Raw genomic sequence first — 72089 nt, 5'->3', positions numbered from 1 at the left:
CTAATCCTACCTTTGACCCACCCATCTCAACTTCAGAAGAAGCCTAAGGTATTGTGAGTGCATTTCTCCAAAATCAAGAAGATACAATGTCTTGGTTAAACTCGGTAACTGCAACCAGATCTCCATCTCCAAGTTCTCTATGGACATCCAGTATGATATTAATGTCCAATAGATAGAGGATGTATTGCATCATCCAATGGGTGGTGGGAACTCCGAGCACTTTCCATTTGTAAAATGTCTCTCATTAGATTTATAATAAATATATAGCTAACTAGGTTCCTTAAGGTTGTTATAGCTAGGAGTAGTAATGGGACAAGCTCCCAGTGCCTATGAAATGCTTCCAATGGTGTTTGCCTCAAATAGCCTCTGACAACCAAGACCAGCTCCCGGCCTTCATGTGTGGTTGAGCTACTAAGCCTGGCAGAACCGTTTCTACTGACAGGAGAAGGGGCAAAGGCGGGTTACTGGTGCCTTATCACCAGTTGCTTTGGGTAGATGGAGTTCATTAGCCATGGTTGGCAGCTCATCTAGGAGAAGGAAAACTCTGATCTCAAACGTCCACTCATGGTAAAGGCTTTGGGAGCAAACCCAGAAGGAAAAATCCAGAGCTGGAGTCTCTATGGCAGTCCGATATTGAGTTCAATGTTGACTGGCAACTCCTGCAATACTGTTGGATTCAAAATGTAACAATCTCTGCTGTTCCTTTGGCTTCATCAGATGTATGGAGAGGGGCAGCCTGCTGTATAGGCAACACGAGGAAATCTGCAGATGCTGGAATTTCAAGCAACACACATCAAAGTTGCTGGTGAACGCAGCAGGCCAGGCAGCATCTATAGGAAGAGGTACAGTTGACGTTTCAGGCCAAGACCCTTCGTCAAAACTAACTGAAACATAGAAACATAGAACATAGGTGCAGGAGTAGGCCATTTGGCCCTTCGAGCCTGCACCGACATTCAGTATGATCATGGCTGATCATCCAACTCAGAACCCTGTACCAGCCTTCCCTCCACACTCCCTGATCCCTTTAGCCACTTAGCCAGAAGAGCTAAGTGACTAAAGAAGAGCAAGTAAGAGATTTGAAAGTGGGAGGGGGAGGGAGAGATCCAAAATGATAGGAGAAGACAGGAGGGGGCGGGATGGACCCAAGAGCTGGACAGGTGATTGGCAAAAGGGATATGAGAGGATCATGGGACAGGAGGCCCAGGGGAAAGAAAAGGGGGAGGGGGGAAAACTAGAGGATGGGCAAAGGGTATAGTGAGAGGGACAGAGGGAGAAAAAGGAGAGAGAGAAAAAGAATGTGTGTATAAATAATTAACGGATGGGGTACGAGGGGGAGGTGGGGCATTAGCGGAAGTTTGAGAAGTCAATGTTCATGCCATCAGGTTGGAGGCTACCCAGACGGAATATAAGGTGTTGTTCCTCCAACCTGAGTGTGGCTTCATCTTTACAGTAGAGGAGGCCGTGGATAGACATATCAGAATGGGAATGGGATGTGGAGTTAAAATGTGTGGCCACTGGGAGATCCTGCTTTCTCTGGAGGACAGAGCGTAGGTGTTCGGCGAAATGATTTCCCTGTCTGCGTTGGGTCTCGCCAATATATAGAAGGCCACATTGGGAGTACCGGACGCAGTATATCACCCCAGCTGACTCACAGGTGAAGTGTCGCCTCACCTGGAAGATGAGGTGCCACACTCAGGTTGGAGGAACAACACCTTATATTCCGTCTGGGGCCACACTCAGGTTGAGTCGGATGGGGTGATATAGTGCGTCTGGTACTCCCACTGTAAAGATGAAGCCAATCCAGGCAACATCCTGTAAATCCCCTCTGCACCCTTTCTATGGCTTCCACATCCTTCCTGTACTGAGGTGACCAGAACTGAGCACAGTACTCCAAGTGGGGCCTGACCAGGGTCCTATATAGCTGTAACATTACCTCTCGGCTCTTAAACTCAATCCCATGGTTGATGAAGGCCAATACACCGCATGCCTTCTTAACCACAGAGTCAACCTGTGCAGCTGCTTTGAGTGTCCTATGGACTGGGACCCCAAGATCCCTCTGATCGTCCACACTGCCAAGAGTTTTACCAGTAATACTATATTCTGCCATCATATTTGACCTACCAAAATGAACCACTTCACACTTATCTGGATTGAACTCCATCTGCCACTTCTCAGCCCAGTTTTGCATCCTACCAATGTCCCGCTGTAACCTCTGACAGCCCTCCACACTATCCACAACACCTCCAACCTTTGTGTCATCAGCAAACTTACTAACGCATCCCTCCACTTCCTCATCCAGGTCATCTATAAAAATCACGAAGCGTAAGGGTCCCAGAACAGATCTCTGAGGCACACCACTGGTCACCGACCTCCATGCAGAATATGACCCATCTACAACCACTCTGTCTTCTGTGGGCAAGCCAGTTCTGGATCCACAAAGCAATGTCCCCTTGGATCCCATGCCTCCTTACTTTCTCAATAAGCCTTGCATGGGCTACCTTATCAAATGCCTTGCTGAAATCCATGTACACTACATCTACTGCTCTTCCTTCATCAATGTGTTTAGTCACATCTTCAAAAAATTCAATCAGGATCGTAAGGCATGACCTGCCCTTGACAAAGCCACGCTGACTATTCCTAATCATATTATGCCTCTCCAAATGTTCATAAATCCTGCCCCTCAGGATCTTCTCCATCAACTTACCTACAACTGAAGTAAGACTCACTGGTCTATAATTTCCTGGGCTATCTCTACTCCCTTTCTTGAATAAAGGAACAACATCCGCAACCCTCCAATCCTCTGGAACCTCTCCCGTCCGCATTGATGATGAAAAGATCATCGCCAGAGGCTCAGCAATCTCCTCCCTCGCCTCCCACAGTAGCCTGGGGTACATCTCGTTCAGTCCTGGTGACTTATCCAACTTGATGCTTTCCAAAAGCTCCAGCACATCCCTTAATATCTACATGCTCAAGCTTTTCAGTCTGCTGCAAGTCATCACTACAATCACCAAGATCCTTTTCCATGGTGAATACTGAAGTAAAGTATTCATTAAGTACCTCTGCTATTTTCTCTGGTTCCATACACACTTTCCCACTGTCACACTTGATAGCTCCTATTCTTTCATGTCTTATCCTCTTGCTCTTCACATACTTGTAGAATGCCTTCGGGTTTTCCTTAATCCTGTCTGCCAAAGCCTTCTCATGGCCCCTTCTGGCTCTCCTAATTTCCTTCTTAAGCTCCTTCCTGTTAGTCTTATATTCTTCTAAATCTCTAACATTACCTAGCTCTCTGAACCTTTTGTAAGCTTTTCTTTTCTTCTTGACTAGATTTATTACAGCTTTTGTACACCACGGTTCCTGTACCCTACTATAACTTCCCTGTCTCATTGGAACGTACCTATGCAGAACTCCACACAAGTATCCCCTGAACATTTGCCACATTCCTTCTGTACTTTTTCCTGAGAACATCTGGTCCCAATTTAAGCTTCCAATTTCCTGCCTGATAGCCTCATACTCCCCCTTTCTCCAATTAAACGCTTTTCTAACTTGTCTGTTCTAACTATCTCTCTTCAATGTGATTGTAAAGGAGATAGAATTATGCTCACTATCTCCAAAATGCTCTCCCACTGAGAGATCTGACACCTGACCAGGTTCATTTCCCAATGCCAGATCAAGTACAGCCTTGCTTATCTACATATTGTGTCAAGAAACCTTCCTGAACACACCTAACAAAGTCCACCCCATCTAAACCCCTTGCTCTGGGGAGATGCCAATCAATATTCTCTGGCTAGGATCTTTATGTCCTCGTTGTTCACAGGAATGGTACCGGAGGATTGGAGGGAGGCGAATGTTGTCCCTTTGTTCAAAAAAGGTAGTAGGGATAGTCCGAGTAATTATAGACCAGTGAGCCTTACGTCTGTGGTGGGAAAGCTGTTGGAAAAGATTCTTAGAGATAGGATCTATAGGCATTTAGAGAATCATGGTCTGATCAGGGACAGTCAGAGTGGCTTTGTGAAGGGCAGACCGTGTCTAACAAGCCTGATAGAGTTCTTTGAGGTGACCAGGCATATAGATGAGGGAAGTGTAGCGGATGTGATCTACATGGATTTTAGTAAGGCATTTGACAAGGTTCCACACGGTAGGCTTATTCAGAAAGTTAGAAGTCATGGGATCCAGGGAAGTTTGGCCAGGTGGATTCAGAATTGGCTTGCCTGCAGAAGGCAGAGGGTTGTGGTGAAGGGAGTACATTCAGATTGGAGGGTTGTGACTAGTTGTGTCCCACAAGGATTGATTCTGGGATCTCTACTTTTCGTGGTTTTTATTAATGACCTGGATGTTGGGGTAGAAGGGTGGGTTGGCAAGTTTGCAGATGACACAAAGGTTGGAGGTGTTGTAGATAGTGTAGAGGATTGTCAAAGATTGCAGAGAGACATTGATAGGATGCAGAAGTGGGCTGAGAAGTGGCAGATGGAGTTCAACCCAGAGAAGTGTGAGGTGGTACACTTTGGAAGGACAAACTCCAAGGCAGAGTACAGGTAAATGGCAGGATACTTGGTAGTGTGGAGGAGTAACGGATCTGGGGATACATGTCCACAGATCCCTGAAAGTTTCCTCACAGGTAGATAGGATAGTTAAGAAAGCTTATGGAGTGTTAGCTTTCATAAGTCGAGGGGTAGAGCTTAAGAGTTGTGAGGTAATGATGCAGCTATATAAAACTCTGGTTAGGCCACACTTGGAGTACTGTGTCCAGTTCTGGTCACCTCACTATAGGAAGGATGTGGAAGCATTGGAAAGGGTACAGAGGAGACTTACCAGGATGCTGCCTGGTTTAGAAAGTATGGATTATGATCAGAGATTAAGGGAGCTAGGGCTTTACTCTTTGGAGAGAAGAAGGATGAGAGGAGACATGATAGAGGTATACAAGTTATTAAGAGGAATAGATAGAGTGGATAGCCAGCGCCTCTTCCCCAGGGCACCACTGCTCAATACAAGAGGACATGGCTTTAAGGTAAGGGGTGGGAAGTTCAAGGGGGATATTAGAGGAAGGTTTTTTACTCAGAGAGTGGTTGGTGCATGGAATGCACTGCCTGAGTCAGTGGTGGAGGCAGATACGCTCGTGAAGTTTAAGAGACTACTAGACAGGTATATGGAGGAATTTAAGGTGGGGGTTATATGGGAGGCAGGGTTTGAGGGTTGGCACAACATTGTGGGCCGAAGGGCCTGTACTGTGCTGTACTATTCTATGTTCTAATATTTGGGAAATTAATATCTCCCACCACAACGACCCTGTTATTATTACACATTTCCAGAATCTTTCTCCCTATCTGCTCCTCGATGTCCCTGTTACTACTGCGTGGTCTATAAAAAAACACCCTGCCCCTGAGCCATCCAAGTCTCTGTAATGGGCACAACACCATAGCTCCAAGTACTGATCCATGCTCTAAGCTCATCCACTTTATTCATGACGCTTCTTGCGTTGAAATAGACACATCTCAAACCATCAGTCTGAGCGCATCCCTTCTCTCTCACCTGCCTATCCTCCCTCTCAGACTGTCTAGAAGCTTTCTCTATTTGTGAGCCAACTGCCCCTTCCTCCGTCTCTTCAGTTCGGTTCCCATCCCCCAGCAATTCTGGTTTAAACTCTCCCCAAAAGCCTTAGCAAACCTCCCCACCAGGATATTGGTCCCCCTCAGATTCAAGTGCAACCCATCCTTTTTATACAGGTCACACCTGCCCCAAAAGAGGTCCCAGTGATCCAGAAATCTGAATCCCTGCCCCCTGCTCCAATCCCTCAGCCACTGTTGCTTCCCCTAGGTAGCCCCCCCCAACAGTACTCACAGGAGTACTTATTGTTTAGGGGTACAGCCACTGGGGTACTCTCTAGTTTCTGACTCTTGCCCTTCCCTCTCCTGACTGTTACCCACTTATCTGTCTCCCGAGGCCCCAGTGTGACTACCTGCCTGTAGACCCTCTCTATCACCTCCTCGCTCTCCCTGACCGGACGTAGGTCATCGAGCTGCATCTCCAGTTCCCTATCACGCTCCCTAAGGAGCCGCAGCTTGACGCACCTGGTGCAGATGTGTCTGTCTGGGAAGCTGGGAGTCTCCTGGACATCCCACATCTGACACCCAGTACAGAACACCAGCCTGACAGACATTCTTCCTGTTTCTCTTCCTCACAGGTAACATACCTCGCCTCGATCCATAATCGCCAAAGCCCTAGCACTCTGCCTCAGATGACTCCGTTGATGACCGCTCTGCTTGGCAGTGTCTACCTTTTGTGCCTGAGCCTTTCCTGGATCTAACTCACGATTGGTGCTCTGGTTATAGCCACTGATAGGCCATATAGAATGGACAAACGCTCTTGAAGCTCCCTTTCTTAATAACCGCTGCCGACCTGCGAGAAATCACTCTTGGTAAAGCTCTGATAGGCCACGTACTTAGTGCTGGTGACTCTTGTGTTCTAAGCACCATTCCTATTTCCTTCCTTTTCATAATTCTCTTGATCCTCATTTTTTGAGTTCATGTGAATATATTTAAAGCATTGCACATTGTCATTAAATCTAACAGAAATTGAAGGGCTAAAACAACAGTGTGCGAAATTTCAGCACAATGTTCAGAGGGAAAAATGGAGACTTACTTTGCAATGGTGCTAAGCGCGGGGACTTGTAGCAGGCTGTTCTCTACAGTATGGGCCACAAAGCTGTGATCAGCTGTGGAAACTCAGTCTTCCCTCAGAATGCACGCTGAGAGCAGTTGTAGCACCTATCACCAGTGCAGCAATGAGCTCACATCTCTTCTCTAAGTGTATGGGTGACTTGCCATCAATTCTGCATTGCAGCTTTAACATTATTGAATCTAATAAATACAGGTTTAAAATTAACAATTAACTAGCCATTACTCTCATTTATAGAAGTGTTCCAAACTTCTATTTTGAGTGTGTAAAGAGTTCCTCCTGTTTTCTGTGGACAGCTTTATCCAAATATAGTAGTTTAAATGTTTTATATTTCTCGTTTTCAAAATCATGCTGAACTTGATTGTATACAGTACAATTGCAATTACTGTAACTTTTCATATATTGTTGATCTGTCAGCCAAGCCTTGCAAATTCTTTGTTATTAAAGCAAACCTGGCCTGCTCTTGAAGCTCCTGAAAGTACATATTAGATATGACTTAGGAACCATCTGAAGCTGTTTTTAAACTTCAACTACATCAGAGCTATTTATAATAAAACTAGTTATAGAGGAAGTGCAAAGTCTATCTGGAAAAAATAATTCAAACATAATTCCATTAATTAAATGTTCCAAATGAATAAAGAGAATCTTTTAATATACAGTATGTCGTGAGAGTTGAAGTTGATGTGAATGCAGGTCTTTAACAGCCTGGGGAGCTGGATTACATCTTGGCCAGGCCCCACAGAAGAGACTGTTTAATAAAGTTGCAGCACAAGAAATAGGGAATAATACCCTAGTCTGGATTGCAAATTGGTCAACAGGTAGGAAACAGAATGTTGGTATAAACAGGCCCTTCTCAAGTTGGCAAGATGTGATGAGTGGGATCTACAGCGATCAATTCGGATGACCCAACTATTTATAGCCTGTATATCAATGATTTGGCTTGAAGTAATATTTCCAAGTTTGTAAATGATGTGAAACTCAGTGGGAGCTTGAGGATGCCAAGAAGCTTCATGGGGATGTAGACAAGGTAATTGAATGAGCACAAAGATGAGAGGGTGGATGAGGTGGGAAATGTAAACCCATATCTTTGCTTATGGACCAGCAAGACCAGGACCACCAGGCGCCCTTTGGTGTAACAGGGTCTCACCTTACATGACTTCTATTCAGCCTAGGACTGGAGCACACAAACACAACATTCACAGGCATCAAGGTAAACTGGAGATCAGAAGAAATGTTCGCACTTTCACAGAACAATGGATACAGGAAACTGAATGCAGAAACGGAATCAGTCAATTGACAATGCATGTCATTAACTTTTGAGAAAGAATGAAATAGTATGATTTTCTTTAGGGAGCAATATAGGAAAGGATATACAAGTTCATCTTAACAGGTGTCCGACCCTGCAAGGTTCTTTAAAATGTGGATATGGGATTAATGGGAGATGAAGAGAGGGTGACCTGTATTGGAATACTCATGAGTGATCTTTCTCTGGAGTTTGCACTGATTTGAGCTCAATACTTATTTGGTAAATCAGAAATGAAAAGGAAGTATGCATGCCCTTTTCAAGTAAATATTTGGACATACAGTCCTTTAACAAATGCTATAACCTTAATCTGTATTTATTGCCTGTGACTCTATTTTTGTTGTGCGTTAGTTATTGATAACATGTTTTGAGACAAAACTGAACTCTGAATCTCATCTGCTCTTCAGCTGAACAATAATATCAACAGATGGCTTGCTGAAATCACAATGGAAACACAATGTATTGCACTCATCCAGAGCTGGAAAAACAGCTATTTCATTGGAAGAATGCACGGAATGCTCAGTATTAGTTACTGAAATGTGGCCCCTTATAGGGTTGAATTCCATCTGTCAGACTGCCTATAGGATAGCATTTTAAAACATTACTCAGGTATACATACCCATTAACCCACTTAATGCCATGGCATTTTGACACTTATCTCGAATAAAACCTTAATCAAAATTAACACTAACATCTCAATTGATTGGCCACTTGTAGTAGTGATATATGTATGGTATTAATTTCAATGATCAATAATATCATTTGGAATAAGGACAACTATCAAATAGAATCTTCATGATTATCTGAGTTTAAAATTCATTTCTGCACCAGCAGACTCCAAATGATTTGTACCAGTATTTTGAATTGACTTGAATTGACTTGAATTGAATTGACTTTATTACTTACATCCTTCATATACATGATGAGTAAAAATCTTTACGTTACGTCTCCGTCTAAATGTACAATGCGCAATTTATAATAAATATTATTTGCAAGAGGATAGTCAACATAACATAGAATTACAATTGTATCAGTGCAAATTAATCAGTCTGTTGGCCTGGTGGAAGAAGCTGTCCTGGAGCCTGTTGATCCTGGCTCTTATGCTGCGGTGCCGTTTCCCGGATGGTAGCAGCTGGAACAGTTTGTGGTTGGGGTGACTTGGGTCCCCAGTGATCCTTTGGGGCTTTTTTACACACCTGTCTATGTAAACGTCCTGAATAGTGGGAAGTTTGCAACTACAGATGCGCCGGGCTGTCCACACCACTCTCTGCAGAGTCCTGCGATTAAGGGAGGTACAGTTCCCATACCAGGCAGTGTTGCAGCCAGTCAGGATGCTCTCAGTTGTGTCCTGGTAGAAAGTTCTTAGAATTTGGGGGGCCATACCAAACTTCCTCAACAGTCTGAGGTGAAAGAGGCGCTGTTGTGGCTTTTTCACCAAACAGCCAGCATGTACAGACCACTTAAGGTCCTCGGTGATGTTTATGCCGAGGAACTTAAAGCTGTTCACCCTCTCAACCCCAGATCCATTGATGTCAATAGGGGTTAGCCTGTCTCCATTCCTCCTGTAATCCACAACCAGCTCCTTTGTTTTTGCGACATTGAGGGAGAGGTTGTTTTCTTGACACCACTGTGTTAGGGTGATGACTTCTTCTCTGTAGGCTGCCTTATTATTATTTGAGATTAGGCCAATCAGTGTAGTGTCGTCAGCAAATTTAATTAGCAGATTGGAGCTGTGGGTGGCAACACACGTCATGGGTATACAGAGAGTAAAGGAGGGGGCTTAGTACACAGCCTTGAGGGTCAGAGAGGTGGAGATGAGGGAGCCCACTCTTACTACCTGCTGGCGATCTGACAGGAAGTCCAGGATCCAGCTACACAAGGCAGGGTGAAGGCCGAGGTCTCTGAGCTTCTTGTTGAGCCTGGAGGGAATTATGGTGTTGAATGCTGAACTGTAGTCCAAGAACAGCATTCTCACATAAGCATCCTTCTTCTCCAGATGTGTAAGGATGGTGTGTAGAGCTGTGGCTATTGTGTCATCTGTCGATAGGTTGTGTCAGTAGGTGAATTATAGGGGGTCCAGTTTGGGTGGTAGCATGCTGCAGATGTAGTTCTTGACAAGCCTCTCAAAGTATTTGCTTACTATTGAGGTGAGTGTGACAGGACACCAGTCGTTCAGATGTGCTACCTTGTTTTATTGTTGGCCATTGGGATTATTGATGCAGCGATGCTGTATTTGTTGGAACTGAAAAATTAACTGATATAATTTTGGAAATTTGATCATTACACTTTTGATCACATTATTGCAAATTGCTTACAGGACATATTCAAAGTTCAACATTCAAATTAAATTTATTATCATAGTACATATATGTCACCATATACAAGCCTAAGATTCACAATGCATGGGCTTAGTTCATATTTGGCCCACAACAATAAGTTTACTAGCTTCACAGAAATTTTACATATCCTCAAAAGTATGTGGTGTGTGTAATTCTAACCACACATGAAAAGGATGTGAGTCTGTCTAAACTTAGATAAGATTTCTGATTACAGAAATAAACATTTTATTTAGTTGCTTGAATTTCCAGCATCTGCAGAATTCCTGTTGTTTACCATAGTCAAGAATGCTTCTTTTTACAATGACATTTATAAATTAGAGAAAGGACTGATTATTACTGCTGGAGGAAAGCTAAATCAAGAGAATAACCATGATATGCAGGGAAGTGTTAATGGAAGTTATTATTTTGGGCAGTAGGTAAGAGCTGAACGGTGAGTGAGAAGTGAACAAGTTCTTGCCCTGTCGCTTTTGTTGGAGACCTGGGAGAGCACTGTTGCTCCTGTCAGGCCAGTTCATACACTGTTACCGAAAGCCCTCAGATGTTCTGATATCTGATCTTCTCATTTATAGCTCATCAGAAATGAAGCAACAGGATCAGGTCAACATTCAAGCAGGATCTGATATAGAAAATACATCAGGACCAGCTGCATAAATGCAGTAGTACAAGAGCAAATTGGAGAGTTGTGCAGCCTCCAGCAGATAACTCTTCTATTGATTTCCAGCATCATTCCCATCATTTACAAGGTACAAGTGTTAACACGTGCTCTCCACTTGATAGATTAGTGCAGCTCTAACAACACAGAAGAAGATCATTAAACCACAAGATATAGGAGTAGAATGAGGCCATTCAGCCCATCAAGCCTACTCTGCCATTCCTTCAAGGCTGATTTATTATTGCTCTCCATCCCATTCTCCTGCCTTCTCCCCATAACCTTTCATGCCCTGACTAATCAAGAACCTATCAACCTCTGCTTTAAATATACTCAATGACTTGACCTCCACAGCCATCTGTGGCAACAAAATCCACAGGTTCACCACCCTCTGGTTAAAATATTCCTCCTCATCTCTGTTCTAAATAGACATCCCTCTATTCTGAGGCTGTGACCTCTGCTCTAGACTTAGCCACTATAGGAAGCATCCTTCCTACATCCACTCTATCTAGGCCTTTCAATATTCAATACGTTTCAAGGAGATACCCCCCTCCTTCTTCTAAACTCTATTGAGTACAGGCCCAGAGCCATCAAACACTCCACATACGTTAACTCTTTTATTCCCAGGATAATTTTTGTGAACCTCCTCTGGACCCTCTCCAATGCCAGCACATTGTTTTTTTAGATAAGTGGCCCAAAACTACTCACAGTACTCCAAGTGCAGTCTGACCAATGCCTTACAAAGCCTTACAAAGCCTTACAAAGCCTTAGCATTACATCCTTGCTTTTATATTCTAGTCCTCTCAAAATGAATAGTAACATTGCATTTGCCTCCCTTTCAACCTGCAAGTTAACCTTTAGGGAATCCTGCACAAGGACTCCCAAATCCCTTTTCAACTCAGATGTTTGGAGTACACAATTTTCAATGACCAACTAACCTACCCAGTACGTCTTTGCACTGTGGGAGGAAACTAGAAGATCTGGAGAAAACCCATGTATTCCAGGGGGAGCACATACAGAGACTGATCTGTTCTGACCATGGCCTCCTGATGAGTCAGAGATCCAGTTTCAGACGGAGACACAGAAGTCTAGGTTGAGAAGGTTGGTGATTAATACTGAGAAGATGATAGCATTAAACACTGAGCTGAAATCGAGAATACTTTGCTGTTGACTAGATGCTCCAAGACAGAGTGGAGAGCCAGCTTCTGCTGTAGGCCTTCTGCAATAAGTGAATTGTAGCAAATTCAGGTCCTTGCTAAGACAGGAGTTAATTCTAGCCTTCACTACTTCTTGAAGTGCCCACTTGATGTTTGTTAGGAGTGGATTATACATTGCTAGCAGGATGATATCCTGCAGAAATCTCTTCCTAAGCTGACTCCTTCACAATCAACTCCCAGCTGTCCAATTGCTAGCAGTTTAAAAGCCATAAATTTTGAATCTTTGTTCTCTTGAGAGATAACTAGGACTAGAGTAGCATTCTGGTAACATATCTCCATTTGGATCTATATCCGCTCAAATATCTTCTGTTAATTTTCCAGCAGAGGCATCAAGGCCTACAATATAGCATTATCAAAGTGCTTGTAATGATAAAACTGAATTATGGTGCATTTTCAGGAAGATTGACTTCCTCCTGCCATTTGGCTTCAGGAACTGAGTTGTACAAAGAAACAGAAGTTGACATTGGTAGTACAGTTCCAGTGAAAATTTAGCAGGTTAATTAGTAATTAAACGTTATGGCCAAGTAGCTGAACTTATGGTATTGTTTGCTATCTTACTGAAAGCAGGCCTAGGAGCAGGAGTATTCTTTGGTTTCATAGCTTTCCAAATCCAATGACTTGTTCCATCTTTGAAGTCATATTTTACCATCAGCTATCCTTTACAGTTCCTCTTCATCACCTTTATAATTTCCCCCTTAATATTCTTCCAGTGGTTACTGCAGATAAAAATTACCATTTATCTTTGAACACTTTGGCTATCATCTACAAATGTGCACACTGTAAATTATTCCACCAAAAGGGAATTAAACCAAAATCAAATTTCAAAAGCTAATTTAGTTATGGGAAAATCCCAGTGTTGTCTAACCTGTGACAACCAACTAATCCCCACCATGCCTCATCCAATTAACCAGAGTTTCTAGTCGAATGAATTTGCCACCTACTGATCATCAGTAGCAGACGAGGTCATATTACAAACCCTTGCATGTGCTGATGATGTCAGCATGAAGGTCAAGCCACCTCTAAAACTTTCTTTCAATTTCACAGACAAGGCTCGACACTCAGATTCCCTTACAAATATACGAGGGGTGATTGATAAGTTCGTGCCCTGAGGTAGAAGGAGTCAATTTTAGAAAACCTAGCACATTTATTTTTCAACATAGTCCCCTCCTACATTTACACACTTAGTCCAGCGGTCGTGGAGCATGCGGATCTTGGACCTCCAGAAAGTTCCCGCAGCAGGGGTGATCGATAAGTTTGTGGCCTATGGTAGAAGGAGATGAGTTATACAGCTCTTGTTATGTGCTCGTGCAGTTCAACTCTCTGAGTGATTTTGCAGAAAGTTTGAAGTTAATAACTCATCAGGGATTGATTGATAAGTTCGTGGCCTAAGGTAGAAGGAGATGAGAGCTGTATAACTTATCAATCACCCCTCATATGTGGGAATAAAAAAATGCCAAGGTTAATCAAGAGAAAAATTTATCTTAATTGATTGGGGTCTTGGACACTGAATCCTAAAATAACATAATAGTGAAAAGTAGTCAATGTAATCTCAGTCCTGAAGAGGGGTCTTGGCCCGAAATATCGACTGTTTACTCTTTTCCATAGATGCTGCCTGGCCTGCTGAGTTCCTCCAGCAGTTTGTGTGTGTTACTTGGATTTCCAGCACCTGCAGATTTTCTCTTGTCGATGTAATTTATGTTTTGAAATAAAATAGATTTTAAATTTTATTTTATCTTTCTTTTTGTTTAAGTTCTTGAGATGCATATAATTAAGTTCTGTTCTGCTATTTTCTTGTAGGTTTTGCTGGCACCTGGAATTGTTATAGAACAAAGGAATACATTTTCAATAGGATGGTCAGAGGTCTAAAGTTAAATTCCTGTTTGTGTTTGTATGTCAATGGGGGAAAACAAACCGTGCTTTGTTAACTGCTTTGCAGCTTTCAATCCAATAATGCAGCAGTCTTACCCCTGTTTTTGCCTAAAATTTAGTGACATTAAGGTTAAAATGGTGGGATATTGTGGTGTATGGGGCTCAAGAGGAGCCGCTCCCTCTGAAACGATTGGAGGAGAAAAATCAAAGTTTAACTATTATTTTAGGACACTTCTGTTACATTGAACAGATGATTCAGTGTAAATTTACTCTTCTGCCTGACCATCCAGTCAGATGAGGGGTGCTATCTTGTGCAGGGCATGCTTAGTAAATCATTTACTATATAGATGACATGTAATTGTATTTAAATAATCTGCAACAAAATAGACATTATTGAAATGCTCAGCCAGGAAATATAATGGACAGTTTATGGAGCAAAAATATTATCTTGAACATTCTTGTTGCTGTAAATGATGGTCTTCTGGCTTGAATCTAGTATTCTAGTATTCATCGCACGATGTAGTATTCAGGGGTTCCCAACCTTTTTATGCCATGAACCCCTACCATTAACCAGGGTGTCCGTGGAGCCCAGGTTGGGAACTGATTGCCTTCAGAACTGGGTTGGCTCCTCTGGTAGTGCCCTTAATTGGCTTTGTTCATATAACTTTAACAGAATTTTTTTCGTCTGCCTTGAACATAGAACAAAGAAATCTACAATACATTACAGGCCCTTCAGCCTACAATGTTGTGCCAACATGTAATCTACTCTAAAAACTGCCGAGAATTACATTACCGCACAGTTCTCTATTTTTCTAAGCTCCATGCACCTATCTGAGAGATAATTGTATCCTATTGTATCCGCCTCCACCGTTGTCACCGGCAGCCCATTCCACGCACCCACCACTCTCTGAGTGAAAAACTTACCTCTAACATCTCCTCTGTACCTACTTCAAAGCACCTTAAAACTGTGCCCTCTCGTGCTAGCCATTTCAGCCCTGGGGAAAAAGCCTCTGACTGTCCACACGATCAATGCCTCTCATCATCTTATACACCTCTATCAGGTCACCTCCCATCCTCTGTTGCTCCAAAGGCCAAGTTCACTCAACCTATTCTCATAGGGCAGGCTCCCCAATCCAGGCATCATCCTTGTAAATCTCCTCTGCACCCTTTCTACAGTTTCCATAACCTTCCTGTGGTGAGGTACAGTAACCAGAACTGAGCACAGTACTCCAAGTGGGGTCTGACCAAGGTCTTATATAGCTGTAATATTACCTCACGGCTCTTGAACTCAATCCCATGGTTGATGAATGCCAACACACCATACGCCTTCTTAACAACACTGTCACCTTGTGCAGCAGCTTTGAGTGTCCTATGGCCTTGGACCCCAAGATCTCTCTGATCCTCCACACAACCAAGAGTCTCACCATTAATATTATATTCTATGTTCAAATTTCACCTCCCAAAATGAACCACTTCACACTTATCTGGGTTGAAGTCCATCTGCCACTTTTCAGTCCAGTTCTGCATCCTATTGATGTCCTGCTGTAACTTCTTATAACCCTCCAGACGATCCACAACACCCTCAACCTTTGTGTCATCAGCAAACTTACTAACCCATCCCTCTACTTCCTCATCCAGGTCATTTATCAAAATCACGAAGAGTAGGGGTCCCAGAACAGATCCCTGAGGCACACCACTGGTCACCGACCTCCATGCAGAATATGACCTGTCTACAACCACTCTTTGCCTTCTGTGGGCAAGCCAGTTCTGGATCCACAAAGCAATGACCCCTGGATCCCATGGCTCCTTACTTTCTCAATAAGCCTTGCATGGGGAACGTAATCAAATGCTTTACTGAAATCCATATACACTACATCCGCTGCTCTACCTTCATCAATGTGTTTTGTTATATCCTCAAAGAATTCAATTAGGCTCGTAAGGCACGACCTGCCTTTGACAAAGCCATGCTGACTATTCCTAATCAGATTATGTCTCTTCAAATGTTCATAAATCCTGCCTCTCAGGATCTTCTCCAACAACTTGCCCACCACTCAAGTAAGACTCACTGGTTTATAATTTCCTGGGTTATCTCTACTCCCTTTTTTGAACAGGGGAACAACATTTGTAACCCTCCAATCCTCCAGTACTTCTCTCATCCCTATTAATGACGCAAAGATCATTGCTAGAGAAACATAGAAACATAGAAAACCTACAGCACAATACAGGCCCTTCAGCCCACAAAGCTGTGCCAAACATGAACTTACTTTAATATTACCTAGGGTTACCCGTAGCCCTCGATTTTTCTAAGCTCCATCTACCTATCCAGGTGTCTTTTAAAAGACCCCATTGTATCCGCCTCCACCACAGTCGCCAGCAGCCCATTCCATGCACTCACCACTCTTTACATAAAAAGCATACCCCTGACTTCCCCTCTGTGTACATCAGCAATTTTGTCCCTCGCTTCCTGCAGTAGCCTAGGGTATATTTCATCCAGTCCCAGCAACTTATCTAACTTGATGCTTTTCAAAAGCTCCAACACATCCTTTTTCTTAATGTCTGTATGCTCAAGCATTTCAGTCCTCTGTAAGCCATCCCCACAATTGCCAAGGTCCTTTTCCCTGGTGAATACTGAAGCAAAGTATTCATTAAGTACCTCCGCTACCTCTTCTGACTCCAGGCACACGTTTCCACTATCGCACCTGGTTGGTCCTATTCTCACATGGCTCATCCTCTTGCTCTTCACATACCTTGGGGTTTTCCTTAATCCTGCTTGCCAATGCCTTATCATGGTCCCTTCTAGCTCTCCGCATTTCATTTTTAAGCTCTTTCCTGACAACCTTGTAATTTTTCGAGCTTTAACAGCATCTAGTTTCTTGATCCCTTTGTAAGCTTTTCTTTTCTTCTTAACTAGATTTTCTACGTCCTTTGTACACCATGGTTCTTTTATCCTACCATCCTTTCCCTGCCCCCTACCAATCAGCCAATGCTCTAACCATGTTAGCAACATACCTTTTCAGAACTCCATGCAAACGTTCCCTGAACATTTGCCACATTTCTGCTATGTCCGGTCCAGCTGCCTTACCGGTGGGAAATGCTTTGATGGCATCCTGTAACTCAGACAGCGAAAAATCCAAATCCAAATTCTCCATGAAAGCTGCATCTAATTGTGGGAAGTGAAGCGGATCAAAAAACTTATTAAAATCTTCCTGTGTAGCTGTTGATTTGGAGGTGTAAATTTCTGACTAGATCTCACTAAATCGTTTGTTAATATCCTTTAAGTATGTAAGCATCAGGCCAGATTTGGATTTTATTTTGTAAATGGCTCGTTTTTCTTGTTCTCCTTTTAATTGCTTTGCCAATAACTTCTGTGGTTTGTCCCCAAACTCAAAATGTCGCTGTTTAAGTTTAAGTAGTATGTTGCCAATTTGTTCCCCTAGAATGGAGTTGTATTTATATTTTAATTTGAGAATGTTATTATAATCTGATTGGAGCAAAGAGTTTTTGTAAGCCTGTTCAGCCACTCAATCACTTCCAATCGACCTCGCTTAGCCCTTTTCAGTGTTGCTTCATAAGAAATAATTTGTCCTCTGATATACACTTTAAGTGTTTCCCACAGTGTTGAGTCATTCACCTCGCCATTGTCGTTGGTCTCAAGGAACTGCGAGATGTGCGTCGTAATGTATTCTTTAAATGCCTGATCCTTGAGCAAAAAGGGATTAAAGCGCCAGTTATAGCCTTGCTTAGGGAGGGACAATTGAAGATTGAGATTGACAGGACTATGGTTAGATATTATTATGCTGTGATATTTGGTGTGATAAATATTAGAGATTAATCTGGAGTCGACTAAAAAATAATCCATCCGTGTATATGATCTGTGTACATGAGAATAAAAAGAATAATCACGGTCAGATGGATGCTGTAGTCTCCAAATATCCAGCACCTTCTTCGACTTCATCAAATTGTTAAGAGTTTGCACAGCAAGAATATTGGGTGGGGGGGGTGCAGAGGAAAGCCTATCTAAATATGGGTCAAGGTAGCAATTAAAGTCACCCCCGCTCAATATGTGGCTTGAATTGTTATCTGGGATCAAGTCAAACACCTTACGGAAAAAACCTGGATTGTCCAAGTTCAGCCCGTAAACATTTACCAGTGTAATGGGAAGTAAATTGATACGCCCAGTTAAAATTATAAACCTGCCATTTGGATCAATTGTGGATGAGTGAAAACGAAAAGGGATAGTCTTACAGAAGAGAATGGCAATGCCTCTGGCTTTGAATGTGAAAGGTGCCTGATAGACCTGTGAAATCCAATTAGCCCTGAGTTTCCTATGCTGAGTGGCTTTAACGTGAGTTTCTCGTAAGAATATAATGCCAGATTTCAATGACTTCAAATGTGCGAAAACTTTACCTGGCTTTATTGGGTGACCTAAACTGCGCACATACCAAGAGACCAAGGACATGGAGTCAAGAGTATTATTCATTTGTGGAACCTTTTGCATTGTAATGAAACACAAACCTAACATTCAGTCTGGCAGCCAGCAAAAACCAACAAAAGATAACATGAACAGTTAACAAATATGGGAACAAAACCCCCACCCATTACTTCTTCAAACGAAGCAGAATTGCCCTCATCCTAATCTGGGATCGCCGAACAAAAGCGGAGAAAAACACCTCCAACTAACAGCCCCTCATTAGCACACATAGTAAGGAACAAACTGAGGATAGAAAAAAGAACTACCATGATTAAAGTCTGCTCAGAGCACATTTAGACTCTCTTCATTTATGTTGTGAAAAATAGCCTTTCAAAGTTTTTGATCCACAAAATTCTTGGCTTCAACCGGGTTGCCGAATACTTGCCCTTGGTGATGAACACGGCGCCTGGCCGGGAAACGTAGCGAATGTCGGACCTCCTTCTCCCTCAACAGTTGCAGCACCTCACGGAAACTCCGCCGTTGCTCCATAACCTCCGCGGTGTAATCGGGGAAGATTAAGATTCAATGACGTCCGCAATCCATCGAGTGTTGCCTCCCGAGCCTCAGAATCCTTTCTTTCTCCAGTGCGAAATGCACTCGTGCAATGATTGTCCGGGGCCTTGAGCCTTTCGGTGGTTTAGGCTGTTGTGTGCGGTGCGCTCTATCGATAACGACCGGCTTGGTGAAGTTGTCATCCCCCAGCAGATTGGGGATCAGGTTAGCAACAAATTCAGTCGGCCTCCCTTTCTCTTCGCCTTCTGGGACGCCAACAATCTTTATGTTATTGCGTCTGGATCTCCCTTGCAGATCTGAAAGTTTGGCCCTTAGCCTTTTACTTTCTTGCTGCAGCTCAACGACTGAAGTTTCCACGGCGTGGATTCGCTGCTCGTGGCCGGCGGTCTGATTTTCGGTGCTCGCCAGACTCTCAGTGAACGCTTGTTGGACGGACAACAGACTCTGGAAACTGTGCTCAAACTTGTCAAACTGCTCGTTGAAGGACTGCAAGAGTTTATTTGGCATTTTCTGCCAAATAAGAGGAAGCTCGTCTTCCTCTTCGGCTGACGACATGTCTGGAGGGTTCTTGCTAGTTTGGTCCCGGCTAACGTTAGCTGCAGCATCGGCTAGCAGGCGAGCGGCTCCCTTTCTGCCTCGTGCTGTTTTACTGGAGATGTTCACGTTACACTTTTTGGTGGCATAAAAGAGAAACAAACAATGGAGATCTTGCAACAAAAATTGAGGGTCAAGTGTTCAAAAAGGCAGTTTTATCTGGTTAAGTTTGGTGTGCTATAAGGAGCTCGAGAAAAACACGTCTATACTGCACTCATCTCACTGGAGCCCTCCCACCGAAAATGTTTTTACCTTAGAAATTACCCAGGGTTACCCTTAGCCCTCTATTTTCTATGCTCCATGTACCTGTCCAGGAGTCTCTTAAAGGACTCTATCATATCCACCTCCACCACCATCGCTGGCAGCCCATTCCATGCACTCACCACTCTCTGCGTAAAAGCTTAGCTCTGACATCTCCTCTGTACCTACTCCCCAGCACCTTAAACCTGTGTCCTCTCGTGCTAGCCATTTCAGCCCTGGGAAAAAGCCTCTGACTATCCACACGATCAATGCCTGTCATTATCTTATACACCTCTATCAGGTCACCTCTCATCCTCTGTCGTTCCAAGGAGAAAAGGCTGAGTTCACTCAACCTATTCTCATAAGGCATGCTCCCTAATTCAGGCAACATCCTTGTAAATCACCTCTGCACCCTTTCTATGGTTTCCACATCCTTCCTGTAGTGAGACAACCAGAACTGATCACAGTACTCCAAGTGGGGTCTGACCAGGGTCCTATATAGCTGCAACATTACCTCTCCGCTCTTAAACTCAATCCCACGATTGATGAAGGCCAATGCACTGTATGCCTTCTTAACCACAGAGTCAACCTGCGCAGCAGCTTTGAGTGTCCTATGGACTTGGACCCCAAGATCCCTCTGATCCTCCACACTGCCAAGAGTCTTACCACTAATACTATCTTCTGCCATCATATTTGACCTACCAAAATGAACCACCTCACACTTATCTGGGTTGAACTCCATCTGCCACTTCTCAGCCCAGTTTTGCATCCTATCAATGTCCCGCTGTAACCTCTGACAGTCCTCCACACTATCCACAACACCCCCAACCTTTGTGTCATCAGTAAACTTACTAACTCATCCTTCCACTTCCTCATCCAGGTCATTTATAAACATCATGAAGAGCAGGGGTCCCAGAACAGATCCCTGAAGCACACCACTGGTCACTGACCTCCATGCAGAATATGACCCATCTACAACCACCCTTTGCCTTCTGTGGGCAAGCCAGTTCTGGATCCACAAAGCAATGTCCCCTTGGATCCCATGCCTCCTTATTTTCTCAATAAGCCTTGCATGGGGTACCTTATCAAATGCCTTGCTGAAATTCATATACACTAGATCTACGGCTCTACCTTCATCAATGTGTTTAGTCACATCCTCAAAAAATTCAATCAGGCTTATAAGGCATGACACATCAAAGTCGCTGGTGAACGCAGCAGGCCAGGCAGCATCTCTAGGAAGAGGTACAGTCGACGTTTCAGGCCAAGACCCTTCGTCAGGACTAACTGACCTGCCTTTGACAAAGCCATGTTGACTACTCCTAATCATATTATGCCTCTCCAAATGTTCATAAATCCTGCCTCTCAGGACCTTCTCCATCATCTTACCAACCACTGAAGTAAGACTCACTGGTCTATAATTTCCTGGGCGATCTCTACTCCCTTTCTTGAATAAGGGAACAACATCCGCAACCCTCCAATCCTCTGGAACCTCTCCCGTCCCCATTGGTGATGCAAAGATCATCGCCAGAGGCTCAGTAATCTCCTCCCTCACTTCCCACAGCAGCCTGGGGTATATTTCGTTCGGTCCCGGTGATTTATCCAAACTGATGTTTTCCAAAAGCTCCAGCACATCCTCTTTCTTAATATCTACATGCTGAAGCTTTTCAGTCTGCTGTAAATCATCCCTAGAATCGGCAAGGTCCTTTTCCCTATTGAATACTGAAGCAAAGTATTCATTAAGTACCTCTGCTATCTCCTCCGGTTCCATACACACTTTTCCACTGTCACACTTGATTGGTCCTATTCTCTCATGACTTATCCTCTTGCTGTTCACATCTTGTAGAATCCCTTGGGGTTTTCCTTAATCCTGTCTGGCAAGGCCTTCTCATGGCCCCTGCTGGCTCTCCTAATTTCAGTTGTAATGGGTTTCTTCTTTTATGTTACTGCTAAGGCTAATAAAATGGCTTCTTTGTTTTGTTAACTGCTGAGAAACTGCTTCTCCCTAGCAGCTTGTTTGGGTTATAATTACTGATAAAGAGAATTGTATTCATTTGATAACCAATTGGGATAGATGTTATTCTTTCTTGTGCGTCTGTAAGCTATTGTTTTTGTGAGCTTTGGGGCAGAAGGCACGATGGGGACAGAGAGAGGAGACGCAATGCTGTAATCTGGGCGATGGAATGGATCCCGAGCAAGCGTCCGAGGCCCAGGGTCTTCGGCGAGGAGAGGAGACGAGGACAGACTCGTGTGGAGCGTCTAGTCGACCACCATGGTTGGTCCCAGGCGGTAGGTCGAGGAATTCGGAGGGGATCGAATGGTGGAAAGAAGACTGAGTTAATTGAGCTCCAACGGTTGTGCACAAAGTGGTTGAACTTTGATAAGTTTGGTACCTTTTACTTTCCTTTTATATTGTATCTCTATTAATTACATAGTTCCAGTAATATCTATAAAGTGTAATCTGTAAACCGTACATTGTGTGCTGTCTGTTAATTGATGGGGTGGGGTACATCACACGGCATCCACACAAACTTGATTACCCAGTTTGGCGGGCCCAAAGGCTGCTCCCCTAGACGAAAGTGAGCTGAGCCAGCCTGAGGCTTACCAGGGGGCTACACATTGTTAAGCTCCTTCCTGCCAGCCTTATAATCTTCTAGATCTCTGTTATTACCTAGTATTTTGAAACTTTCGTAACCTTTTCTTTTCTTCTTGACTAGATTTTACAACAGCCTTTGTACACCATGGTTCCTGTACCTTACCATCCTTTCCCTGTCTCATTGGAACGTACCTATGCAGAATTCCATGCAAATATCCCTTGAACATTTGTCACATTTCTTCCATATGTTTCCCTGAGAACATCTGTTCCCAATTTATGCTTCCAAGTTCCTGCCTGATAGCCTCATATTTCCCCTTACTCCAATTAAACGCTTTCTTAACTTGTCTATTCCTATCCCTCTCCAATGCTGTGGTAAAGGAGATAGAATTGTGATCACTATCTCCAAAATGCTCTTCCACTGAGAGATCTGACACCTGACCAGGTTCATTTCCCAATACCAGATCAAATACAGCCTCTCCTCTTGTAGGCTTATCTACATATTGTGTCAAGAATCCTTCCTGAACACACCTAACAAACTCCACCCCATCTAAACCCCTTGCTCTAGGGAGATGCTAATCAATATTTGGGAAATTATAATCTCCCACCACAGCAACCCTGCTATTATTACTCCTTTCCAGAATCTGTCTCCCTATCTGCTCCTCGATGTCCCTGTTACTATTGGGTGGTCTATAAAAAACACCCAGTAGAGATATTGACCCCTTCCTCTTCCTAACTTCCACCGACAGAGACTCAGTAGACAACCCCTCCATGACTTCCTCCTTTTCTGCAGCCGTGACACTATCTCTGATCAACGGTGCCACGCCCCCACCTCTTTTGCCTTCCTCCCTGTCCTTTCTGAAACATCTGAAGCCTGGCACTCTAAGTAGCCATTCTTGCCCCTGAGCCATCCAAGTCTCTGTAATGGCCACAACATCATAGTTCCAAGTACTGATCCACGCTCTGAGCTCATCCGTTTTGTTCATAATACTCCTTGTATTAAAATAGACACATCTCAAACCATTGTTCTGAACATGTCCCTTCTCTATCACTTGTCTATCCTCCCTCTTGCACTGTCTGCAAGCTTTCTCTATTTGTGAGACAACCACCTCGTCCTCCGTCTCTTCATTTCGGTTCCCTCTCCCCAGCAATTCTAGTTTATCCTCTCTCCCCAGTAGCCTTGGTAAACCTCCCTGCCAAGATATTGGTCCCCCTTGGATTCAAGTGCAACCCATCCTTTTTGTACAGGTCACACCTGCCCCAAAAGAGGTCCCAATGATCCAGAAATCTGAATCCCTGCCCCCTGCTCCAATCCCTCTGCCACACATTTATCCTCCACCTCACTCTATTCCTATACTCACTGTCACGTGGCACAGGCAGTAATCCTGAGAGTATTACCTTTGAGGTCCTGCTTCTCAACTTCCTTCCTAACTCCCTGTAGTCTGTTTTCAGGACCTCCTCCTTTTTCCTACCTATGTCATCGGTACCAATACGTACCACGACCTCTGGCTGTTCTCCTTCCCACTTCAGGATATCGTGGATGCGATTAGAAACATCCCGGACCCTGGCACCTGGGAGGGAAACTACCATCCGCGTTTCTTTCCTGCGTCCACAGAATTGCCTTTCTGACCTCCTAACTATAGAGTCCCCTAACACTGCTGCCTTCCTCTTCCTTTCCCTACCCATCTGAGCCACAGGGCCAGACTCTGTGCCAGAGGCACAGCCACTGTTGCTTCCCCCAGGTAGGCTGACCACCCCCTCCCCCAACAGTACTCAAACAGGAGTACTTATTGTTGAGGGGGACAGCCACTGGGGTACTCTCTAGTATCTGACTCCTGCCCTTCCCTCCTGATGGAAAAGATCCAGACAGGCAGGATTTATGAACATTTGGAGAGGCATAATATGATTAGTCAGCATGGCTTTGTCAAAGATGTGAAGGACCACTGTAACCAGGGTAACACATTGAGGGATTGAGCAAAGCAGCAGCAACATATTGTCGATCAGAGAGAGACAGAGGGAGAGAAGACAGTCCTCCCACAGACAGGTGACCAAGTCATGGTCAGGGAGCTGGCTGAAAAGACAGCTTTCACTCCCAAGTGGATAGAACCACAGGTGGTGCTCCAGATGAATGACACCTGTATTGGTGTGCAGTCCTGATGAGGCAGTCAGTGGAAATATTGGACTCAGGTTAAACTGTATGATTCACCTTCTTGTTGCCCCCACAGTCAGAGTGAGAGATCAAGTGTGCTCCATTACAGTGTCGTTGCAGAGAACTTAAGTGATGAACACCAGCCGGCTGCATCAGATCTGACCACAGCCGATGGAAACAGACCCACAACAAACACAAATGCAGAGCACACTGAGAGAGCAGACAGCAAGCTGTGAATAGCATGTTTAAGTTTGACGGTTAGTAATGAAAGGGTTATTGTACAGGGAACGTTTGATGGCTCTGGGTCTGTACTTGCTGGAATTCAGAAGGATGAGGGGGGATCTCATTGAAATCTTTTGAATGTTGAAAGGCCTAGACAGAGTAGAAGTGGAAAGGATGCTTCCCATGGTGGGGGAGTCTAGGACAAGAGGGCACAGCCTCAGGATAGAGCGGCACCCTTTCAAAACAGAGATGCGGAGAAATTTCTTTAGCCAAAGGGTGGTGAATTTGTGGAATTTATTTATTGTTTAAGTGTGATGGTAACTGTATTCTGTAATGAAGGCTGGTTGCTGAAGGTTGATGATTAGTTGTATAGCTCAGAACAGAAACATTATTGGGGAAAGTGGATGGGAAAGAATCTGAGTTATAGCAGCGATATCAGGTTCCACAACTTCAATGACTGAGAAAGAGAATACTCACAGTGCCTGAAGGCAGTCACCACAGCCTGAAGGGGTAATGAATACAAATGAACTGGGCCCTCTCAGTCGTTGGGCCAGCAACCGAGTGGACAGTCTGGAAGGGGTGCCACCGGGGTGAGGTCTTTGTGGTCATTCAAATAGCAACTACCCCAGGCTCTCCTGTACGTCAATGAGAGGGCCTGTGAGCCTGATACATTTACCCTGCAGCTTCCCTGACCAGAGAGTAACCACTGATAGCCACTGCAGAGTTTTATCTACTGTATCAGAGAATAAAGGGGTGAAGATAAAGAATGTGATTAAATTGCAGTCGGCAGGCAGAGAAGGAAACAACAAGCATGAATGACGAATCTGTATTTTAAAGACTGTTGGTCAAATTTCAGGAACAATCTCTGCTCAGTCTTGCAGTTAGCCAATAGAGATGACAGCATAGATGTAGATGTACATAGCGATATGATAGATAATTGTGGAAGGGTGTTCCGAAGTACAGGGCATTTTTTGCTGCCCAATTTGAATAGGTCCTCCTTCAGGTTTTGCCTTTTTTGGAATTAACTTATTTTTGTCTAGGAGGGGCAAGAGGAGGAACTGTTGGGGCATATTTTGGAGTTAGGTTGTACTGCAAATATTTATTTCAACAGCAACCAATCTTCAGTCATGAACATAGATCGTCGATTGAATTTAATTGCCTTGAACACTAGTTTTCCTGGAGCTGATTGTAAGCAAGACAATACTGATTGACATTCATTTTGGGTCTTTGGAGTGTCTGAAAACGATATGTAATTCAGAATCAGAATCAGGTTCAATATTACTGGCATATGTCGTGAAGTTTATTGACATTATGCCAGCAGTACAATGCAATACATGATAACAGAAAAAATAACTATGAGTTACTGTAAGTGTATATAGATATATATTATATATGAAATTGTTAAATTAAATAAGTAGTGCAAAAATAGAAATAAAAAAATTAGTTAGGTAGTGTTCATGGATTCAATGTCCTTTCAGAAATTGGATGTCAGGCGGGAAGAAACTATCCCTGAGTCATTGAGTGTGTGCCTTTAGGTTCTTGTACCTCTTTCTTGATGGTAACAATGAGAACCAGGCATGACCTGGGTGGTGAGGGTCCTTATAATGGACGCCGCCTTTCTGAGACATTGCTCGAAGATGTCCTGTAGGCTACAGAGGCTCATGCCCATGAAGGAGCTGATAAAGTTTACAACTCTCTACAGCTTATTTCAACCCTGTGCAGTAGTCCACACCCCACCCCACGCCAGAGAGTGATGTAGCCAGTTAGAATGCTCTCCATAGTACATCTTCATAAATTTTCGAGTGCTTTTGGTGACACACCAAATCTTCTCAAATTCCTAATGAAATATATTCTAAGGAAGCATTGTTGATACTGCATACTGTAACTGTAGAATTTTCCTGCTATTACATTTGATGTTTAGCATATAAAAATGTCATGTAATATGCCTGCTGCTAGTCTTTGTTGAATAAAACACTTCTAAACTCACTAGCTTGAGTGTCTCTCAGGTGATTTTGTTCACGTTTTAACAGCAGGATAGATATATTCCAAAGAAGTAGTATTCTAAAGAGAGGATGATGCAACTGAGGCTGACAAGGTAAGTCAAAGCCAACATAAAAGCAAAGTAGAGGGCACATAATAGAGCAAAAATAAATGGGAAGTCAGATGATTGGGATGCTTTTAAAAATCAACAGAAGGCAGCTAAAAAGTCATAAGGAGAGAAAAGATGAAATATGAAGGTACTGTAAGCTGGCCAATAATATTAGATTTAAAGTAATTTATTATCAAAGTACATATGCCGTATATAACCCTGAGATTCATCTTCCCCCATACAGCCATGAAACAAAGAAACACCATGGAACCTGTTGGCTGCTGGTGACTAGTGGGGTTCCACAGGGGTATGTGTTGGGACCGATTCTTTTTATGTTATATGTTGATGATTTGGATAATGGAACTGATGGCTTTGTGGCCAAGTTTTCAGACGATAAGAAGATAGGTGTAGGAGCAGGTAGCTTTGAGGAAGTAGAGAGGCTACAGAAGGACTTAGACAGATTAGGAGAATGGGCAAAGAAGTGTCAGATGGAATACAGTGTTGGGAAGTGTATGGTCATGCACTTTGGTAGAATAAATGAGGGTTGTCCATTTTCTAAATGAAGAGAAAATTCAAAAAAAAACTGAGATGCAAAGGGACTTGGGAGTCCTTGTGCAGGATTCCCTAAAGGTTAATTTGCAGGTTGAGTCTGTGGTGAGGAAGGCAAATGTGATGTTAACATTCATTTCAAGGGGACTAGAATATAAAAGCAAGGATGAAATGTTGAGAATTTATAAAGCACTGGTGAGGCCTCACTTGGAGTATTGTGAGCAGTGTAGGGCCCCTTATCTTAGAAAGGATGTGCTGAAACTGGCGAGGGTTCAAAGGAAATTCATGAAAATGACTCCAGGTTTGAACAACTTGTCATATGAAGAGTGTCTGATGGCTCTGGGCCTGTATTCACTGGAATTCAGAAGAATGATGAGTAACCTCATTGAAACCTATTGAATGGTGAAAGACCTTGATGGAGTGGATGTGGAAAGGATGTTTCCCATGGTGGGAGAGTTTGGGACAAGAGGGCACAGCCTCAGGATAGAGGGGCACCCTTTTAAAATGGAGATTAGTGGGAATTGCTTTAGCCAGAGAGTGGTGAATCTGTGGAATTCTTTACCACAAGCAGCTGTGGAGGCCAAGTCTTTCTGTACAGTATATTTAAGGCTGAGGTTGATATATTCTTGACTGGTCAGGACTTGAAGGGATATGGGGAGAAGGCAGGAGATTGGGTCTGAGAGGGAAATTGGATCAGCCATGGTGAAATGGCAGAGCAGACTATGGGCCAAATGGCCTAATTCTTCTCCTATATCTTATGGTCTTATACAAGCAATCACTTTTTCCTTCATATTTTATTTTATTCGCTTATGGCAACATACTGCTTCATGCTGTAATAATATAACAAATATTACAATAGGTAATATTATAATATCAATACTTTCTAAATATGTTTTTAATTACAGAAAATGCTGCCTATCATTGGAAAGTTTTTGGACAGGAACCAAATGTCTATCATATTCACAAACCAGGCACAATTTGGAATGTTCACAGCATGTGGCAGTAAGCTATATCATTTGTCAGTAGACCACAATAATTCGAAATGTAGGCAATCCCATAATGAGTGCATTAAGGGCTGTTTGCATGTCATATGCCCGTCACACTTAATCAAATCCCTTGATCTGTGTAAAATATTGTAATGTGAAATTCTTAAGATAACAACTTGAATTATAACAACTTGAGTATGGGAGGCCGAGATTTGTCAACTTGATAATCCTTTCAAGAACTGAAAGCACAGACAGCTTTCGAAATATAAACCTGCTTGCTTTCACAAGTGGATTTTTAACATTCTCATCTACAAAGTATAATGAGACAAGCGTATCGAACCAAAGAATGTTTATTAATTCAGGGTATTCTTGAAATTACTGAACAAAATGTCTTTTATTGCACTTTTTCCATTTGAATGTAGTGATAGATCTTTGTCCCACATTGTTTACTGACATCAGAGTTTTGCATTCTTAATTACAATACTATCCCTCTTGAACCATCTGTTCCCTTTCTCTTTACTCAAGCATGTTGTAAGATTAACAAATAACAGCTGGCAAGGCATATGCCAGGTGCTCACCATTCTTTACTTAAAGTTACTCATTGTCCAAGTACCACTTTAAAAATAACATCCCATCCCATCAGAATTCCATGAGGCTGTAGTGGTGATTTTATTAAACTGAGCTCAATTCACACTATGGCGATTCTAAAAATCTGAAGACTGACCATGAAGTTACTGGTTTGTTGTATAATTCCACTTTATTCACTAATGTCTAAAAATGCAAAAGGAGCTTTACTTGGTCACTTTGTCCTACAATGATGTAGTTCTAAACTGTCCACTCATGTAACTTAGTAGCCTATCAGTTCTTAAAAGAAGGGGAGTCAGGATGAGCAAGTTCAGGTCCTTCAAATAGTATTTACACCTCCAAAGTTAGTAAAGGGAAAGAGGTTTATCCAATATATTCACAAAGGTTTGTAATATTTCCAAACTTGACAGTATTAATCCTCCCTTCTTCTGAAATCACAAGAGATAAAGCCATTTCAACAGAGAATGCTTTTAGTGTGATGTTATGGAGCACAATGAATTGATCATTACATGACCTTCCAAATCTAAACTCTCCTACTTACAATCTTTCCACCAATAGCAATGAGGAAATGATCACTTTACTATGGCTAAATACTCTGATTTATAGAAGAGGACAAGTAAAGTAGAGACTGAACAAAGTCTCCAAATGTTGGTGAACCTTTATTCACTATGCATAGGACCAGGAAAAATTTGGAATGTAAACATGGAACTGGTCATTAGATTGGATGCCAACAATTCCAATTTATCAATTTATTTGTAAATGCTTGTCTATAAGTTGTTGGCACAAATTTGTACAGTCAACCTCTGCTGAATGGTAATCAATCTGAAAAGTTCGCACTGTTTCTTCCTCCACTGATGTTACCTGATCTGTTGACCATTTCCAGGATCTTCTACCTTGGTTGCACAGTCATTTTTCTGCTCCATACAGATGTGGCTACCATTCCTCCCTTGTTAACTTTTTTGATTTATTTCTGTGAAGTACAGTAGCTCTGTTCACTTTGGCTCCAGTTCAGATTTCCATCGACACTAATTGCTCAATTGTCAAAAAGTCAGTGTATCTGCCTGGAGCCTGAGGGAGGAAATTAGTTTGAGTTCAACTTTTGATTTAGAGTCCATTTTGGGCAGTGGGGTTGCCTAACACTGGGTCTTCAGACTCATTTCTATAATCAGGTGAGCTGTCAGCACTTGGTACCTCCCAGAGCAGCCCACTGTAGTCCATAGCTGCACACCTGTTTCCACTGCCTATCATTGCATCAGCTCGGAGCTGGGGGGGTGGGGGGCACTCTCAGTCACCAGTGGCCCTCCGAATCGTCACAGGACTAGGAGAAGCCCTTTTGTTTCTCGTAGCTGTGAATACATTTTTAATCAAGACACAGTCACCCATTTAAAAATATCACATGAGGACAAGCATTTCTGGTAAGAGTTGCAATGTTCAGAGGAGATGTATGGGTCAGGTTTTTATACACAGAGTGGTGGTTTCTAGGAATGGTGCAGATATGATACTGGTGTTTAGATAGACACATGAATGTGCAGGGAGTGGAGAATTATGGATGATGTACTGACAGAAGACCTTTAATTTAATTTGACACAGATATCATGGGTCAAAGGAACTGTCTCTCTTCTATGCAACACACACAAAATACTGGAGAAATTCAGCAGGCCAGGCAAGATCTATCGAAAAGAGCACAGTTGACGTTTCAGGCAGAGACCCTACATCAGGACTGGAGGAAAAAAGAATGAGAAGTAATGTGAACAGCTGGGAAGCCGATTAGTGAAAGACGCACAGGGCTGGAGAAGCTAACTTAAAGTGTGTGTGTATATATATATATATATATATATATATATATATACATGGAATGCCACCATAAGAAAGCAACATCCATCATCATTTTATTTGTATGCACTAATTATTTAATTTAACTATTTAATATTCAGTATATATATGTAGCCTGGGGAAAAGTACACACTCAGGACAACAAATACTTTTTCGCATTTTAATTCCTTTATCTGTTTTAGATGTTTAAGTGCCAGAAGAGGGTCGCAAAACAAAATGAACGAATTTACAACCAGTTCTTGCCGTTACAATCTCAGTTTAACTTTTGATCCACACCCTTGTGTATGGACCAAATTGCATATGCAGTATAAAAAATACCAGAACTAATATGGTACTAATACGGTACTGGCAATTCTTTCCTTACCATGCCCAGCACACTCTGGGAGGACCCAATTCCAACACCTTACCACGTCTTCAGCAGAAAACAAAAATGGTCTCCCCACTGTCCCGCGTGTGCGTAATGACATCACTGTCTCCCTTAAAGGCACAGGCAACTTTTCAGCATTACCCGGATGGATGCCTCTGTACACTTTTAACGATACTGAATAAGATCCGACGGTCACCGGTACTTACATGGTACTTACTGTAATCCACAGATATTTTCTTTATTATTATGTGTTTTATTGTACTGCTGCCGCAAAGACAAGAAATTTCACAACATATGCTGGAGGAACAACACCCTATATTCCGTCTGGGTAGCATCCAACCTGATGGCATGAACATTGATTTCTCAAACTTCCGGTAATGTACCCCTCTTTTCTCTCTCTCACCTCATCTCCTTGCCCACCCATCACCTCCCTCTGGTGCTCCTCCCCCTTTTCTTTCTTCCATGGCCTTCTGTCCTCTCCTATCAGACTTCCCCTTCTCCAGCCCTGTACCAATCAACTTTCCATCTCTTTACTTCATCCCTCCTCCTCCTCCCAGTTTCATCTTCTGTTTCTCTCTCCCCTCCCCCACCTTTTAACTCTATTCCTCATCTTTTTTAATCCAGTCCTGCTGAAGGGTCTCGGCCTGAAACTTACTCTTTTCATAGAAGCTGCCTGGCCTGCTGAATTCCTCCAACATTTTGTGTGTTTTCCTTGGATTTCCAGCACCTGCAGATTTGCCTGTTTGTCTCTCTTCTATGTTCTGTGTACTCGGTTCTCTTACTGGGTGTAATTTTTATATCAAAATAAGCTTTATTCATAATACAAAATATTGACAAGAAAAAACCATGCAACGCCTTTTTAGTCTTACATTCATAGACAATGTGCTCAGTACTGTTCTATTGCATTTCTTAAAACCAGTCTGATTGTTTCCGCTCATGTGACCACCTGGGGTGATACACAATTACAGTAATTGAGAAGCTTCCTCACCCAGCCCAGCCCCTCGCTCTCCAGCAGAAGAAGACCCCTATTCTGTGGTCCTTCCCCACTGGGTCCTTGCGGTGGCTGCACCAAGCTTCAGTGCGTCCCTCAGCATGTACTCCTGCAGCCGGGAACGTGCCAATGGGCAGCATTCCTCTACGGACAGCTCGATGTGCCGGCAGACCAGCAGGTTTCAGGCAGACCGAAGGACATCTGTCACTTGATGCTTGTCTCCGTGTGTGTCCCCGGGAACAGCCCATAGATCAAAGAGTCCTCCGTCACACAACTGCTTGGGATGAACCACAACACTTGCCCCTGCATCTTTCTCCAAACCTTCTTTACAAACCCACAGTCCGCAAAGTGGTGCGCAACCTCCTCATCCCCACTACAGTCATCCTTTGGACAGTGTGTGGTGGGAGTAATAGTCATGCAGGGAGGATCTTACTGAGAGGACCCCAGAATAACTTCTCCATGAAGGATAGATATAGAAGGGGCAAAGGTGGGTTACTTGTGTCTTAAAACCAGCCACTTCAGGCAGATGGGGCTCATCAGCTGTGGTTGACAGTTCATCCAATAAAGGAAAACTCTGATCTCAAACCTCCACTACTTTGCAGCTATACCCACTCATCGGGAAGGCCTTGGGAGTAAATCCCAAGGAAAAATCCTGAGCTGGAGTCCATGACTGGCAACTCCTGCACTGCTGCTGGTACTGAACTGTATCAGTCTGTGCTGTTCCTTTGGATTCATCAGATGTGTGGAGAGTGGGAGCTTGCTGCACGGGCAACAGCTTACTCTCCACATCATACTGTCCTAGGAAGAACAAGCATGAGCATGACTCATCTTGTTCCACGATACTTACCCTGGATTGGAAGATGATCTTGGTCTTGGAGGATTTGACAGTAAAATGATGGGCTTGCTGGCTTTTTACCTTGCTACAACTCTGTCTGGAGATTCCCTCTGACCCTGCTTTACTTTCTGAAGTCCTTTGTGGGTGAAGAACTTCTTGATGTTCTCCTTGGTAACTTCCCACCAGTGACCGGGGGATTAAAGAAGGGTTTCAAGGCTCTCCGACCAGCATATTCCCTCTCTGGTTCCTTAAGGTTCTTTGGGGTGAACAGCTTAACTTCCACATCACCGTGCCTGCTTTCTGGTCCTCTCCCAGTGGTCAGAAAAGAACACCAGCATCAGATGTCAGTGCATCTAGCCTTGATGGGCCTTAACATGAAGGGGAAATTGATTCAGCAGTGAACCGAGCCATCTGATTGTGACCAGGTGGGTTATAAAACCATAAGACCATATGATAGAGGAGCGGAATTAGGCCATTTGGCCCCTCAAGTCTGTTGCACCATTTCACCATGGCTGATCCAATTTCCTTCTCAGCCCCAATGTACTGCCTTAAACCATTAGATCATAAGACATAGGAGCAGGATTCGGCCATTTGGCCCATCGAGTCTGCTCCACCATTCAATCATTGCTGGTCGATTTTCCCCTTCCTCAGATACACTCTCCGGCCTTCTCCCCGTAACCTTTGATGCCATATCCAATCAAGGACCTATCAATCTCTGCCTTAAATACACCTAACACTCTGGCCTCCACAGCTGCCTGTGGTAACAAATTCCACAAATTCACCACGTTCTGGCTAAAGAAATTTATCTACATCTGTTTTAAATGGATGCCCCTCTATCTTGAGGCTGTGCCCACTTGTCCCAGACTTCCCAACCATGGGAAACATCCTTTCAGCATCGACTCTGTTGAGAAACATCTAGTGAGTGGACTTAACAAGATGTTTTCACTCACAGAATAGCCACTTGCTGGACTTTTTTTGTTTTCGGCACCATTCTTTGTAAACTCCAGAGTCTGTTGTACGTAAAAATCCCAGGAGATCAGCAGTTTCTGAGATATTCAAGTCACCCTGGGGGCACCTAATTAATTAGCTTGTTTATTTTGGCTTTTTTCTTAGAGAGGTGCCGGACGCGCTCCGGTGAGCTCCGGCTAGCACTGCACCCCTGCCTGAAGGAAACCTTGCTGAATTTGTCCTATCTCTTTCTGTGTCACCAAGTATTCCATAACCTCATCCTTAACATCCTTGACTCTAACATTTTCCCAAACACTGATGTCAGGTTAACGGGTCTATAATTTCCTTTCTGCTGCCTTCCACTTTTCTTAAAGAGTTGAGTGACATTTGCAATTTTCCCGTCCTCTGGCACCATGCCAGAGTCCAATAATTTTTGAAAGATCATTTCTAATGCCACCACAATCTCTAACGCTACCTCTTACAGAACCCTAGGGTGCAGTTCATCTGGTCCAGGTGACTTTTGTACCCTTAGGCCTTTCAGCTTCTCCCTTGTAATAGTAACTGCACTCGTTTGTCTTCCCTCACAACCTTCAACATCTGGCACGCTGCTGGTGTCTTCTACAGTGAAGATTGACGCAAAATACTCATTTCGTTCATCTTCCATCTCCTTGATCCCGTTATTATTTCTCCGGTCTCATTTTCTAGTTGTGCTATATTCACCCTCACCTCTCTTTTATTTTTTATGTACTTGAAAAGTTTTTTTCTATCCACTTTGATATTGTTTGTTAGCTTGCTTGCATATTTCATCTTTTCTCTCCAAATAATTCTTTCAGTTTCTCTCTGTAGGTTTTTAAAAGCTTTCCAATCCTCTGTCTTCCTGCTAATTTTTGCTTTGTTGTATGCCCTCTCGAGAGGGTTAAACTGTATTGTAATGTGAATGACATGGATGAGGAAGAAAAAGTCTCTACACTTCTTAGCTTAATGGATGCTAAAATATACAGGCTTTTATGCAACTTAGTAACTGCTGAAAAGCCAGCAAGCAAGACATTTGATGAAATTTTACAATTTTATAAAATCACTTGCCCTAAACTGCTAGTAATAGCTGAGAGTTTAGATTGTACCAGTCAAAGGATGAAAGCATTTCTGAATACAGTGCAGAACTGTGCAAACTCTTGTCATAGTGGGGGGCATTGGGAACGGATCCAAGTGCAAGACACAGATACTGAAGTACGAGGAACAGGACTTGACAAGTGAGCTGGGGCAAGAACACAGACTTGGGCTAGGACTTGACTAGGAAAGCAGGACCTGGACGAGGAACGAGGAACAGGACTAGGAACCATGAACTCGGAGCCTGTGCTTGGTCTCCGAGCCAGAGACTGGTCAAGGACCCAGAACCTGGGTCTTGCCTCAGGCTCGGACCCCAGAACTAGGCAAGGATATGACATGGCTACAGGACAGGACGTGGCTGGGGTCTGGGGGCTGGGGTCTCGGGGGCTCAGGGCCGGGGTCTTGAGGCTTGAGGCTGCAGGCTGGAATCTTGGAATGCAGAAGCTGATAACTTGGAGGCTGGAGCTTGGAGACAGTCTGGGAACTGTGCATCAACATAGAGCAGGGACTTATCCTTCTAAAAGCTGGGACTCATCTTTTACACGACATTAACATGAGACTGGACATAGAGCCGAGGCTTATCCTTAGACAAGCCGGGACTCAACTTATCTCCACACCAAGGTGGGACAGGTCCATCTGTCGGGTAACGGCAGAACGGCCTGACTTACCCCACGGAGGCGAGGACAAGAAGAGACAAACACCAAAGAACGACAGACAGTTCCATCTCTGCATCAGGGTTGCTCTGAGTCTCAGTTCAGCTAGCAACCTCAGCTGACTATGGAAACAGCCAGATCCCTACCTAGCTCGGAGTGGCTGACAGCCACTCAGCTGACCCAGGAAACAGCTGAATCCATACCGCAATGACAGCTCCGATTACCGACAGCAAGGCTCCATGAAGCGATGGTTCCCCAATGCGGCCTAAAGATGGCAAGTGGCCACTCTAGCCTTTGACCAGCAGGTTGCTCCCAGGGGATCTTAACAAGGCAAACTAGCAGCCCACAGTCGTCCCCAAGGCTACTTATAGTCCAAGCCCCAAGAGATTAACTTAACCACAACAAGGGACAGCTGGAAGACCCAGAGTCCTGAGTCCACGGACCAGACCGTGAACCGGAATGCGGACTTCACGGACTGGACCATGACAACTTTCCCAATACTGTGACTTTAGAGGTGGACTTTCTGATGCATTAAGGGACAGGCTTGCATCTGGCAAGCATAGTCAAAACACCCAAAAGAGGCTCCTGTCAGAAAGGACCTAAACTTAGAATAGGCATTGATCTTTGCAATATCATTAGAGACTGCAACAAAGAATAGGAAAAGGAGTTTAGAATATGGAACATTCAAAATGTTCCTGAATGGTGCAAAAAGCCAAAAACGTTGGTGTCGTGGAGAGGGGAGACCAGCATGGGCTGGTCTTCCGTACAACCTTGCCCAGGCCTGCGCCCTGGAGAGTGAAGACTTTCCAGGTGCAGATCCATGGTCTCGCTGCTGAACGTCCTCCACCTCTGCAGGGGCCAGTCGCCGTGCCTTTTCTTTAAACGGGGTGTCCTCGATTACCCAGATAGTGTGACGAGTGCTCTTGGAACAACCCACGTCAAACTCGTCAGTGGAAAAGACACCTTCCAGCTTCAACATCTTCTCTACCAACATCCTCTTCCAACCCACAGGAACCGAGGAGTCCTTGAAGTTGAATGACTCAGCAGTCAACTTTCCACCTTTTTCCAATAGTTTCTCCCCGGCTTGTCTCACAGGGACACGACATTACCGTCACTGGGAAAAGATGCACCAGGGGCATCCCCCGCTTGAAGGTGATCTCCCTCTTCTTAGTGTTCCTGACAATCACTGTCATTTGTTCATCTGTACAACCGAGGGCTCTTGCAGTTTGAGCCTCAAGAGTACCCCAGCAGGCATGCCTGACTCCTCTTCGTGGTCTTAGAACATATAGAACATATAAAATAGTACAGCACAGTACAGGCCTTTCGGCCCACAATGTTGTGCTGACCCTCAAACCCTGCCTCCCATATAAACCCCCACCATAAATTCCTCCATATACCTGTCTAGTAGTCTCTTAAACTTCACTAGTGTATCTGCCTCCACCACTGACTCAGGCAGTGCATTCCACTCACCAACCACTCTCTGAGTAAAGAACCTTCCTCTAATATGCCCCTTGAACTTCCCACCCCTTACCTTAAAGCCATGTCCTCTTGTATTGAGCAGTGGTGCCCTGGGGAAGAGGCGCTGGCTATCCACTCTATCTATTCCTCTTATTATCTTGTACACCTCTATCATGTCTCCTCTCATCCTCCTTCTCTCCAAAGAGTAAAGCCCTAGCTCCCTTAATCTCTGATCATAATCTATACTTTCTATACCAGGCAGCATCCTGGTAAATCTCCTCTGTACCCTTTCCAATGCTTCCACATCCTTCCTATAGTGAGGTGACCAGAAATGGACACAGTACTCCAAGTGTGGCCTAACCAGAGTTTTATAGAGCTGCATCATAACATCGCAACTCTTAAACTCTATCCCTCGACTTATGAAAGATAACACCCCATAAGCTTTCTTAACTACCCTATCTACCTGTGAGGCAACTTACAGGGATCTGTGGTCATGTACTCACAGATCCCTCTGCTCCTCCACACTACCAAGTATCCTGCCATGTACTTTGTACTCTGCCTTGGAGTTTGTCCTTCTAAAGTGTACCACCTCACACTTCTCCGGGTTGAACTCCATCTGCCACTTCTCAGCCCACTTCTGCATCCTATCAGTGTCTCTCTGCAATCTTTGACAATCCTCTACACTATCTACAACACCACCAACCTTTGTGTCATCTGCAAACTTGCTAATCCACCCTTCTACCCCCACATCCAGGTCATTAATAAAAATCACGAAAAGTAGAGGTCCCAGAACCGACCCTTGTGGGACACTACTAGTCATAACCCTCCAATCCGAATGTACTCCCTCCACCACAACCCTCTGCCCTCTGCAGGCAAGCCAATTCTGAATCCACCTGGCCAAACCTCCCTGGATCCCATGCCTTCTGACTTTCTGAATAAGCCTACCATGCGGAACCTTGTCAAATGCCTTACTAAAATCCATATAGATCACATCCACTGCACTACCCTCATCTACATGCCTGGTCACCTCCTCAAAGAACTCTATCAGGCTTGTTAGACATGATCTGCCCTTCACAAAGCCATGCTGACTGTCCCTGATCAGACCATGATTCTCTAAATGCCTATGGATCCTATCTCTAAGAATCTTTTCCAACAGCTTTCCCACCACAGACGTAAGGCTCACTGGTCTATAATTACCCGGACTATCCCTACTATCTTTTTTGAACAAGGGGACAACATTCGCCTCCCTCTAATCTCCCGGTTCCATTCCCGTAGACAACGAGGACATAAAGATCATAGCCAGAGGCTCAGCAATCTCTTCTCTCACCTCGTGGAGCAGTCTGGGGAATATTCCGTCAGGCCCCCGGGACTTATCCGTCCTAATGTATTTTAACAACTCCAACACCTCTTCTCCCTTAATATCAACGTGATCCAGAACATCAACCTCACTCATATTGTCCTCACCATCATCAATCCCTCTCATTGGTGAATACCGAAGAGAAGTATTCATTGAGGACCTCGCTCACTTCCACAGCCTCCAGGCACATCTTCCCACCTTTATCCTTAATCGGTCCTACCTTCACTCCTGTCATCCTTTTGTTCTTCACATAATGGAAGAATGCCTTGGGGTTTTCCTTTACCCTACTCGCCAAGGCCTTCTCATGCCCCCTTCTTGCTCTTCTCAGCCCCTTCTTAAGCTCTTTTCTTGCTTCCCTATATTCCTCAATAGACCCATCTGATCCTTGCTTCCTAAACCTCATGTATGCTGCCTTCTTCCTCCTGACTAGATTTTCCACCTCACTTGTCACCCGTGGTTCCTTCACCCTACCATTCTTTATCTTCCTCACCGGGACAAATTTATCCCTTACATCCTGCAAGAGATCTCTAAACATCAACCACATGTCCATAGTACATTTCCCTGCAAAAACATCATCCCAATTCACACCTGCAAGTCCTAGCCTTACAGCCTCATAATTTGCCCTTCCCCAATTAAAAATTTTCCTGTTCTCTCTGATTCTATCCTTTTCCATGATAATGCTAAAGGCCAGGGAGCGGTGGTCACTGTCGCCCAGATGCTCACCCACTGAGAGATCTGTGACCTGAGCCAGTTCATTACCTAGTACTAGATCTAGTATGGCATACCCCCTGGTCGGCCTGTCAACATATTGTGACACTTTATATGTTAGATCTGGCTTTATTCCATGCACTTCTCCACTGCTCTATCGCTCTGGGTCCCATCCCCCTTGCAAATTAGTTTAAACCCTCCCGAACCATGCTAGCAAACCTACCTGCAAGGATATTGCTCCCCCTCGAGTTCAGGTGCAACCCATTCAATCTGTACAGGTCCCACCTTCCCCAGAAGAGATCCACTAAGAGGGCCTCGCCCTCAGGCACTCCGGGAAATTTGGTGTTTCCCATCACTCTTGCTACTTCCCCGGGCCGTAACATGATTGGCTTCTACTGGGTGAACCACACAATCCCTCGTCTAAACTCGTTATCTGGCCCAATGCAAAAGCAGTTCAAAACACCGGGTGAACAGACAATGTTCTCAGGAAGCTCTCTCCAGCTCTCTCCTTGCAGGCTCCCATGAGCCGCCACACAACAGGAGTGTCGGTCCTCACAAGAACTGAAACGCCACCCTTCTCAACGGGGTCCAGACAAACTAGAGCTAATGTATCAAGGGCCTCAGGCACTCCAACATCGTCCTCCGAAATCTCCAGCTTCACTGATAAGTAACCATCATACAGATAATCACTCGCACTAAGAACCCAGATCTCTAGTTCACTGAGTGGCGTCAATGGTAAATGCGTCAAATACAGGTTGTAGAATGAATGGTACAGCAATGTGACTTGCAACCCTGTGTCGAGTATGGCTGTAGCATAAATACCCTCTATCTGTAGCGATATAATGGAGCTTGGCCCCACTAAGCCTTCAGGAATATGGTTCTTTGCTTTTGGATGTTCCTCGATATATTGATGGGAATGTGTTCCCCTCCGCCCCCCGCCTCTGATATGCCAGGCCGTCCCCTCACTGGGTCTCTTTTAAGTTTTCCCAATGTCTCTCTCTGTTTAGGTAGCCGGGGGCTCACTCCCCAAAGGGTTTCCCATCTTTCACACTCCTGCCTGAAGAGTCCTTCTTCACCACAGAAGCTGACAGCGATGCAGGTGGATGCTTCCCTGGTATCATGGATTCTTGATTACCTGACTGGCAGACCACAGTACATGTGCTTGCAACACTGTGTGTCCGACAGAGTGATCAGCAGCACTGGGGCTCCACAGGGGACTGTCTTGTCTCCCTTTCTCTTCACCATTTACACCTCGGTCTTCAACTACTGCACAGAGTCTTGTCATCTTCAGAAGTTTTCTGATGACTCTGCCATAGTTGGATGCATCAGCAAGGGAGATGAGGCTGAGTACAGGGCTACGGTAGGAAACTTTGTCACATGGTGTGAGCAGAATTATCTGCAGCTTAATGTGAAAAAGACTAAGGAGCTGGTGGTAGACCTGAGGAGAGCTAAGGTACCGGTGACCCCTGTTTCCATCCAGGGGTCAGTGTGGACATGGTGGAGGGTTACAAATACGAATTGACAATAAACTGGACTGGTCAAAGAACACTGAGGCTGTCTACAAGAAGGGCCAGAGCTGTCTCTATTTCCTGAGGAGACTGAGGTCCTTTAACATCTGCCTGATGATGCTGAGGATGTTCTACGAGTCTGTGGTGGCCAGTGCTATCATGTTTGCTGTTGTGTGCTGGGGCCACAGGCTGAGGGTAGCAGACACCAACAGAATCAACAAACTCATTCGTAAGGCCAGTGATGTTGTGGGGATGGAACCGGACTCTCTGACGGTGGTGTCTGAAAAGAGGATGCTGTCCAAGCTGCATGCCATCTTGGACAATGTCTCCCATCCACTACATAATGTACTGGGTGGGCACAGGAGTACATTCAGCCAGAGACTCATACCACCGAGATGCAACACAGAGCGTCATAGGAAGTCATTTCTGCCTGTGGCCATCAAACTTTACAACTCCTCCCTTGGAGGGTCAGACACCCTGAGCCAATAGGCTGGTCCTGGACTTATTTCCTGGCATAATTTACATATTACTATTTAAGTATTTATGGTTTTATTACTATTTAATTATTTATGGTGCAACTGTAACGAAAACCAATTTCCCCCGGGATCAATAAAGTATGACTATGACTATGACTATAACAGACAGTACTGCCCGTTCCCCTTCTCGTGGGGCCCTGGTCACGAGCAGCCTTCTGCATAGTCCGTCCCCTTAGGGGATCTGACCCCCCATCAGCTCCATCATACAGAGGGGCCACGCCCACTGATAACAACTGGGACATCTCAGTTCTCAACTCTGTCACAATCTCATCTACCGCTCCCCGGGGTAGGCTATCTGTGGTCACTTCACCCCAGGGGACCACTATCGAGGACTGTACCCTGCTGACGGAGGCCTCCCGTGCCTCCGACACATTCTCTTCCTCTCATACTTCCCTGATCAGCTCAACAAACGAGGAAGAGAGGCACGTCTTAAGAGAAAGCCTTTGATAAAGTCCCACAGAGGAGATTAGTGGGCAAAATTAGGCCACATGGTATTGGGGGCAGAGTACTGACAAGGATTGAAAATTGACTGACTGACAGAAAACAAAGAGTAGCGATTAACGGGTCCCTTTCGGAATGGCAGGCGGTGACCAGTGGGGTACTGCAGGGTTCAGTGCTGAGACCGCAGCTGTTTACAATATATATTAATGATTTAGATGAGGGAATTAAAAGTAACATTAGCAAATTTGCCGATGACACAAAGCTGGGAGGCAGTGTGAAATGTGAGGAGGATGTTATGAGAGTGCAGGGTGACTTGGACAGGCTGGGTGAGTGGGCAGATGCATGGCAGATGCAGTTTAGTGTGGATAAATGTGAGGTTATCCACTTTGGTGGTAAGAACGGGAAGGCAGATTATTATCTAAATGGAGTCAAGTTAGGAAAAGGGGAAGCACAACAATATCTAGGTGTTCTTGTACATCAGTCACTGAAAGCAAGCATGCAAGTACAGCAGGCAGTGAGAAAAGCTAATGGCGTGCTGGCCTTCATAACAAGGGGAATTGAGTATATGAGCAAAAAGATCCTTCTGCAGCTGTACAGGGCCCTGGTGAGATCACACCTGGAGTACTGTGTGCAGTTTTGGTTTCCAAATTTGAGGAAGGACATTCTTGCTATTGAGGGAGTGCAGCATAGGTTCACAAGGTTAATTCCTGGGATGGCGGGACTGTCATATGTCGAAAGATTGGAGCGACTGGGCTTGTATACACTGGAATTTAGAAGGCTGAGAGGGGATTTTATTGAAACATATAAGATTATTAAGGGATTGGACACACTGCAGGCAGGAAGCATGTTCCCGCTGATGGGTGAGTCCAGAACCAGAGGCCACAGTTTAAGAATTAGGGGTAGGCCATTTAGAATGGAGTTGAGGAAAAACTTTTTCACCCAGACAGTGGTGGATATATGGAATGCTCTGCCCCAGAAGGCAGTGGAGGCCAAGTCTCTGGATGCTTTCAAAAAAGAGATGGATAGAGCTCTTAAAGATAGCGGAATCAAAGGTTATGGGGATAAGGCAGGAACTGGATATTAATAGTGGATGATCAGCCATGATCACAGTGAATGGCGGTTCTGGCTCGAAGGGCAGAATGGCCTACTCCTGCACCTATTGTCTATTGTTGATTGAGACAGTCAGAGCCCCCAAGTGATCAGATCCTGGGACTGGGTGCCTTTTGCTATCTGCTCCATTCTTAACTGATCCACCTCAGCCGCCTGAATGGCCCCTCTGCACCGCAAGCAATTTAGCTGCCTCTCTTGCTAAAAGATAAAAGCAGAAATCTTCTCCTCCTTCTCCTGATGCATGTTCTGAAACCCCGCCATGAGCTCCATTGGGCTTCCAGTCGGGCCATGTAATGGACACTTTCCAGTGCTTCCATATAATGGACAGCTTTAGCTAGGGGTTACCGGAACTTCACGGCTCTCACCACGTCAGCAGCCTGCCCACTCCAACCCTCACAATTGTAACCCTCAGGTTTGGTTGGTGGCTTTAGTCTAGGGGAAGGCACTCTCTGGCCTGCCAAACTTGTGAGATCTCATTTGTGTGGATGCTGCATGATATTTTGCCTGTTAGAAATCAGTACCATGAAATAACAAACAGTTGCAATTAAATGATTTAGCTTTATCATTCTTAATTTGACTATTGGGTTAGTAAAGATAACAAAAAGAGAAAGGGCCTATTTTAATGAAACAGAAAGTGCATGTTGGAGCTCATGGTTTTTCCGTCCGTTCGTTCTCCATTGATTTCCCCCGGGCATCGTCGACTCCCTACCCCATTTCACGTCCACTCAGTCCTGCAATCTATGACCTCTCCATTCTGGCATCTTCTCTCTCTATCTTCCGCTGAACAAAAGCCCACAAATACCTTGCTCTTGGGCAAACACTCCCCTTATTGGATGTCACACATTCCAAAACCCCTGTTATCTCTCGTCATAACCCAAACACTTCTGCTACAGAGAAACCATTATATTAGCAGTGAAACCTTTCCCAGGGTGTTACACAGGTATGAGTTGATAGTCATTGAGCTACAGGTGCATTTCCTTCATACGTTCTCTCAGGAGATGCAATTTGGTGCATCTGGTGCAGATGTGTTTATCCAGTCTCCCAGACTTCCCACATCCCACACACCGTACAAATCACTGCTCCTGGAGCCATCCTCACTAAACTGCTATGCCCTAACAGATAAGGAATGGACAAATAAGGGGGAGGGGGGAGAGAGAGAGAGAGAGAGAAACTTACAAGATACTTTACCTCACCCAATATATTCCGTGCCACATCATCCACAAGATCATTGTGGAAGATCTTTGAACAATTTAACATCAATATTTCAGTGAATACAATGATTCAAGGAAGACACAGTTTACAAAACCTAATGAGAATATGTAGAGTTTCAAAGAATGATTTTAAGTTCTCCCTTCTGTAGAACTGCATTGGCTTTGAACTGTTGCCCAAACTGAGATTATTTGTCATAAGGAGTTTCCAGCAGTGGATAGGTGCTTTACCACAGACTGGTCTGTTAAATGGAAGGAAGAATTACTCCAGGTCCAGTCACTAATCTCCATTGTGGGAAGCCAGAGAGTTAGTTACTTCTTGATACCACAAACTTACAGCCTTTCATCCCACCATGACCCACCAACTGTGAAATGCCAATCTACACTCAGTGCATCTCAGCAGTGAGTGTATCTTCATGGTCTTCTGTTGTTGTAGCCCACCCACTCCAAGATAAATTGTTGTGCATTCAGAGATGCTCTTCTGTACATCACTGTTGTAACGTGTGGTTATTTGAGTTTCTGTCGCTTTCCTGTCAGCTTGAACCAGTCTGGACATTCTCCTCTGATCTCTCTCATTAATAAGGCATTTTTGCCCACAGAACTATGGCTCACTGGGTGTTTTTTGTTTTTGCACCATTCTCTGTGAACTCTAGAGACTGTTGTGTATGAAAATCACAGGAGATCAACAGTTTCTGAGATACTCAAGTTACTCCGTCTGTCACCAACAATCATTCCATGGTCAAAGTCACTTCCCCATTCGGATGTTTAGCTTGAACTTCTTGACCATGTCTACATGCTTTTATGCATTGAGTTGGTGTCACATGATTGGCTGATTAGATGTTTGCATTAATGAGCAGGTGTACTGCTGTATCTAATTTGGTGACCACTGAATGTATACTGATCTCATTTAGCAATTCTTGGTTCATTTCCTTCTCTTCCTTGACAATTCAAGTGTTTGTCTAGATTCTGAGAGTATACATTTCCATACCCACTCTGGCAGTGCATTTTTGATCCCAACAATTTTCTGAATATAAAAAAGTCCTCCTAAGAGCTCGCCTAAACCACTTCTTCCTTACCTGAATCTACATCCTTCAGTTTTTTTACACCTCCCTATCTTTGGCCCTCATAGCTTTGTATACATTCTCAGGTTCCCCCTGCCTCTTCCACATCAAGGAGCCTAACCGCTCTCTCCTTATAATTGAAACACTCCATCCTCACAACAATGCTTCAGAGTAAATTTGAGTTTTAATATGTGCGCTTCTTTTGAGACCTTTGCAATTCTTGCAAGGTTGCGCAAGTATGGAGAAAACAAGAAAGTTAAGTGCAGCAGTTGTGCAGGCAAATTCTGCCAAATCTTTCTGCCTTGAATTATTGCATTGGAGACGAGTTGAATATACAGCCCAGTCCATCACTGACAAAGTCATTCCCACCATTGAGCAGGTCAATTAGGAACGCTGCCACAAGAAAGCAGCATCCATCATCAAGTTCCCCCCACCATCCAGGCCATGCTCTGCTCTCTGTTGCAGTCAGGAAGGAGGTGGCTGGTTGTCCATTGTATCTAACAATAACAGGAAACCTGTGCAGGAAAGTTTTTAAAGTAGAAAAGCTGGGGTAGTTCCACTCACTCAACCTTTGAAGTCTGGATCTAGTAGTGCAAGTAGTCTTCACAAACTGGGGTCTTCCTTGGTTGCAGTGGATGACCATGACTTCTTTTGTGTCTTATCATGCTTTTTGCTCTCCATGGAGTGTTACAAAGTTACCATCCTACTCAATGGATCTCACTGTTGATCTCATCCGCCCAGTCCACTTCTCATACTAGGGGCAGACATGCCCCTATCTTACTGGCTACCCTCACTTGGTTTAGCCCGACTGTTGAAGCAGTTCACCGGGGAGTGGCTGCTGTCGCATACAAACAGCTACTTGGAGCCACAGGCGAGAGCTGAATTTCTGTGGGGACCAAAGATGAGTGAGCTGACCCAGAATGGACATTATAAGCCCCTTCTCCATAAAGGAGGTACAGGAGCCATAAGTCCCACACCCCCAAATTTCAGAATAGTTATTCATCTTCAACCATCAGGCTTCTGAATCAGTATGAATAACTTAGGTCATCTCGACTCTGAACTGACACCACAACTAATAGACTCACTTTCAATGACTCTACAACTCATGTTCTCAGAATAACTATCTCTTATATAATTACTCACTTATTTATTTACTTATTTGGACAGTTTGTCTTTTTTGCACATTGGTTGTTTGTCAGTATTTCATAGTCGTAGTTATAGTCATAGTCATACTTTATTGATCCTGGGGGAAATTGGTTTTCATTACAGTTGCACCATAAATAATTAAATAGTAATATGTAAATTATACCAGGAAATAAATCCAGGACCAGCCTATTGGCTCAGGGTGTTCGACCTTCCCACGGAGGAGTTGTACAGTTTGATGGCCACAGGCAGGAATGACTTCCTGTGATGATCAGTGTTGCATCTCGGTGGAATGAGTCTCTGGCTGAATGTACTCCTGTGCCCACCCAGTACATTATGTAGTGGATGGGAGACATTGTCCAAGATGGCATGCAACTTGGACAGCATCCTCTTTTCAGACACCACCATCAGAGAGTCCAGTTCCATCCCCACAACATCACTGGCCTTACGAATGAGTTTGTTGATTCTGTTGGTGTCTGCTACCCTCAGCCTGCTGCCCCAGCACACAACAGCAAACATGATCGCACTGGCCACCACAGACTCGTAGAACATCCTCAGCTTTGTCCGACAGATGTTAAAGGACTTCAGTCTCCTCAGGAAATAGAGACGGCTCTGACTCTTCTTGTAGACAGCCTCAGTGTTCTTTGACCAGTCCAGTTTATTGTCAATTCGTATCCCCAGGTATTTGTAATCCTCCACCATGTCCACACTGACCCCCTGGATGGAAACAGGGGTCACCGGTACCTTAGCTTTCCTCAGGTCTACCACCAGCTCCTTAGTCTTTTTCACAGCTTTTCATTGATTCTACTATATATCTTTGCTTTACTGCGAATGACAGCAAGAAAATGAACCTCAGGGGAGTATATAGTGAAATCTGCTTACTTTGATAATTAGTGTATTTTGAACTTTGAACTTTGACTGCACTCAGAGAGATGTGCATGCACATGTTCAAGAGAACAGACAACAGCTTTAGAACTTTGTGTGAATTGCAGAGGATGTAAACCTCACCCACTGGAATTGATGTGGTCACGAGGCAAGGAGTAAAAACTGTATTTGTTCCTTAAAATATTTGTTAAAAAAATCAATATTATTTTTAAATTCTGAGCAAGCATATATTTTGTAACCCTTTTATTCTGCTTGGACTGGAAGGAAAACACAGCTTCTTTGTAAGGTTTGTGAGAATTCAAAAGAATCAGCGCAAACATTAAAATTAATAATTAACAGGAAATTGGCTGCATTTTGTCTTACATAGAAACATAGAAAATAGGTGCAGGAGTAGGCCATTCGGCCCTTCGAGCCTGCACCGCCATTTATTATGATCATGGCTGATCATCCAACTCAGAATCCCGCCCCAGCCTTCCCTCCATACTCCCTGACCCCCGTAGCCACAAGGGCCATATCTAACTCCCTCTTAAATATAGCCAATGAACTGGCCTCAACTGTTTCCTGTGGCAGAGAATTCCACAGATTCACCACTCTCTGTGTGAAGAAGTTTTTCCTAATCTCGGTCCTAAAAGGCTTCCCCTTTATCCTCAAACTGTGGCCCCTCGTTCTGGACTTCCCCAACATCGCGAACAATCTTCCTGCATCTAGCCTGTCCAATCCCTTTAGGATTTTATACGTTTCAATCAGATCCCTCCTCAATCTTCTAAATTCCAACGAGTACAAGCCCAGTTCATCCAGTCTTTCTTCATATGAAAGTCCTGCCATCCCAGGAATCAATCTGGTGAACCTTCTTTGTACTCCCTCTATGGCAAGGATGTCTTTCCTCAGATTAGGGGACCAAAACTGCACACAATACTCCAGGTGTGGTCTCACCAAGGCCTTGTACAACTGCAGTAGTACCTCCCTGCTCCTGTACTCGAATCCTCTTGCTATAAATGCCAGCATACCATTCGCTTTTTTCACCGCCTGCTGTACCTGCATGCCCACTTTCAATGACTGGTGTATAATGACACCCAGGTCTCGTTGCACCTCCCCTTTTCCTAATCGGCCACCATTCAGATAATAATCTGTTTTCCTATTTTTGCCACCAAAGTGGATAACTTCACATTTATCCACATTAAATTGCATCTGCCATGAATTTGCCCACTCACCCAACCTATCCAAGTCACCCTGCATCCTCTTAGCATCCTCCTCACAGCCAACACTGCCACCCAGCTTCGTGTCATCCGCAAACTTGGAGATGCTGCATTTAATTCCCTCATCCAAGTCATTAATATATATTGTAAACAACTGGGGTCCCAGCACTGAGCCTTGCGGTACCCCACTAGTCAGCGCCTGCCATTCTGAAAAGGTCCCGTTTATTCCCACTCTTTGCTTCCTGTCTGCTAACCAATTCTCCATCCACATCAATACCTTACCCCCAATACCGCGTGCTTTAAGTTTGCACACTAATCTCCTGTGTGGGACCTTGTCAAAAGCCTTTTGAAAATCCAAATATACCACATCCACTGGTTCTCCCCTATCCACTCTACTAGTTACATCCTCAAAAAATTCTATGAGATTCGTCAGACATGATTTTCCTTTCACAAATCCATGCTGACTTTGTCCGATGATTTCACCGCTTTCCAAATGTGCTGTTATCACATCTTTGATAACTGACTCCAGCAGTTTCCCTACAACCGACGTTAGGCTAACTGGTCTATAATTCCCCGGTTTCTCTCTCCCTCCTTTTTTAAAAAAGTGGGGTTACATTAGCCACCCTCCAATCCTCAGGAACTAGTCCAGAATCTAATGAGTTTTGAAAAATTATCAGTAATGCATCCACTATTTCTTGGGCTACTTCCTTAAGCACCATGCAGACCATCTGGCCCTGGGGACTTATCTGCCTTCAATCCCTTCAATTTACCTAACACCACTTCCCTACTAACATGTATTTCGCTCAGTTCCTCCATCTCACTGGACCCTCTGTCCCCTACTATTTCTGGAAAGTTATTTTATGTCCTCAGTGAAGACAGAACCAAAGTAATTATTCAATTGGTCTGCCATGTCCTTGCTCCCCATAATCAATTCACCTGTTTCTGTCTGTAGGGGACCTACATTTGTCTTTACCAGTCTTTTCCTTTTTACATATCTATAAAAGCTTTTACAGTCAGTTTTTATGTTCCCTGCCAGTTTTCTCTCATAATCTTTTTACCCCTTCCTAATTAAGCCCTTTGTCCTCTTCTGCTGAAATCTGAATTTCTCCCAGTCCTCAGGTGAGCCACTTTCTCTGGCTAATTTGTATGCTTCTTCTTTGGAATTGATACTATCCCTAATTTCCCTTGTCAGCCACGGGTGCACTACCTTCCTTGATTTATTCTTTTGCCAAACTGGGATGAACATTTATTGCAGTTCATCCATGCAACCTTTAAATGCTCGCCATTGCATATCCACCGTCAATCCTTTAAGTGTCATTTGCCAGTCTATCTTAGCTAATTCACGTCTCATACCTTCAAAGTTACCCCTCTTTAAGTTCAGAACCTTTGTTTCTGAATTAACTATGTCACTCTCCATCTTAATGAAGAATTCCACCATATTATGGTCACCCTTACCCAAGGGGCCTCTCACGACAAGATTGCTAATTAACCCTTCCTCATTGCTCAAAACCCAGTCCAGAATAGCCTGCTCTCTAGTTGGTTCTTCGACATGTTGGTTCAAAAAACCATCCCGCATACAATCCAAGAAATCATCTTCCTCAGCACCTTTACCAATTTGATTCACCCAATCTACATGTAGATTGAAGTCACCCATTATAACTGCTGTTCCTTTATTGCACACATTTCTAATTTCCTGTTTAATACCATCTCCGACCTCACTATTACTGTTAGGTGGCCTGTACACAACTCCCACCAGCGTTTTCTGCCCCTTAGTGTTATGCAGCTCTACCCATATCGATTCCACAACTTCCCGGCTTATGTCCTTCCTTTCTATTGCGTTAATCTCTTCTTTAACCAGCAACGCCACCCCACCTTCCCTTCCTTCATGTCTATCCCTCCTGAATATTGAATATCCCTGAACGTTGAACTCCCATCCTTGGTCACCCTGGAGCCATGTCTCTGTGATCCCAACTATATCATAATCATTAATAACAATCTGCACTTTCAATTCATCCACCTTATTACGAATGCTCCTTGCATTGACACACAAAGCCTTCAGGCGCTCTTTTACAACTCTCTTAGCCCTTATACAATTATGTTGAAAAGTGGCCCTTTTTAATGCTTGCCCTGGATTTGTCGGCCTGCCACTTTTACTTTTCTCCTTAGTACTTTTTGCTTCTACCCTCACTTTACACCCCTCTGTCTCTCTGCACTGGTTCCCATCCCCCCTGTTGTGAACTAACCTCCTCACGCCTAGCCTCTTTAATTTGATTCCCACCCCCCAACCATTCTAGTTTAAAGTCACCTCAGTAGCCCTCGTTAACCTCCCTGCCAGGATATTGGTCCCCCTAGGATTCAAGTGTAACCCGTCCTTTTTGTACAGGTCACGCCTGCGCCAAAAGAGGTCCCAATGATCCAAAAACCTGAATCCCTGCCTCCTGCTCCAATCCCTCAGTCACGCATTTATCCTCCACCTCATCGCATTCCTACTCTCACTGTCGCGTGGCACAGACTGTAATCCCGAGATTACTACCTTTGCGGTCCTTTTTCTCAACTCCCTTCCTAGCTCCCTATATTCCCCTTTCAGGACCTCATCCCTTTTCCTACCTATTTCATTGGTACCTATACGTACCACGACCTCTGGCTCCTCACCCTCCCACTTCAGGATATCCTGGACACGATCAGAAATATCCCGGACCCTGGCACCAGGGAGGCAAACTACCATCCAGGTCTCTGGACTGCGTCCACAGAATCGCCTATCTGACCCCCTTACTATCGAGTCCCCTATCACAACTGCCCTCCTCTTCCTTGCCCTATCCTTCTGAGCTACAGGGCTGGACTCTGTGCCGGAGGCACGGCCACTGTCGCTTCCCCCGGGTAAGCTGTCCCTCCCAACAGTACTCAAACAGGAGTACTTATTGTTAAGGGGCACAGCCACCGGGGTACTCCCTATTACCTGACTCTTCCCCTTCCCCCTCCTAACCGTGACCCACTTGTCTGCCTCCCGTGGCCCCGGCGTGACCACCTGCCTGCAACTCCTCTCTATCAACTCCTCACTCTCCCTGACCAGACGAAGGTCATCGAGCTGCAGCTCCAGTTCTGTAACGCGGTCCCTTAGGAGCTGCATCTCGATGGACTTGGCGCAGATGTAGACGTCCGGGAGGCTTGGAGACTCCAGGGCCTCCCACATCCGACACCGAGAACAGCAAACTGCCCTCACACTCATACTGCCCCTCTCCTCAAATAACAACAGAAAATGAATGCCAAACCTTCCTCGCCTCGCCCGTTTCCGCCTAAGCCAGTTGAGCCGAAGCCCTTAAGTCTTCACTCTGCTCCCGGCTCACTCCGCCGCCTGCAAACTACGCTGCCCACTCTATGAGGCTCTGTTCCTTTTAAATCTGCCGCGCTGCACAGCCCGACGTCACACGCCTGTGCAGTCCTGCCTCTCAGAACGCCGTTGGAGAAAACAAAAATAACGAAAATTTCAAAAATGTCTTTCTCGGCACTCCCACTCCGACTCTCAGACTCCTTCTTCGAATCAAACCCGAAGCAGGATTTCTGCCCTTTTAAATCTGCAAGGAGTCAAGGTAACATCTACAGTGCTTGTGTACATTTTTACAGTGGATTTTGTCAGTTGCCAACTTGGCGGGTGAGTGTGTTAATGCGAATGAAGCACATGTCCAAAGGAAGTATATTGAGCAGGCAAATCATTCACCGGCATGCAAACTTCCATTTTGAAGCTCAGTGCTTCAGTTAGATCCCTCCTTAGCATATTAGGTATTAGCATATTTGCTTTTCGAGAATGAGACAGGGCAGGTGACAAAAGTTTGTATAGGGGAACACTTTGCATCCAGTGACCACAATGCCATTAGTTTCAAAGGGAAGATACAAAAGGATAGGTCAGGTCCACAAGTCGAGGTTCTAAATTGGAGAAAGGTCAAAGAATATCTGGCAAGTGTGGAGTGGGACAGGTTGTTTTCTGGCAAACATGTACTTGGTATATGGGAAGCCTACAAAAGTGAAATTTTGAGAGCACAAAGCATGTACGTACTGCATAGGTACATTCCAATGAGACGGGAAAGGATGGTAGGGTGCAGGAACCGTGGTGTACAAAGGCTGTTGAAAATCTAGTCAAGAAGAAAAGAAAAGCTTATGAAAGGTTCAAAAAACTCGGTGATGATAGAGATCTAGAAGATTATAAGGCTAGCAGGAAGGAGCTTAAGAAGGAAATTAGGAGAGCCAGAAGGGGCCATGAGAAGGCTTTGGCGGGCAGGATTAAAGAAAACCCCAAGGCATTCTGCAAGTATGTGAAGAGCAAGAGGATAAGACATGAGAGAATAGGACCAATCAACTGTGACAGTGGAAAAGTGTGTATGGAACTGGAAGAGATAGCAGAGATACTTAATGAATACTTTGCATTAGTATTCACTACGGAAAAGGATCTTGGCGATTGTAGGGATGACTTACAGTGGTTGTTGTACAACTTACAACATGTTGTTCCCTTATTCAAGAAAAAGAGTAGAGATAGCCCAGGAAACTATTGACCAGTGAGTCTTACTTCAGTGGTTGGTAAGTTGATGGAAAAGATCCTGAGATGCAGGATTTATGAACATTTGGAGAGACATAATATGATTAGGAATAGTCAGCATGGCTTTGTCCAAGGCAGGTTGTGCCTTACGTGCCTGATTGAATTTTTTGAGGGTGTGACTAAACACATTGATGAAGGTAGAGCAGTAGATGTAGCGTATATGGATTTCAACAAGGCTTATTGTGAAAGTAAGGAGGCATGGGATCCAGGGGTCATTGCTTTATGGATCCAGAACTGGCTTGCCCACAGAAGGCAAAGAGTAGTTGTAGACGGGTCATATTCTGCATGGAGGTCAGTGACCAGTGGTGTGCCTCAGAAAACTGTTCTGGGACCCCTACTCTTTGTGATTTCTATAAATGACCTGGATGAGGAAGTGAAGGGATGGGTTAGTAAATTTGCTGATGACACAAAGGTTGGGGGTGTTGTGGATAGTGTGGAGGGCTGTCAGATGTTACAGCGGGACATTGATAGGATGCAAAACTGGGCTGAGAAGTGGCAGATGGAGTTCAACCCAGATAAGTGTGAAGTGGTTCATTTTGGTAGGTCAAGTATGATAGCAGAATATAGAATTGAAGGCAGCAGACCGAGCCACCTTTTAGCTCTAACGCTTAAACGACAGGAAACTAAAAGGTCTATACCAGCGATTAGATGTGCTAAACATGGAGTAGTATCTTCAACAGAGGAAATAACCGAGACGTTCAAGAATTACTTTAAAGAATTGTATACAAGTGGCTCAGTTCCTTCTGAGAATGACCTCACGGATTTTTTTAGTGGATTAGACCTCCCTACGTTGTCATTAGAGGACACCAAAACTCTAGACTCTCCTATTACACTGGATGAGCTACTTAAAGCAGTCAAAGCTACAAATAAGGGCCGTACGCCAGGCATAGATGGCATACCAGTGGAACTTTACCTAGCACTTTGGGATATTCTTGGACCAGTATGGTTAGAAACATTAAATTATGCTTTTGGAAATGGTGCTTTCTATAGAGATCTAAACACAGCCCTGATCATAGTTATACCTAAGCCCGGTAAGGACCCCTTGGAGTGTGCCAATTATCATCCAATCTCCTTGATAAATGCCGACCTCAAGATATTTTCCAAAGTCTTAACCAGTAGACTTGAGACAGTAGTTGGGAAAATAATTAGCCCAGATCAAACGGGCTTTATCAGGGGGCGTCTCGCATCTGATAATATTCGTCGGCTCTTACACGTACTGAGTGCAACACGTAAAATCTCACCTGCCTGTGGCCTGCTATTTCTAGATGCTGAAAAAGCGTTTGATCGCCTTGAATGGCCATATCTTTGGAGAGTTCTAAAAGAATTTAAGTTCAGTGATAAATCTATCAATATGATTCAAACACTGTATGCTAATCCTTCAGCCCGGGTATGTGTGGGAGAAGGTTTCTCGGAGTTATTTGACATAAGACGGGGCACACGTCAAGGGGATCCTTCGTCTCCTTTAATTTTTAATATATTGAACCGCTTGCACATTTAATTAGAAACTCTCCTCAGATCTCCCCTATTACAATAGGTACAACATCGCATTCAATATCACTTTACGTGGACGACATGCTAGTTTATATGGCGAATGTTCAACAAACTCTCCCCTATGTTTTAAAAACACTGGAGCAATTTGGATTTCTTTCAGGATACAAAGTTAATTTGTTAAAATCAACACTGATGCTGATTAATACGGATAAAAGTAAGGTGTCCCTTCCTTCCCAGATTAAAGTTACAAATGAAGTCCTCTACTTGGGCATTAAAGTTCATACTTCCCTATCGTCTGTGGCTAAAACAAATTACTCTTTAATTCTGAAAAAAATAGAAGAAGATATTAATAGATGGAGACACCTGCCAGCATCAGTCCCGGCTGGTATATCAGTCATTAAAATGAACATTTTACCCCGCATTAATTTTATCAGCTCAATGATCCCACTTGCACCTCCAGCAGAATATTGGCAAAAACTGGACTCCTTACTACGATACTATGTTTGGGATGGTAAAAGACCCAATATAAAATGGTTAGCTCTACAATTCAACAAGTCAAATGGGGGATTGGCATGTCCAAATTTTAAATTGTATCACTGGGCATTTGTATTAAAAAGTCTTAGCTATTGGATGGAGGAGGATAAAGTTTCATCCTGGAAAAATATAGACAGGAGCTAATAGCACCAATAAAGGTTTAAGGACTTTCTCCTTATAGGTATGTCTACCAAAAAATGTGATTTGTATTACGGTCCAATTTTAACCCATACACTACAAGCGTTTAGAGCAGCAGAAAAGTTCCTAAAATTTAAAAGCATATGGTGTAAATCATCTCCATTATGGAACAATAATCGTTTTCTATCTGGGGGGAAACCATTCACTAACAGAACTTGGGAGGATAAAGGTATTACTACTCTTCAAGATATGAATGGGGCAAGTACTATCCTTAGCTTTCAAGAACTGATATCTCGATATAATATCGATAAACACTCTCTTTTCTTCTACTTTCGAGTAAGATCAGCTTGTAAAGCCTATGGTTTTCCCTGGGGGTCAGATTTAAAGGACCATCCCATTTTAACTTGGATACAGAGTGCTCCAGGACAGATAGTGTCATAGATCTATGATAAATTAAACTCCCAGAATTATATGCCCACATCGGGAGTGAAAGCTTGGGATAGGGACATATCTGAATTGGGACAAGACTTAGACTGGGATGCGATTTGGGATAATGCTGCTGGTGCTTCGAAAAACCCGAATCATCGGTATATGCACTTGAAGTTTTGTCATAGAGCATATTTAACACTGAGAATTAGACATCAAATGGGACTGGTTCCTGACCCTTAGTGCTCATTTTGCCCCCACGGAGCCATTGGCTCTTTTATACATGTTGTATGGGAATGCCCAGGGGTTTTTGATTTGTGGGGGAAGGTCATCAGTACTCTTCCACAACTAATGGGGATACAATTACCAATGGACCCTGCTGTACATCTTCTAAATGATGACTCCCACCTTTCCCTTACGGAAAAAACACGCAAAATCTGGCTGGCAGGACTGACTGCAGCTAAGAAGATTGTAGTCCAGTGTTAGAAACCTCCCCATGATATTTCAAATACTCACTGGCTTTGAAGCTTTTTGGACATTTCTTACCTGGAACTTTCATCAGCAAGAGTAAATGATGCACGACCAAACACAATTATAATGTGGACAAATTTGATATCTAACTTAAAAGATCTTTTGTTAAAATAGGAATGCTTTGTCTGTGTATGTACTATTATTCAGTTGATTGGTGGAGGGGAGAGGAATGGGGGGAGAGAGGGGTGGAGGGGATGGTGATGAAGGTTGGGGGTTCGCTGGGTTAAACAGTCAAATGTAATTGGCAACTGGTTGTATTGAATGTAATTTGTTGGCGTTGCAATAAATAATTAATAATAAAAAAAAATATAGAACTAATGGTAAGACTCTTGGCAGTGTGGAAGATAAGAGGGATCTTGGGGTCCGAGTCCATAGGACACTCAAAGCTGCTACACAGGTTGACTCTGTGGTTAAGGAAGCATATGGTGTATTGGCCTTCATCAATTGCGGAATTGAGTTTAAGAGCTGAGAGGTAATGTTACAGCTATATAGGACCCTGGTCAGGCCCCACTTGGAGTACTGTGCTCAGTTCTGGTCACCTCACTACAGGAAGGATGTAGAAACTATAGAAAGTGTGCAGAGGAATTTTACGAGGATGTTGCCTGGATTGGGGAGCATGCCTTATGAGAATTGGTTGAGTGAACTCTGCCTTTTTTCCTTGAAGTGACAGAGGATGAGAGGTGACCTGATAGAGGTGTACAAGATAATGAGAAGCATTGATCGTGTGGATAGTCAGAGGCTTTTTCCCAGGGCTGAAATGGCTAACACGAGAGGGCACAGGTTTAAGCTGCTTGGAAGTAGATACAGAGGGGATATCAGGTGTATGCAGAGAGTGATGAGTGCATAGAATGGGTTGCTGGCGATGGTGGTGGAGGTGGATACGATAACGCCTTTTGGATAGGCACATGGAGCTTGGAAAAATAGAGGGCTATGGGTAACCCAAAGTAATTTCTAAAGTAGGTACATGTTCAGCACAGCATTGTGGGCCGAAGGGCCTGTATTGTTCTGTAGGTTTTCTATGTTTCAATGTACTGTCTGTCAGAATAAAAGGAAAAGACATCAGGTGCAGGGAACTTTGGTTTTCAAGAGATATTGATGTCTTGGTTAAGAGAGAAAAAAGGAGGTTCATAGCAGGTCTAGGTGGGTAGGAAAAAATGAGGTGCTTATGGAGTACAATAAATGCAAGAGAACACTTAAGAAATAAATGAGGAAGAGTAAAAGAAGTCATGAAATTGCTCTAGCAGACAAGGTGAAGGAGAATCCTAAGGGATTCTGCAGATATGTTAGGAGCAAAAGGATTGCAAGGGACAAAATTTGTCCTCTGTAAGATCTGAATGGTAATCTATGCATGGAGCCAAAAGAGTTTGGAAGATATTAAATGCATTTTTTGCATTTGCATTTACTCAGGAAACAGATTCCGAGTTTATAGAAGTGAGGCAAAGCGGCATCAACTTCATGGACCCTATAAAGATTAAAGAGGCTAAGGTTTTTGTTGTACTGAGGCAAATTAGGGTCTTTAAATCCCTAGGGACTGACAAGGTGTTCCCTCAGACCCTGCAGGATGTAAGTGCAGAAATTGCCAGGGTCCAAGCAGATATATTTAAATCAATAGTGACAGATGGATTGGCAGATAGCCAATGTTGTTCCGCTGCTTAAGAAAGGCTCTAGAAATAAACCAGAAAATAAACACCATTGCGAGTTTTGCACTTTGGTAGGACTAACCAGAGTAGGTCTTACCCAGTGAACGGTAGGGCACAGAGGAGTGTGGTGGAACAGAGGGACCTGGGAACACAGGTGCAGAATTAATTGAAAGTGGCGTCACAGGTGGATAGGGTCATAAAGAAAGCTTTTGGCACAATAGCCTTCATAAATCAAAGTACTGAGTGCAGGAGATGGGATGTTATTTTGGAGTTGTATAAGACATTTGTAACGTCAAATTTGGAGTATTGTGTCCAGTTTTCATCACCTACCTATAGGAAAGATGTAATTAAGGCTGAAAGAGTACAGAGAAAATTTACAAGGATGTTGTTGAGTCTGGAGAACCTGATTTATAAGGAATGATTGAATAGGTTAGGACTGTAGTGGATTGAGAGGAGATTTGATAAAGGTATACAAAATTATAAGGGATATAGATAGGGTAAATGCAAGCAGGCTTTTCACACTGAGGTTAGGTGGGACTACAACTGGAGGGCATGGGTTAAGGGTGAAAGGTGAAATATTTAAGGGGAACATGAGGGGAAACTTCTTCACTCAGAGGGTTGTGAGAGTGTGGAATGAGCTGCCAGTACAAGTGGTGTATGTGAGCTTGATTTCAATGCTTAAGAGAGGTTAGGATTGATACATGGATGGTTGGAGTAGGGATGGCTGTGGTCCCCATGTAGGTCGATAGAATTAGTCTGTTGAAGTGTTTCAATGCAGTACTTTTCTGAATCTATAATTCAATATATTTGACAACAGAGGTATTATTTTTCTCAGTGCTATTAGAAGGATCTGCACAAATCGGATGTGTACAATTTCTTCACGATGCAGCGTGGTTGAGAGAATGAGCATCCAGCAAGGAGCAATGATAGAAGTGGGCTGGATGAGGGAAACTTCACTAGTGTATCTGCCTCCACCACTGACTCAGGCAGTGCATTCCATGCACTAACCGCTCTTTGAGTAAAAAACCTTCCTCTAATATCCCCCTTGAACTTCCCACCCCTTACCTTAAAGCCATGTCCTCTTGTATTGAGCAGTGGTGCCCTGGGGAAGAGACGCTGGCTATCCACACTATCTATTCCTCTTATTATCTTGTACACCTCTATCATGTCTTCTCTCATCCTCCTTCTCTCCAAAGAGTAAAACCTTCACTCCCTTAATCTCTGATCATAATGCATACTCTCTAAACCAGGCAGCATCCTGGTAAATCTCCTCTGTACTTTCAGGTGGCCTCTGACAAGGTGCCACACATGAGGCTGCTTACCAAGTTAAAAGCCCATGGTATTACTGGAAAGTTAGTAACATAGTTAGAGCATTGGTTGATTGGTCAGAGGCAGCGAGTGGAAATAAAAGGACCCTTTACTGGTTGGCTGCCAGTGACTAGTAGTGTTCCGCAGGGGTCGGTGTTGGGACCATTTCTTTTTATGCTGTATATAAATGATTTAGATGATGGAATAGATGGCTTTGTTGCCAAGTTTGTAGATGGTACGAAGATTGGTGGAGGGGCAGGTAGTGTTGAGGAAACAGATAGGATGCTGAAGGACTTAGACAGATTAGGAGAATGGGCAAGAAAGTGACGAGTGAAATACAATGTTGGAAAACACATGGTTATGCACTTTGCTAGTAGAAATAAATATGTGGCCTAATTTCTAAATTGGGAGAAAACCCAAAAACCTGAGATGCAAAGGGACTTGGGAATCCTTGTGTAGAACACCCTAAAGGTTAACTTGCAGGTTGAGTTGGTGGTGAGGAAGACAAATGCCATGTTAGCATTCATTTCAAGAGGTCTATAATACAAGAGCAAGGATGTGATGCTGAGGCTTTATAAGGCACTGGTGAGGCCTCACCTTGAGTATTGTGAACAGTTTTGGGCCCCTCATCTTAGAAAAGATGTGCTGGCATTGGAGAGGGTCCAGAGGAGGTTCACAAGGATGATTCTGAGAATGAAAGGGTCATCATACTCACTGGAATCTAGAAGGATGGTGGGGGGGAATCTCATTGAAACCTTTCGAATGTTGAAAGGCCTCCAGAGAGTAGATGTTGAAAGAATGTTTCCCGTCGTGGGAGAGTCGCGGACAAAGGGGCTAGGAAAGAGGAGTGCCTTTTCATAACAGGGATGCGGAGAAATTTCTTTAGCCAAAGGGTGGTGAATTTGTGGAATTTGTTGCCACATACAGCTGTGGAGGCCAGGTTGTTGGGTGTATTTAAGGCAGAGATTGATGGGTTCTTGATTGGACACAGCATCAAAGGTTACGGGGAGAAGGCTAGGAACTGGGGTTGAGGAGGAGAAAAAAAAACGATCAGCCATGATTGAATGGCAGAGCAGACTTGATGGGCCAGATGGCCTAATTCTGCTCCTATGCCTTATAGTCTAAATATGTAGTTGGTAAGCTTACTTTTACACATAATACTGCAAAGTGAAAATCAGAAGTGCACAAATATTTTTGCCAACACATTGGAAGGTACAGTTGTTAGCTGTATTGAAGATCCCATCCATTACCATTCAGACTACTTGTCTGAGATCCCAGTCAACAGAGCAGGACACTTGGCAGAAAACAGTTAGGCTTACGGTACAATAGGAAAGTCTACTGAAATGTGTCAAGAAGTTGACATGATTACCTTAAAAAAGTATGTCATTGCATAAGAGGTGTGCTAGAAAATATAAGCTCCTGACTGTCCTGATCCAAATACTTCATATTGGTCATATAATAGCTGTTAAATGTAATGATTGACTGGGCAAATTTTTATTTTCTCTCCTCATTTGTTCACATATATCAACTATTCTTAAAGATATCAAGACACTGATCAGGTACTAGCATTGTAAAATGTGGGTCACTGCCAAAGGGTAGCAATGGTACACCGAACAAAATTTACATGTACTTAAGACAAGAAATAGTCCCTAACTTCTACTTGTTCCTCGAGACAAAAGTCAGATTAACTTCATTTCATGCTGCAAGAAATTATGTATGAACGAATATTTTTCCATAATTTACACAGGAGTGTCCCACCTACTGGTCTGGGTAAGCTGCACTGAATTTTTATTTGTTTCTTTGTACATATTGCTGATAGAGCGACTGAATATCAAATAATTCTAACACTTTTTCCAAAATATGGAGCATGTCATCAATGTTAGTGTTTATTTTCTCGTCCAATTAAAGCTTTTTAATATCTAAGTTGGAACCTACTTAGCTCTCTTTTTGATTTATAAAAGCAAAAAAGACAAAAAATACTAGAAATTTGAGACATAAAAGGAAAATGCTGAAAATGCACAGAAGGGCTGACAGCATCTGAAAGCAGAATAGACAGATTAATATCTGGGGGAGAGCATTTTTGTCAATTCTGACAAATGATCTGAACCAGAAATATTAAATATTAACTTACTTAATTTCCTTCTTGATGCTTATGAGCCTGCTGTGTAACTTCAGGATTTGCCTTCCTGGTTTACCTCCTTTAGACTTTCTAATATCAGTGAAGATCTGTGTCTTTCACTTGCAGAGGGACTGGTGGGATTGTTAGTAATTGGGAAGAAATAATAGAATGCAAAAATGGTATTTCTGAAACTCTGTGCTTGAAAATTGCTCAGCTGTTTCATGTTAAGATGCAATTTCATGTCTGACAGCTACTAAGATACTTTTAAAAGACTGTGATATAATACAGCACAATTTCTTGGGCTCCCTTGTGTAACACCACATGCTTTCACAGATAATCCATATTACTGAAAGGTTCTGGTTCCGTTTCTCACCTCAGTCAGATGAATTCAGTCTGTCAGCTAAAACCTCATCTTGCAGCCCCCTAACACATACACACACAGTTCCACTCTTCCAGTTTATGGAGAGTGTTGAATACTTGGAGAGAGCAGGGATTGTGCTCTCACATTTAATGAGGGGGACCTGGAGAAAGAAAATGGTGGCTAGTTTCACCTGCAGGAGAGGTGTTCTCCTTCCAGAACTACCAGAAGGTGGCACTAGCAGGAGATGTCCAGCAAGGTCTCCAGTCTAAGCAACATTTCTCACAGTTCTAAGCAGTGATGCAAATAATACCCTGATTTCATTAGATTGGTCAAAATGAATCTTAGCAACGCAAGACTTCTTCATTACACCCGCAGCTCCTGCCTCCACCTCCATTCACTTTCTGCTAACACAATATGCTCCCTTCACAAACCCCTCTTACCTACCCCTTGAACAGGATCCCACTAAGGAGCACCAGGCCATTGTCTCCCACACCATCACCGACCTTATTGACTCAGGGGATCTCACATCCACCGCCACCAACCTCATAGTTCCCACACCCTGCACCTCCAGTTTCTACCTCCTACCCAAGATCCACAAACCTGCTTGTCCAGGTAGACCTATTGTCTCAGCCTGTTCCTGCCCCACTGAACTCATTTCTACATACCTCGACACTGTTTTATCCCCCCTAGTTCAGTCCTTTCCTACTGACATCTGTGACACTTCACACTTTCTGGACCTTTTCTCGTACCCTGGCCCCCGTCATCTTATTTTTACTATGGATGTCCAGTCCATACACACCTCCACCACCCACCAGGGAGGCCTCAATGCTCTCCATTATTTTCCTGGACACCAGACCCAACCAGTTCCCCTCCACCACCACTCTCCTCTGCCTAGTGGAATTTGCCCTCGCTCTAAATAATTTCTCCTTTGGCTCCTCCCACTTCCTTCCAACAAAAGGGGCAGCCACAGGCACTCGCATGGGTCCCAGCTATGCCTGTCTGTTTGTTGACTACGTGGAACAGTCTATGTTCCAAGTCTACACTGGTGACCGTCCCACACTTTTCCTATGCTACATCAACGACTGCATTGGTGCTGCTTCCTGCACCCATGCTGAACTCATCGACTTCATCCACTTTGCCTCCAACTTCCACCCTGCCCTCAAATTTACCCGGTCCATTTCTGACACCTCCCTCCTCTTGCTCAATCTCAATCTCTGAAGACAGCTTATCTACCAATGCCTATTATAAACCCACAGACTCTCACAGCTACCTGGATGATATCTTGTCCTACCCTGTTACTTGTAAAAACACCATCCCCTTCTCTCAATTCCTTTGTCTCTACCGCATCTGCTCTCAGGATGAGGCTTTTTATTCTAGAACGAAGGAGATGTTCTCCTTTTTCAAAGAAAGTGGCTTCCCTTTCTCCACCATCAACCGCATCTCTTCCATTTTACGTACGTCTGCCATCACCCAGTCCTCCTGCCACCCTACCAGGGATAGGATTCCCCTTGTTCTCACCTACCACCCCACCAGCCTCCACGTACAACACATAATTCTCCAGAACCTCCACCACCACCAATGGGATCCCACCACCAAGCACATCTTTGCCTCCCCCACACTTTCTGCTTTCCGTAGGGATTGCACAAGATACGATAACCTTCTCCATTCCTCCTTCCCCACTGATCTCCTTCCTGACACTTCACCTTGCAAGCAACACAACTACTATACCTGCCCCTACACCTCCTCCCTCGCTACCATTCAGGGCCCTAAACTGTCCTTCCAGGTGAGGCAACATTTCACCTGTGAGTCTGTTGGGGTCAGCTACTGTGTTCAGTGCTCCAGTGTGGCCTCCTCTACATCGGTGAGACCCGACATAGATTGGGAGACTGCTTCACCGAGCACCTACGCTCCGTCCACCAGAGCAAGTGGGATCTCCCATTGGCCACCCATTTTAATTCCACTTCCCATTTCCATTCCGATATGTCCATCCATGGCCTCCTCCACTGTCATGATGAGGCCACACTCAGGTTGGAGGAACAACATCTTATATTCCATCTGGATAGCCTCCAAACTGATGGCATGAACATCGATTTCTCAAACTTCTGGTAATGTCCCCCCCGTCACCATTTCCCATCCCATTTTCCCTCTCTCACCTTATCTCCTTGCCCGCCCATTGCCTCCCTTTGGTGCTCATCCCTCCTTTACTTTCTTCCCTGGCCTTCTGTCCTCTCCTATCAGACTTTCCCTTCTCCAGCCCTGTATCTCTTTCACCGATCAACTTCCCAGCTCTTTACTTCATCCCTCCCCCTCCAGGTTTCACCTATCACCTTGTGTTTCTCTCTTCCCTCCCCCTATCTTTTAAATCTACTCATCTTTTTCTCTCCAGTCCTGCCAAAGGATTTTGGCCCGACTGTTTATTCTTTTCCACAGATGCTGCCTGGCCTGCTGAGTTCCTCCAACATTGTGTGTGTGTTGCACAATATACTGATCTGTTCACTCATACTGATGAGCCGTTGCTGCCTCCCTTCTCTTCTTTGTTCCCATTTCCTTTTTCACTCTCCTGCATTCCAAGGAGTAAAAACCTAACTTCGCCATTTTCTATTACCCAGGCCCTCTAGTCCTGGCAGCCTCCTTGTACTCTTTCTTTTGAGCTCCTTCCATTTTAACCACATCTTTCCTATAACAGGGCAACAAGACTGCACAAAGTACTCCAAATACAACCTCACAACTACAACATCATGGCCCAACTCCTGTACTCAATGCCCTGACTGATGCAGGCCATTGCACTAATTCTTTTTTTTACCACCATCTACCTGTGACTGCTTTCAACGACCTATGCACTTTTATTCCCAAGTCCCTCTGCTCCATTCCACTCCCTGTGCCCCACTATTCATAGTACAAATCCTATGCTGGTTTGACTTTCCAAAATACATCACCTCACACTGTATTGAAATTCATTTGCCACTCCTTGGCCCACTTCCCCAACTGATCAAGATCCCCTTGTATTTATGATAACCTTCTTCACTATCAACAACATCTATAATTTCGTGTCATCTGCAAATTTATTTATCAAGACTTCTGTATTCACATCAAAATCATTTATATAAATAACAAATAACACAGGACTCAACACCAACCTTGTCTATCACTCCCTCTCCAAGTCTCTCTCCCACTCACTCAATCTGTGCTTTGTTTTTGACTCGTGTATTTGTTGCTAAATGTAAGGTCTCAGTGCCTGCCCCATTTACTGCACCAACTCTTCTAACTGAGGTAGTTGTGCCAGGCTGGGAGTCACAGAGTGTGTGATGGAGTGTCCGGAACACAGAGCTGAAGTGGTGGGTGCAGAGCTGACGTGAGTGATGGGCAGTTGTGTTTGTTGCTTTGCGGGGAGAAAGATGGAAGGATCTCACTTGGGGTTGCTTTCCATCTTGTTCTACTCATGTTGTCACACACTCATGCACTGATGAGATGTCCAAGATTCTCCACCCATATCTAGTTCACACCATTCAAGAAGGCCACTGTGTTCAGGCTACATAATTACCAAGGATCTCACAGAACTAGAAGCCTTTTGCAAGGAAGAATGGGTGAAAATCCCCCAAACAAGAATTGAAAGACTCTTAGCTGGCTACAGAAAGCGTTTACAAGCTGTGATACTTGCCAAAGGGGGTGTTACTAAGCACTGCCATGCAGGGTGCACAAACTTTTGCTTCGGGCCCTTTTCTTTTTTTGTTATTTTAAAACTGTAAAAGATGGAAATAAAAAGTAATCTTGCTTAAAATATTAAATAAATGTGTCATCTTTAACTTTATGCCTTTTGGAAATCAGGTCATCTTTTACTCACTTGGCTATTCACAGTAACAGAAATTTTGACCGGATGCCCAAACTTTTGCATGCCACTGTATAGAGGTGGAAACAGAGTCTTTGAAAGTCTTTAATTCCATTTTTTTCGGAGTTAATTGAACAAATCTTTAGTCCAAAAACCATTCAGATTCTGTCCACAAACAAAATAATGCAGTTTGTGTTACTCAACTGAAATCTATTCACACAACACACACCTCAAAGTACACAATCCACCACTCCAAAACACACACCTCACCCCAGAATCACACGGCCCACCACAAAGATGCCTGACCTACCACAGAAGAGGTAACAGAATATATTGATGCCAGCTTAGATCTACACAGCCCATTTCAGAACCAACCACACAACCCAGCTCAGGTCCACACGCCACAGCCAAGGGCCATACCTTCAAACCAAAACCACAGAAAGCATGCTGCTGAACAATACTTCAGTACAGCATACTGCAGATATTATCAATATATCTACAAGATACTGCGCATTGTAGATATCATCTGTACAAAATTTTTGTAGCAAGTCGGGGAGTTTTGTAGATTTCTATGTTTCTGATGATGATGAGTGGTGGTAGGTGGATGGTTTTTCATTTGGTCCAGTAGGGTAATTTTTTCGGCTGGTGTCAAATCTTTCTATGGCAAGGATCTGAAGAAAATTTTAAAGTAAAATAAACTGATCAAAAATCCCTGCTCCTTGAATCGGTTCCTGTTGGCCCAAATGGATAACATAACACAGACACACACAAATGATGCAACTGTTTCGTCTAAGCACAGTGTAGTGTCTAACAACCACACTAGTGCATGTGACTGCCTGTTTCCTACCCCAGTTAAGTGGCATAGCGTCCCAAATAAATGAAGGGAATCCGGGCTATTTTCTTGACTTGTTTTTGTTCTTTATGAGTTGCCCTTAATAAGCGGCTGCCCTGATTAATTGATGATGCAATTAACTTGAATCCACTGTACTTAGTTCCCCCGTTTACTGAATGTTCACTTTACGAAACCTCCCTGTTGCAAAGGACCTACATTAGTTACCTATTTTCGCTAACAGAAGGTGTTTTCACTGTTTCAAAAAAAGGCAGCGCGCGATAAAAGGCAGCGTGTGCCCCGAGCAGCCAAGCTCCTCCCCTGGAACTGCATTCTAGCCGGCATTGCTTAAACACGTGCCTGTGAGCAGCTGTTAGCAAGATACAATAGACAATAGGTGCAGAAGTAGACCATTCGGCCCTTCGAGCCTGCACCACCATTCTGAGATCATGGCTGATCATCTACTATCAATATCCGGTTCCTGCCTTGTCCCCATAACCCTTGATTCCCCTATCCATAAGATACCTTTCTAGCTCCCTCTTGAAAGCATCCAGAGAATTGGCCTCCACTGCCTTCTGAGGCAGCATATTCCACACCTCCACAACTCTCTGGGAGAACAAGTTCCTCCTCAACTCTGTCCTAAATGACCTACCCCTTATTCTTAAACCATGCCCTCTGGTATTGGACTCTCCCAGCATCTGGAACATATTTCCTGCCTCTATCTTGTCCAATCCCTTAATAATCTTATATGTCTCAATCAGATCCCTCCTCAATCTCCTTAATTCCAGCGTGTACAAGCCCAGTCTCTCGAACCTCTCTGCGTAAGACAGTCCGGACATCCCAGGAATTAACCTAGTGAACCTACGCTGCACCTCCTCCACAGCCAGGATGTCCTTCCTTAACCCTGGAGACCAAAACTGCACACAATACTCCAGGTGTGGTCTCACCAGGGCCCTGTACAAATGCAAAAGGATTTCCTTGCTCTTGTACTTAATTCCCTTTGTAATAAAGACTAACATCCCATTAGCCTTCTTCACTGCCTGCTGCACTTGCTCATTCACCTTCAGAGACTGATGAACAAGTACTCCTAGATCTCTTTGTATTTCTCCCTTACCTAACTCTACACCGTTCAGATAATAATCTGCCTTCCTGTTCTTGCTCCCAAAGTGAATAACCTCACACTTATTCACATCAAACGCCATCTGCCAAGTTTCTGCCCACTCACCCAGCTTATCCATGTCACTTTGAATTCTCCTAACATCCTCATCACATGTCACACTGCCACCCAGCTTAGTATCATCAGCAAACTTGCTGATGTTATTCACAATGCCTTCCTCTAAATCATTGACGTAAATCATAAACAGCTGTGGTCCCAATACCGAGCCCTGTGGCACCCCACTAGTCACCACCTGCCATTCCGAGAAACACCCATTCACTGCTACCCTTTGCTTTCTATCTGCCAACCAGTTTTCTATCCATGTCAATATCCTCCCCCCAATGCCATGAGCTCTGATTTCACCCACCAATCTCCTATGTGGTACCTAATCAAATGCCTTCTGAAAGTCAAGGTACATCACATCCACTGGATCTCCAGCGTCTATCTTCCTGGTTACATCCTCGAAAAACTCCAATACATTAGTCAAGCATGATTTGCCCTTGGTAAATCCATGCTGGCTCGGCCCAATCCTATCATTGCTATCAAGATATGCTGGTATTTCATTTTTAATAATGGACTCTAGCATCTTCCACACTACTGATGTTAGGCTAACAGGGTGATAGTTCTCTGTTTTCTCCCTCCCTCCTTTCTTAAAAAGTGGGATAACATTAGCCATTCGCCATTCCTCAGGAACTGATCCTGAATCTAAGGAACATTGAAAAATGATCACCAATGCATCCGCAATTTCCAGAGCCACCTCCTTTAGTACCCTAGGATGCAGACCATTTGGACCTGGGGATTTGTTAGCCTTAAGTCCCATCAGTCTACTCATCACCATTTCCTTCCTAATGTCAATCTGTTTCAGTTCCTCTGTTACCCCATGTCCTTGGCCCATCCATACATCTGGGAAATTGCTTGTGTCTTCCCTAGTGAAGACAGATCCAAAGTACTTATTAAATTCGTCTGCCATTTCTCTGTTTCCCATAACAATTTCTCCCAATTCATTCTTCAAGGGCCCAACGTTGTTCTTAACTATCTTCCTTCTCTTCAGATACCTAAAAAAACTTTTGCTATCCTCCTTTATATTCCTAGCTAGCTTGCGTTCATACCTCATTTTTTCTCCCCGTATTGCCTTTTTAGTTAAGTTCTGTTGCTCCTTAAAAATTTCCCAATCATCTGTCTTCCCACTCACCTTAGCTCTGTTATACTTCTTTTTTAATGCTATGCTATCTCTGACTTCCTTTGTCAACCACTGTGGCCACTTTCCCCCCTTTGAATCCTTCCTTCTCCAGGGGGATGAACTGATTTTGCACCTTGTGCATTATTCCCAAGAATACCTGCCATTGCTGTTCCACTGTCTTATCTTCTGGGATATCCGACTAGTCAACTTTGGCCAGCTCCTCCCTCATGGCTCCATAGTCTCCTTTGTTCAACTGCAATACTGACACTTCTGATCTGCCCTTATCCCTCTCAACTTGCAGATAAATACTTATCATATTATGGTCACTACCTCCTAATGGCTCCTTTACTTCAAGATCACTTATCAAATCCTGTTCATTGCACAACACTAAATCCAGAATAGCCTTATCCCTGGTCGGCTCTCGTACAAGCTGCTCCAAAAATGCATCCCGTAGGCACTCTACAAACTCCCTATCCTGGGGTCCAGTACCAACCTGATTTTCCCAGTTCACCTGCATGTTGAAATCCCCCATAACTACTGCGGCATTTCCTTTGCCACAAGCCATTGTTAACTCCCTATTCAACTTGCACCCAATATCCATGCTACTGTTTGGGGGCCTGTAGATAACACCTATTAGGGTCTTTTTGCCCTTACTGTTCCTCAGTTCTATCCACACTGACTCTACTTCTCCTGATTCTATGTCCCCCCTTGCAAGGGACTGAATCTCATTCCTCACCAACAGGGCCACCCCACCCCCTCTGCCCACCTTTCTGTCCCTTCGATAGCACGTATACCCTTGTACATTCAATTCCCAGGTCTGATCCCCCTGCAGCCATGTCTCCGTTATCCCAACAATATCATAGTTACCCATTCGCACCTGAGCTTCAAGCTCATCCGCCTTATTTCTGACATTTCGTGCATTCAGATATAGAATTTTTAACCCATTTCTCCTCTCTCTGTTTAAATCACTGCCTATTGTGCATAACCCAGCTCCCCGAACTCTCACCGGGCTATACGCCCCTTGAATTTTGTTGTCCTTCTTAAATTTACTTACTCTTTCTGCACATTTAACTCCATGCTCCGTCAGACCATCCCTCTGCACATGTATCCTCCTTATCACTCGTCCCGCCTCACCTTTCTCTACTTCACACTTAATATTCCGGAACCGTGTAGTCCCCACCTGTCCTTTATACTTCATCTCGCTATCCTCTCTCACATTCTGGATCCCTGTCCCCTGCAAATTTAGTTTAAAACCCCCAAGCAGCACTAGCAAACTTTCCTGCAAGAATGTTAGTACCCCCCCCAGTTCAGGTGTAAACGGTCCCGTTGGAACAGATCCCACCTTCCCTGGAACAAAGCCCAATTATCTAAAAACCTGAAGCCCTCCCTCCTGCACCATCCTCTCAGCCACGTATTGATCTGTATAATCCTTCTGTTCCTCGCCTCACTCGCACGTAGCACAGGTAGCAATCCTGAGATTGTTACCCTGGAGGTACTGCCCTTCAGCTTCGCACCTAACTCCCTGAACTCACTACACAGGACCCCCTCACTCTTCCTACCCATGTCATTGGTCCCTACATGGACCACAACATCTGGATACTTGCAAGATGAGTGCTAAGGTGTCGAAAAAGCCGAAATGAGCTCCTAAGGGCGTTACAGTTAGCGTAAAACTAGACATAATTAAGCGTATTGATCGTGGTGAACGGAGTAAGGACAAAGTGAGTTTGGCTTGTGAAAGCTGACGAAGATGATGTTGAAGAGGTTTTGGCGTCCCATGACCAAGAACTGATAGATGAAGAGCTGATGCAATTGGAAGAGGAAAGGATAACAATCAAAACTGAATGCAGTAGCAAACGGACCGAAAGTGAAGTCGTCCAGGAACTGAACATGAAGCTACTGCGTGAGATTTTCACTGCAATTGACAACAATGATTGCAGAAAAGTACGACTTTAATTTTGAAAGGGTATGCCAGTTTAAGGCATATTTGCAGGATGATTTAAGTGCTTACAAAGAACTGTATGATTGAAAAATGCGCGAGGCTAAGCAGTCAAGTATACTGTCGTTTTTCAAGCCTTCAACATCAGCCACAGCAGACAACGAACCTCGACCTTCGACATCGAGGCAGGCAAACATAGAAGAAGATGACCTGCCTGCCCTGATGGAAACAGATGATGATGAGATGACACCCCAGTGTCCCACCACCCCAACCCCCGGGCCACGGACCGATACATTGCCGCGGAGAATGCAACAATAGCCGGGACGCACTCAGCATATCTTTAAGAAAAAAAGCTGAAATAAGCAAATTAATTAATTAGGTGCCACCCGGCATGTAAATGTCGGCCCAGATCAGAGGCGATTGCCGATTGCGTCGCCTCTGATCTGGGCCGACATTTACATGCCAGACGGCACTTAATTAATTAGCTTGTTTATTTTGGCTTTTTTCTTAAAGATGTGCTGGGTGTGTCCCGGCTACCGCTGAATTTTCCACGGATTGGTATCGGTTGGCGGCCTGGAGGTTGGGGACCACTGCACCACCCTAACCTCCAACAACCCAGCCTAACACGCCATCATCAGTGTGCTCGACGCTGTCTTCCCGATTCCGGTAAGTGATACTACACTGTACATACATTATTTCTACTTTATATAGGTTGTGTATTTTTATGTGTTATTTGGTATGATTTGGCAGCTTCATAGCTTAAGGGTTACTGGAGAGAGTGTATCTGCCGAGAGCGCTTGCATGAGATATTTTGTTACGGAGAACAGTGAAGCAATGATTGTAGAAAAGTATTTCTACTTTATACAGCCTGTGTATTTATCATATCATTCCTGCTTTTACGATAAGTTACTGTTATTTTAGGTTTTATGTGTTATTTGGCATGATTTGGTAGGTTATTTTTGGGTCTGCGAACACTCACAATTTTTTTCCATATAAATAAATGGTAATTGCTTCTTCGCTTTGCGACATTTCGGCTTACGAACTGTTTCATAGGAATGCTCTACCTTCGGATGGCGGGGGAAACCTATACACCTTTCCAGAATCTGTCTCCCTATCTTCTCCTCGATGTCCCTGTTACTATTGTGTGGGCTATAAAAATGCTTTATATAATTTTATGTATTCTTGCTATACTGCTTTGTATCCATGAATTTTTTCATAAGCAGATCAGGAAAATTTCACTGTGGAATATTAGATTATCAAAGGACATTTGTGAAATTTAGTACAGGTTCACATTCCTTTATCCGAAATTCTGAAATCCAAAAAGCTCCGAAAACCGAAGTTTTTCTTGTCAACAGCTGACGTCACTCAGGTGTGATGTGGCAGCACTAGCAGAGGCCGCCAGACGTCATTTGTGGCTCAGCGCTCGTACTGGTTACACGTGCATTTGCTGTTCGCTGATATTTTGTGTTCACTGTTGACTTTGTGTTTAATTTCACTGTGAAAATGTCAAAAAGAGCTATGGGTAACAATGAGAAAAAGAGAAGGAAGCATCTATCATTACCAATAACGCAGAAAGTGGAGTTATTGCAGAAGCTTGATTGTGGTGTGTCTGTGCGGCATCTTACTGAAGAATATGGTGTC

The sequence above is a fragment of the Mobula birostris genome, chromosome X (assembly GCF_030028105.1).
Source record: "Mobula birostris isolate sMobBir1 chromosome X, sMobBir1.hap1, whole genome shotgun sequence".
Classification (NCBI taxonomy): Eukaryota; Metazoa; Chordata; class Chondrichthyes; order Myliobatiformes; family Myliobatidae; genus Mobula; species Mobula birostris.
Note: the sequence above shows the minus strand (reverse complement) of the source record.